Raw genomic sequence first — 50,873 nt, 5'->3', positions numbered from 1 at the left:
GCAAGGGAATGCTGTGGGGTCTGTGGAAACATAAAAATATAAAAATTATAAACATAAAATATAAAAATTTGATGAAAAACAATTGAAAATGCGAAATGTTGCTTTGGTAAATTTCTGATTTAGAAAAAACTAAATTTGATAATAGACTAAAATAAAAAAAATACACTTACAGTAAGTAGGAAATTTTTTTTTTAACAAATCATATTTTAGACATATTTATACAATTAATTTTTCACATTATGACTTGGGTCTGTATACATGAATATATATATATATATATATATATATATATATATATATATATATAAGATGCTCTGGCCCGAAATGCTTCATTTTCAATAGACTGCAATTGATTTATAATTGGTAAAGAAACAGTCTTTCAAAATCATAAGGAACAATCAAAAAACAATTATATTTAACAATAAAATGTTTAATATTAAAATAGTGTAAATGGCTGATTAAAACATATTTACAAAGCTTCCCTAAAAAGTTAACTATACATTTTCAGTGAAGAAAAAAGAAAAAGAAAAGGATTGCACATCAACATGACAAAGCATAAACCAGTGGCAAAACCAAGCAAACCGTGAGTCTCAGCCTGGCGCTTCAGGAATCACATCTAGATTCAAAACAACTCTGCGTGAAATGGTGTGAAACTACAAAAAGCATCAAACATCAAAAACTGCAACACAAAACTACATAATTCAACTGTTTGAATTCCAAAAGTAACACTGTTTCAAAATTCTACATGATATATGGAAAACAAACGATTGAAGGGTTTGCCTTGATAAGTTGTTAAAGGATAAAAATAATTCAAGTGTATGTGAGCAAATACACTGATTGAAATGTAGTGTGAAAAAAAGTAGGCAGTTTTACAAAAAGCATTAAATGTGCATGTACATGCTTACAAAAGCAACACAAGACATTGAAGTTTGAAGGTGCTGATGGGGGAATGGCGTTAGAAGTTCATTTCGGCCAATAAAACGAGGCGTTACTCCAGTGCGGGCGGAGCTGCTTTCTCAGTCATTCGCAGTAAGAGCATCTCGGAGTATTTCTCCAGGAGCGCCACGGCGCGGGCGTCCCGCAGCTGGCGGCCGGGGGAGTCTTCCGGGACGGGACGGGCGTGGGTCTCCTGTGGGCACAGGGAGAGTAACTCGCACTGGACGCCCACAAACACCTCCTGCAAAATACTCTTCATCTGTTCCTGCTGCTCCGACAGCTCCGGGATGGAGCACAACTACAAAGGGAACACAGACCGTATTAGTGTTAGATGGATTTAAGTTTGAAGAACGCAACAGAAAAGGGGAGTCCTCAGATAGCGGCTCCATCCACACAACAGCCACGTTTCCATTACCATTCAAATTGCGAACTGAAAACATGCCGTTTTCTTTTTTATTTACAGATCACTAGACGTTCGTACAAGTCACTCCTCCATAGGCTTCCTAAGGGACTGGCTCTTGACGGCCCATAAAGTCATTAAAGAAAAGGTTTAAATATTCCATGTGCCTACAGCGGCTCAATTATAAGTTTATCAAGCGACGAGACTACTTTTTGTGCGAAAAAAACATAAATAACGACTTAATTCGACTATTCTATTACTTCCTTATGGGCGCATGTGCGAGAACTGAGACGAGGACGTTCTCATTCGTCTACTTCTTGTTACCGGCTGCTCCGCTTAGGAGTTTTACCGCCTCCTACCGTATAAGATGATGTGCTGATATAGCTGGAAGCGCAAAACTTTCTGTTTACAAGCAGAGGAAGATGCGCGCTGTACATACGCTTTTCAATTAGCGTATTTTCCGCACTATAAGGTGCACTTAAAAGCCTTTAATCTTCTCAAAAAACGAGAGTGTTCCTTATAATCCGGAGCGCCTTATATATGGATCATCATTTTATACGGTAGGGGGCGGTAAAACTCCTAAGCGGTGAGCAGCCGGTAACAAGAAGTAGACGAATGAGAACGTCCTCGTCTCAGTTCTCGCGCATGCGCCCATAAGGAAGTAATGGAATAGTGGAATAAAGTCGTTATTTATGTTTTTTCCGCACAAAAAGTAGTCTCGTCGCTTGATAAACTTATAATTGAGCCGCTGTAGGCACATGGAATACTTAAACCTTTTCTTTAATGACTTTATGGGCCGTCAAGAGCCAGTCCCTTAGGCAGTCTATGTAGGACTGATCCAGCTCTCAGATTCAATCAAAAATATCTTTATTTGTGTTCCGAAGATGAACGAAGGTCTTACGGGGTTGGAACAGCATGGGGGTGAGTAATTAATGACGTAATTTTCATTTTTGGGTGAACTAACCTTTTAAGGGGGATCAGTGTTTTCCTCTTGCAGTGTCTTTTCTGTCATACATGGGTATTTAAATGTGAAAATAACCCAAACTTACATTTTAATATTCTTATCTAACTGGGCTCAACTGATGAATATTGTTGTTGTTTTTTTTTAGTTCTGACTCGATGCTTTAGCTCTGAGGACACACAATACTTTATCTTTGCTTCTATTTTGAGTGTTTGGGATTTTTGTTCTTTTACAAATGCTTCCCAGATGGAAATGTAGAACCATTCCAAAGAAATATTTTCCGAACCGCCGCTAGGAAGGAAATATAATGACCGGACCTTTTGGAAGTGTAATTGAACACCCCTGTTATAGAATATCTACAGAAAAATCCAATATGTTTTTACTTCATTTCTGGCAGGTTAATTACAGTTGTTATATACACAATACAAACACACACAGAGAGAGAGAGAGACTTTTAAGAAAACTGCAAAATGAATGATAAGGCAACTCTATGCAACAATATAATAACAGTAATTCATTTTCTTAAAGCCAGTATGCAAGTACAAACTGATCCAACAATTTAAAAACATACAGTTGGTAAAATTGATTTCATTTAAGATTTTTTGAAAAGGTTTCTTCTGCTCACCAAGGCTGCATTTAAAGGAGAGGTCCAGCCAATTTTAACATTGAGCTCATTTTTTGTACATTTGGAGTGCTGTCAGTTAAGACAAAAATCGGTGTGATCCCTTTTTTTAAATCTGCACCCTGTTGACTTCAATGGGGCATGTTCTAAACCTGCTTTTAGCCTCTTAACATCCTTGATTTGTCATTACGAGTGCACAGCCATGTGAGTGGTGTTATTAAGAGTGACCACGGTCAATCTGACTGCAGTTAATTCAGCCAGCTCACATACCTGAATTTACTTCCTGTTTTTGGTCTAAGTCCACATTAGTCGATTGTCGAGTTTGTGCGCGCGATCATTGGTAACTAAATGGTGTTCAAGATCTGAACTATCCGATGAACTATCCATTTGAGCTGATATTCTCAGAACACCACACAGCACCGTCATCGGCTGACAGCTGACAGTCTGAGTCTCCACTGTTGCTTAGTTACCAATGATCGCGCGCGCCAACTCGACAATCGACTACTATGGGCTTCGACAGGAAGTAAATAGAGGTATGTGAGCTAGCTGAATTAACATCATTTTTATTAATTAATCTACTGCAGTCAGATTGACCGTGGTCACTCTTAATAACACCACTCACATGGCTGTGCACTCGTAATGACAAATCAAGGATGTTAAGAGGCTAAAAGCAGGTTTAGAACATGCCCCATTGAAGTCAACAGGGTGCGAATTTTAAAATAACGATAACATGGTGTAGGTAACACCGATTTTTGTCATTTTTGTCTGTACCGACAGCACTCCAAATGTACAAAAAAAAGGAGCGCAATGTTAAAATGGCTTGGAGTTCTCCTTTAATCAAACAGTAAAAACGAATTAAACTTTGTGAAAAGTTTATTAATTAAACGTATTACTTTTGTGAAATCTTTTTTATATTTAATATTTTAAAATAATTTATGTGAAAAAAAGCTGAATTTTCAGCATCATTACTCCAGCCAAAATCGTATTTTTTATTTTAAAGGTTCTCTAAGCGATGTGGGGCCAAAACATTTTTTGTCACATACATCAAACGTCTCTTCACTATCGGCTAGCTGCCTGTCCCCTAAACACACTGTAAAAAAACGCGGTCTCTGTAGACACCACAGGCTCCACAAACGGCAACAAAAACAATCATGTCTCACCCGGACCACGAAACCTAACAAACAGTGTTCCAGCCAATCACTGGCAAGAAGTATTTGAGGGTGGGTCTGGGGGGTTAGTGCGCGTGCACATGAAGGGGGTGTGTGTGTGAAGGAGAGCAGCGAAGCATCAGAGGGAAGTTTGAAAAATGGCCGACACACGACCAAAGAGACGTCGTTCTGAAGAACAAATTAAAAAGAAGAAGGAGTCGGATAAAGAACGTGCGAAGTTCCGAATTTACATCGGTAGCAAAGCTTTTGAACGATGGCGAGAACTCCGGCGGCAGAAGGGCTTCCAGTCCGACATTCAGGTTGCTCTGTTTTTGCTGGACAGGTGGGTAACGTTAAATTGTTTTTCTTCTTCTAAATTGACGCTTATGTTCGCCAAACCCACACAAGGATATAATTAGCTAGAACTATGCACGTTCACAATTATTTCAGGAAGCACGGAAGGGAGGGGGAGGAGATGAGATGCGGAGGAGGGAGGGTCTAGCTAGCCTCCGATTTGTTTGAAAATATTCCGAACGTCAACACCCAGGATCGCTTAGAGAACCTTTAAGACATTTCGTATTACCATCATGCTGAAAACAGTTCACTGCTGCTGAAGATGTTTTCTTTAAACTGATTTTTTTATTTCCAGGATTATTTCTTTCTTAGGAAGAAAAAAACAAACAAACAAACACTACGCCTGGTTTCACAGACAGGGTTTAGATTACACTAGTGCTGGGTTACACAAGTAATTTTTAATATACCGCTATACCGATGTATTTAATTACACAACTTTCGGAACAAACGTTACGCTGCGCGACACCGTTTCAGACGGACCCTTTACAATGTTGCACTTCTAAGAAGCGACGGTGAGGCGAGGGTAAACTGCAGTGCTCTGGTGTTACGTTACAGGGAAGCTGGATGCTGCAGAACTATGGCGTTATATTCCTGTTAAATGTTGAGCGCACAGAGAATCCTGCACTTAAAACGTGAATCTCGAATCTCTCCTCTTCCCCAGCTAACAATTTTAGGTTATAAGAACGTTTTCATAACGTTCTAGGAACATTCAAAATGTCATTCACAGTTTTTTTTAGACGTTGTATTAACGTTCTTGCTTGGTTATAAGAACGTTAAGAATTAACAATTTTAGGTTATACTGGGCGCTATTCTATTAAACAATATTCACTAACGACAATAAAATAGACCAACTTAAGTAAATTTATTGCAGTAATTCCTCTCTCAACCAGTAGAAAATGCTTTGATCACCTGATTATGCATGAAAAAAAACCCCGTCGTAAACCGGAAAACCGTCTTAATTTTGAAAAAAAAAAAAAAAAAAAAGTGATATCAATTTTTGGTCAAACCACCCAGCATTAGTTTACACCTTAGTTCAATTAGGACATTTCAGTAGCTTTCACAAGGAATAGAAAAAACATTACAGATGTGTGCATCTTGACAAAACAACGGCACTGACACATTTAAAGATGTGCCGGTTCAAGTTGCTTTTTAGTTCAAACGAGAACAAGAGAAATCACCTCGCTGTAAAAGCCAGTTGCTTTATGGATGGTGTGCCACAGTTCATTCACCATCTTCTTACACGTCTGGACACTCAGCGACTCTGCAGAAAGACCTGACGACAAAAACAAACCATCCCATCAATCACTGTGGTTACATACAAGAAAAACAACCCTATGTTAGTTAGAATTCAGGCCTATAAACAGATTAACCAATGGCAAAAACCTGATTAAGCCAATAATCAGACAGCAGACATAAATATTAATTTGATTTTTAGCAACGTAAACAAGAATTTGGATCTGTGCACTTCTAGATGGAAGCATCTATTCGTATGTATTAAAGGAGTAGTTCACTTTAAAAAAAAAAAACTTTTGCTGATAATTTACTCACCCCCATTTCATCCAAGATGTCCATGTCTTTCTTTCTTCAGTCGAAAAGAAATGAAGGTTTTTGATGAAAACATTCCAGCATTTTCTTCATATAATGGACTTCATTGGGAACCAAACGGTTCAAGGTCCAAAAGACAGTTTCATTGCAGCTTCAAAGGGCTTTAAACGACACCAGACGATGAATAAGGGTCTTATCAAGCAAAACGATCGCTCATTTAAAAAAAAAAATAATAAAGTTTTAAGTTTTATAAGCTCAAATGTTCGCCTTGCTCTGTTCTGTGATGCGCGTTCGTGACTCTCCTGTTCGAACTCGTTCATCAAACTGAACAAATCTTTTTTTCGTGGCATTTGGTTCATTCAACGAACGAAATGAACGAATTGACTCGGAAAAAGATTTGTTCATTTTGATGAACGAGTTCGAACAGGAGAGTCACGAACGCGCATCACAGAACAGAACCAGGTGACCATTTGAGCTTATAAAACTTAAAACTTTATTATTTTTTTTAAAATGAGTGATCGTTTTGCTTGATAAGACCCTTATTCATCGTCTGGAATCGTTGAAAGCCCTTTGAACAGTTTGCACTGAAACTGTCGTTTGGACCTTGAACCATTTGGTTCCCACAGTCCCTCCAGAAAAACGCGATTATGCGATCGCTGAATTCAATGCAAAATCAGCCAAAGTCCGCATATTTATGCGGGGGCCGCATTTTTTCAAATACGCCGCACTTTCGCCACATAAATTGCCGATTTCCTTGCAAAATATGCGGGGTTTGCATAATTTCATAATCCTCCATAATCCATTTTCGTTGCAAAATAAGTCACACATGTATCTTAGCAGAAAGTTGAAAAATGTTGCGTTTACTTCACACAAGAGCAGCCATTTCCCCCTGTTTCCATGGGAACGTTATGAAGTGACGCAATTACGCGACGCTAGACAGACTCACGGAGGCGATTGACATCTCACAAATCGAACTCGTATAACTGTCTGTCACACGTTCTACCGTCACATCGTTACTTAATAAACAACATAAGATAAAAGAAGTAGCATCAAACAGAAATTACCCGCACACATGGGGTGTTCGAGGCGCACATATAACACTGCAGACAGTTCAACAGGGAGCGCGCAGCTCTTAAAGGGGCCACACCTTATTTACACTCGTTACAGTCTGAAATAAAACAAGATGAGAAATTAAATATTCCCAGCACTTTCTATGATGTAGTATGCTTGCTTATCAAAGGAAGTAATAAGAAATGACTCTTACATTAGCCTAGTGAGAACAGGATGTTGGGGGAATCACTTTTTTTCTCTTTTTCATCAAACCGCAATTTTTGCAAGTTCCCTCAATTTTTGCAAATTCCTGCAATTTCATCGCATAAAATTGCATAAATATCCCGCATATTCCATTTTAAAGAAATTCCATTCATTATTTTAAAGAAAACGGGCCGCGCGATCAATCAATTTTTGCCTGCAACAATCACAATAAAACTCCGCGTTTTTCTGGAAGGACTAATCGCAATTTTTTTCACAAATTTTTGGAAATTACCACCACAAAATCAGTCATTTTGATCGGAAAAATCACAAAAAAAATCGTGAAATACTGGAGGGACTGCACTGAAGTCCATTATATGGAGAAAATGCTGGAATTTTTTCATCAAAAACCTTAATTTCTTTTCGACTGAAGAAAGAAAGACATGTTGGATGACATGGGGGTGAGTAAATTATCAGCAAAAGTTTAAAAAGTGAACTACTCCTTTCAGCAATACTTCAGCATCTATGGAGTATCTCTTTCAGAACTAAAACTTATTTTAACAGAAAGCAACAGGGAGACCTTAAAGCTTCTTTGAAAATAGATTTTTACGGATGTTGCGCTCTCAAAAGCGCGTTATAAACAACCGAAACTCCGAGACAGAGTTACACATTACCCGTGTTCTCCCCAAGGCAGTCGTTTCCTGTCGAATCCTCTCCGTCTGGAGTTACTGCGATCTGACCCGAGGACTGTGTGTTCTCACATGACCCTGTAAACTGCAGGTCTTCAACCACCGTCGACACTCTGGGCTTCCCGGAAAACATGTCATACCCTGTCGAGAACCTCCCTGAAGTCTTCGTGGGCAAACTCTGCTCAATATGAATGATCTGCTTCCGACACTCTTTCCCCAGTGACCGCATCTCAGTGGGCGTCACCAAAGCCTGTCGACACGGAGACCCGGTACCTTCAACTTTGCCCAGACGAGTCTTCAGCGACACTGGAGACAAACTGGCCCGGCTGGGGCCAACGAGGTCCAATCGAAGCGCTGCCCGGGCACTGTGGTTTCCCAAGGTCGGAGGCGGTCCCGAGGGAAGAGCCGAAGAGGGAGGAGGAACGATGTTCTCTTTGCTTTGCTCTACGGTCGGGTCCAGTGACGAGGACGGGGTGTTCAGCTGCGTTTCCTCCGACACACACACGTTCAGAGCCTCCACAGAGGTGCTCTGCGCGATCTTAGCGCGGGAGCTTGCAGTGGGTCCCATGTAGCTTTGGCGGGAACGGGTAACCGAGGCGTCTGCATCTTTGGTGTTGCTGGCAGATTTGGTGGCAAGAATTGTTGTGGCGTTGACAGTATTATTGACAGCTTTGGAATGGATGGTCTTGTTTGAGATTTCTGAAAATAACAAGACATATTTGGATTGGTGTACTTTTAATAAAACGTCTAACGTAGCTTTTAAAGCTGGTAGTTCAAACCCCAGTTGCACAAAGAAAACCAAGAACCACAAACTAGGAGATAAACACCAAGGCTGCGTCCGAAATCACTCCGTGAGTAGGTACTTCACGACCATTGGGAAAGGCATGTTCTTCTGCATAGAGCATGAATTTAACCTTGGCATACTACATCTGCCATGTTGTCATTGTCATGTGACCTACTAGTGTCAGTTGCACAGCTTTATTCCCATTCAAAAAAAATCATCTCCTTGGCCTCATGGGATAGTAGTGTCCAGTGAATACACACACCAGACTTTCTGTGGAGATAACAGGACTTTCAGGGAACTTACGCCTACTGTTTAATGAATACTGTGAATTTGTAGCGTTTTTCATCTACTATAAAGTAGGGAAGTATGCGATTTGGGATGCAGCCAAAGACACCCATGTGAAATTATTCTGATCATTGACTTTAAAACCCCAGACATAACAAAAAAAAGACCACCCAAGACACTCTTACAGACCTCCCAGAGCATTTTTCCAGCGCAACAAAGATACGTTTTGGCAAGATTTCCGGGAAGACATCGAGGAGCGTCTCTTGGTAACTGGAGGACAAGATTTATAAAATTCAAAACGACTATAAAAGTGCCGGAGCATCCAATCTCTTCTTATTCAACAAAGTCAAGTATAGCTCCATCATTGCTCAAAAAAAAAAAAAGAAAAAAAAAAAGAAAATCAAAAATCATACTTTATGATGTTAGATAATAAAATTAAAATCAAGGAAACTTCTCTGGCATTTCTTTCTTTTTGCTGTATCAAAAAGTGTATCGTATCGAACCGTGAGTTTTGTGAACCGTTAACCCTAGTTGACACTGAAGTTCAAATTGTAACAGACACGGACAATTTTGTTTCATGCTTAGTGCTATAAATCATGTTGCTTTAAAGCAATCTATTGCATAAAGTGCTTTCTTAACTGATTTTTTCTCACTGCTGTCATTTTTGTTGGATGTTTACTATCACTAATCTAAAAGCATCTTGGGACAGCGTTGGATGTTTGCTAACAGGGTCTTGAACCTCCCTGTTTTTGGATACTTTCACTCAGTCAGAAGTAAAATGCATATTATTAAAAGGAAACGGGACATACCACTCTTCTCGTTCTCCTCAATGCTTCCACTATTGTTTGAAAGAAGCTTTGACTTGTCCTTAAAAGCAGGAGAAAAAGAAAACATTACCAAAAAGTTCAAAAGACAGACAGTAATTCAAACTATTGAGTTCGACTGAAAAGTACTCTGAAAAAAAAAAAGGTCAAAATCTCATCGTTTCTACTGACGTAACCAATAATATCATCGCTTACCTCCAAATGTTTAGCTACTGTATAGTTTTATTTAAACTAAAAGCCACACTACTTCTAATTCCTATGCTCTATCAGCTTTGAAATCATCTATACTAGAAGTGTAATCCTAAACATTGACAAAATTATCATAGATACACTTGAGACTTAAAGGAATAGCTCACACAAAAATAAAATTGTAATTAACTTTATATGATGAACCGATTTAAAGGGTTAAAGCCTTGTTAGTGGTATAAACTAGCAATTTCTTTTTACTTATTAAATGCCCCCATATACTAGTGTTATACGCTAAACAGTTTTTAGAGATAAAACTCTTTACATTCGATTATCATGAAAACAAATCTCAGAGAACGGTTGACTAGGTACCAATGTGTTATTAGGCCAAAGGTTCATTTTGCACCAGAATTCTCAAAGACCCAGAAAGGTAGTAATGTTGCATGAGGGTGAGAAATTAATGACCGAATTTCATCAAGAATTTTTAAACTGACCCTTTAATTGAACATTTTTAGGTGATTTATATTCTTCTGATCAACACACATCCTGTACATAGATCCCATTTGAGCTACTGTTCACCATATTTGATGATGCGCTCTATGTACAGTATGGGCATTGATCAATGTTTCAGAAGACTTGGATTAAACTGCTTAAAGGGATACTCCACTTTTTTTGGAAATAGGCTCATTTTACAACTCCCCCAGAGTTAAAAAGTTGAGTTTCACCATTTTCAAATCCATTCACCCGATTTTCAGATATTTAGAATATCAGTAACCAGACAGTTTCTGGTCTCATTGACTTCCATAGTAGGAAAAAAAATATACTATGGAAGTCAATGAGACCAGTCTGGTTACTGATATTCTTCTAAGTATCAAAAAAAAAAAATCGGCTGAACACATTAAAAAACGGTAAAAACCAACTGTTTAACTCTGGGGGAGTGGTAAAATAAGCCTATTTCCAAAAAAAGTGGAGTATCCCTTTAATGTAGATTACTTTTTATTATGTAGTGTTATGATCTTGGTGGAATGGAGGGACTAAAATCATTCAGGTTTTAAACATCTTCACTTGCATTGCAAAGATGAATGCAAGTCTTCTGGGTTTGAAAGACATGAGGGCGAGTAAATGACAGAACTTTCATTTTTGGGGGAACTATCTCTTTAAAGAGTTATGAAAACCTAAAATCACATTTTTGAGCTGCTAATAAACATAGAGGTTACACATGGAAAAATAAATGGCATCACACATTATTTTTAACAATAAAGAAGAAGTGGTTAAATTTAGGATTGCTTGCGCCATATTCTTCTGGCTTTAAAAACTAAAGCTGAAGAAATGTCACAATGACGTGGCATATTGGCGTTCAGTCTGAGTCTAGACCGGTATGAAGAACCAGCGGCCTCATATTGTATATACACACACCACTCGGACTCAAAGTACATGACATCATTCATGAGAGTGAGTATCATACCATCGTTGCGTCGAGGGTTTGGCAGCCGGCGCTGGACTCGTCAGGTATACTGGGCAGACCAGCCGCGAGCCGACACACAGCACTGCTACTAGACCCTACAGTGCTGAAACCAGACACACAAATTACATTATAATGCCATTTAAACTATGACTCGCCACTACAACACACACCGCTACTTCCCACATTTCATTAAGATCTAAAAAGGGAAGAGATAACTAGAAGTGCAAACTCATGTTTCTCCATTACACAGCTTGATGGCACTCACCGGAAGCGGCTCTGGAAGCGGGAGAGGAAGCGTGTGGAGATGCTGAGGCGAGGATTGAGGAAGTTACCGTCTGTGCCGCTGGGCTGCAGACAGCTCAAGTCTGTGTTGAACTTTTCTACAAGACAGTTTCCACAGCGGATTAGATCAGCAGTGATGGTTTCGACATCATCTTAAAGGATTAGTTCACTTTTGAAAAAACTTTTGCTGATAATTTACTCACCCCCATGTCATCCAAGATGTCCATGTCTTTCTTTCCTCAGTCGAAAAGAAATTTAGGTTTTTGATGAAAACATTCCAGGATTTTTCTCCATATAATGGACTTCAATGGGAACCGGATGGTTCAAGGTCCAAAAGACAGTTAATAACAGTTTCAGATGCAGCTTCAAATGTCTTTAAACGACACCAGACGATGAATAAGGGTCTTATCATGCGAAACGATCGGTTATTTCAAAGCTTATTCCAAAAATGTAACTTTTCTAAGGACAAATGCTAGCCTTGCTATATTCTGTGAGGCGCGTTTGTAACGTCACATAATACGTAATTACGTTCAAAAGGTCACGGGCGACGTAGCCGGAAGTACAGAATCAAAATCGTCCGACATCGTTGTTTTTCCTTTTAATTCCTTTTTTTGTAAACAGCGTTTGAGTTAGTTTGCACGTTCAACCTATGCGTTCAACTTGTAAACACTGACTCTGTACTTCCGGCTACGTCGCCCGTGACCTTTTGAACGTAATTACGTATTACGTGACGTTACAAACGCGCCTCACAGAATAGAGCAAGGCTAGCATTTGTCCATATAAAAGTTACATTTTTGGAATAAGTTTTGAAAAATACCGATCGTTTCGCATGATAAGACCCTTATTCATCGTCTGGTGTCGTTTAAAGACATTTGAAGCTGCATCTGAAACTGTTATTAACTGTCGTTTGGACCTTGAACCATCCGGTTCCCATTGAAGTCCATTATATGGAGAAAAATCCTGGAATGTTTTCATCAAAAACCTAAATTTCTTTTCGACTGAGGAAAGAAAGACGTGGACATCTTGGATGACATGGGGGTGAGTAAATTATCAGCAAAAGTTTTTTCAAAAGTGAACTACTCCTTTAAGACTGGAATACACTACATGACTGAAGCGTCACAGTTTCCCACTGCAACGCAGACATCAGATTACAGTACGTCACAAACGACAAACACAGATTCAACATGTGGGGTAAACTGACCCAACAAAACCTTCAGTGTGTGTTGCAATCTTTCCATACAGTGTGAATTGGCCTATACACTAAACATGTACCCATAATACATTACGCAACTGTCAACTTTGCCTAATATCAGCAGACTGGGTCTGATTTTTGGCAACTAGCGTTGACAGTAAGTTTATGAAGCCCTTTGAGAGACGCTTAATATGTGAAAAGATAAGAATCATGCCTAGCAAACATGACATTTTTGAAGTTGCTTTAACACAGTAGGGCACTTCAGACCAGCACAAGAGCTGAAGTTGTACCATTAGCAGCCACACCCAGAGTGTCGAAATGTTGGCGAAGCAGCGTTCCAGACTCTTCTTCATCCTCTTCCTCTTCCACTCCTGAGCTTCCCGTGGAGCTCACCTGACTGAGGGAGTCTGTGTCCTCTAGAAAAACAACAGATAAAGTCACATCAACAGGAGGATCTTCAACTCTTCTAGTGTGTTCTAGTGTTCCCGCACACAGCGTGTGATGTCACGTACGGTCATGGGGCTGGTCACTGTGGGAGGCTGGACTCTCAGCAGAGCAAGCGCTATCTGGGCTGAGCTCCTCGTCCTCAGGGTCACCACCTGACCCCTCACACAGAGCTTTGACATCGAACTCTCTAAACAGAAGAAAAAAACAACAACAAAAGATTGATAATACGTTAAAAAGAGACTTTCATAATAGCAGTGTTTAGTTTACTATGGGAAAAAAATGGGAGGAACAGGGTTGTTAGACACCGTCACAATTGGTCAGCTCCAAAAAGTTAGCTTGGCCCCATTTAGAGGTTGAAACCAGCTCACCCACTTTTTTTATTAATTGTGCAAAAAGAAGAAGTCCTTTATTTATATAGAGATTTTTACAATACAGATAGTTTCAAAGCAGCTTTACAGTGATAACAGGGAAATAATGCAACAAGGTTTGTTTCTAGAAAAAAATACCATCATAATCCAGCTCAGGTAAGTTCAGTGATGGTTCATTTTTGTTGTAAAAAAGTTTAGTTCATTTGACGAACACCGTGATGTAATCGTCCAGCTCAGTTCAGTTCTGATATAATGGTGTCAATGCAGGCAATAATCAATAATACTGTTGAATATTAAAGGGATGGGTACCTTTGAAATTAATTTTTGAAATGTTTTATCTTACCTCAAGGGCATCCAAGATGTAGGTGTCTTTGTTTCTACGGTATTTTCAATTTTGATATTTTTAGGTCAAACCGTTCTTGTCTGTCAGTGATATAATGGAGGTCTATGGTCACCACCTTAAAGAGCATGCACAGAGAAGTCCAGATTGAACATGCTTTAATGACTCGTAAATGTAAGTACACATTGATGGCCTAAGACCCGAAACGAGCGGTTTGTGTGAGAAAACGGACAGTATTTATTTCGTTTTTACCTCTTGTAACCACAGCCATGTCCAACTGATGTGAAGGCACGGGCGCTTCAACAGGGCTCCAGACTGCGACCAAATAGTCGCATTTTGCGACCAAAATTTGAGAGTGTGCGACTGAATTTGTCACACGTTAAACGCATGGTAAGCGTGGAAGGGACGTGTCAATGAATCCGTGACAAGAATAGCGCGATTAAACGTCTGTGGGAAGGAGACGGAGACAAATATCACAACTAGTGTTGTCAAAAAACTCGGTACTTCGGTACCAAGTCGGTACTAAAAAAAAAAAATGTTACGGTACCAGCTTTTCTAGGTACCGAGTACCAGGTTAATCCAGTTCTGTTCTAGACGCGATGTCTGAAACGTGCACAGTTGCGTCCTCTTCATAACGCTGATATGGCTCTCTCTCTCTCTGAATCCACTTGTTGAAACGAAAGGAGGAAAGAGCCACATATGGAAATATTTTGGATTAGGCTAATGTCACGTTGCCATAAGAGGCCGATTACATGCAAATTCGCAATTTCAAATATAGGCGCGATTCAAGCGCGCTCCTAATAAAAACTCGTTGGCGTTGCATAGCAACGACAGACGCCGCGTGAGAGCAAGCGCTTTGGAAAGAATAAGCACGCGCAAAAATATAATTAAAAAACACGCGCGACATGTGAACGGCCTCTAAAGTGCTTTCGGGGTTGTTTTACGAGTACATGAGCACAGTAGTATCCACCCGACACCAGAGTACTGGTATTAGTATTGTCATTTAATGTCAATGCCAGTTCTAGGCGTATTCTTGCCTTTATAACTCAGCAGGTTTAAAAAGCCTTTTTAAAATTAAATATGAATGCAGTTTTAGATTAATAAAAGGACAGTCAAGTCAAATAAAACATGTTTTATGGTAATGCTACAAAGATACCATTCATAAACATTACTTAGTTATCAACACATTGAGTGAACAATATATTTTTACAACATTAATTAATGTTTGTAAATGTTATTTAATAGAAACACTTGATTGTTCATGTTTGTTCACTTAATTCATTGTGCATTAAATAAATAATGGATTAAAACTTTACAAACAACTTTAAAAATGTGTTAGTGTATACTATTGTTTATTTTAGGTCATTTTATCTAATCTTTTTCTAAAGTGTTTATAATACAAATGTACAGTTTCCATACTTGTAACCGTGATAAACACTTAAATATATGTAAATTTAAACTAAGCTTTGGTACCGAAATTGGTACCGAGAACCGTGAATTTTAACTGGTATCGGTACCGAATACTGAAATTTTGGTACCGTGACAACACTAATCACAACCTGATGTGCGTCTGAGCAATAAGCGATCTATCGACACGTTACCTAGCAGCGAATACAAACAAAATGAAAGTGGAACTAAAATACGCAACTCATATAGGCTATGCTTCACGGACCGTTGGCGTTTTTATTAGGTTGGACCAATAATAGACAGAGCAGCGCATAGTGGAGCCCCCCGAACCACCGACAGTAGGCTAATGAAGCCCCAACTTGCCAGTCGCTGGCCGATCTCGATCACGCGACACTGTTACTAGCAGATCCAGTGAATAAATCCATTGAATTCACCTCAGAATTAATAACATCATCGCTACGAGATCCAGTGAGAAACACTCAGATTCGGCGCAGAGTTCTGTTATAAACCATATCAGATCAAGCAACGCTGATGTGGAAACCAGGATAAACACTTACAGAAGGCTTTCAGTCCACAAATCAGCAACTTATCAGCATGGCAAATAGTAAGTTAACTCTAACCATAAATATGATGTGACAGAAATACGCCCTAGTCAAACACTTACAACACATCTTTGTCCTGCTCTTCAAAACTATAATATCATATAAAGTTAAATGTTTTATTTTTTGCATTTTTTTTGTGATGATCAACACATTTTTTGTTCATCCTTCAAAGATTGTCCTAAAACGAAACATTTTTAAGATGTTGGAAAACTCTTATTTAAACATTAAAATTATTATTATTTAATATAAAATTATAAAATATATTTTTATTAAAAAAAAAAACATTGTAAACAGTAGGATGTTTATTGGCTATTTTCACTCCAAGTCCTTATAGATAGGCCTACATGTTTTCTCTCCTTTTGTTTTTAATTAATATTAAGACATTATAAGTGATAATAACAAAAGTTAACTTCATCTACACCCTAAATTAATCTAAGTGATTTATTGTCAGCCCCAGTGCTACCAGTTTTTTTTTTTTTTTTTTTTTTTGTATAACTTGGTGTGAGTTCTGATTTGAGGTGATGCTGCCCTCAAATTTGAGTCTGGAGCCCTGTGAACTTAAAATAAAACAGCATATCATAATGTTATGTCTATTTATTAGTGTTGTAGTACTCGAGACTCGGACTCGGTCTCGAGACCATATTTTAATGGTCTTGGTCTTGTCATGGACTCGTGTCCATTTGGACTCGGAATTGACTCGTACTCAAACATTTTTTTTTTAGGACTCGGAATTATTCCCGAGTCCACTCGAGTTCAATTAAAAATATTTTTCATGATTATTAATGTATGTTAATAAAATATTTCTTTTAATTGATTGACACGCCCAGTGATTGGTGATTTTCTAAATTTTCAGTCAGGGGCAACAGCGCACCTAGTAAAAAAAGTTAGTCTGGAGCCCTGTTCAGTCTGCGCAAGTACTGGAAAGCGCCGGAAGTGATCTCTCGTGCGATTGTGGAGAAAAAAAAAAAAAAAAAACCTTGTCTGTTGAAATATTGAAATCGTCTTCCATTGGAATTTCCTGTATATCTAAATATGTTTAGATCTTCACAGTGAAGGGTAACACTTCCGAAATCTCAATGAATGACGTAAACGCGCGAGAGATCACTTCCGGGGCTTTCCGGCGCTTGCGCAGACAGAAGCGCCCTCAGAGTATAATGGACATGACTGTGATTACAAGAGGTAAAAACGATATATATACTGTTTGTTTTCTCACACAAACCGCTCGTTTCGTTTCTTAGGCCATCAATGTGTACTTACATTTACGAGTCATTAAATCAGGCGTAAAAAAAAAAATAGTTTGTTTCCGACCGACCCTGTCAATTTATGTGCGACCCAAAATTATTTTATGAGCTTGGGGAAGAAATAATAAAAATTAAATAAATACACAAATAAAAAACTCTGAGGCGAACTATTAATTTACGTTTTTGTACAGCTCCGTCTTTTTATAGCACGCGATGTAAGATGCATCTCCTCCAGCAATCTATTAACAAACGAGGCAGATATCGTTCGTCAAACTGAACTATAATACATATTATACAAGTCTTTTTTTTGTAATTTAGGATATTTTTATTCATATTCGCACACATACAAATACATGCATTCATAGGCATGCACACACCACATACTAATACCTCCATCCGCCTAGTTTTATTAAAAAATCATCCTATCATGATCCAATAATGATCCCAATCCCATCTTCTGCTGTCTAGCACTTCTTTCGCCATGTATTTGTTCGTTTCTTTCATTATTTTATGCAATCCAAAACACTCTAACCTGCCGCGGTTCGTATCTCTAGAGCCCGTCTAACTTGTCCGCTTTTCCGGGACAAATGGATTTTTGAAGGACAAGTAAAAGAGAATTTTACTCGCCCTAACGGACAAGTAGACTGATTAGAACATCAATAACAAACAAAAAAATAACTGGGGAATCACTAAACCGAGAGAATGATTCTGATTTTATTACATTTATTGCAAGTTGCGATCGATTGTGGATAATAAATGTAGCAGGCAGCAGCTACTGTATTACTGATGGTAAGGTTGCGCTGTTGACGCTCGCGCAGAGAAATCTACACACATGAGCGGAGCACACACACACACACAGTTAACAACATACTCTGCCTATAAAAAATCTAAATGTGGAGTTTTTATATTTTAACATATGTTAAGCACTAAGCAGCCTCAATTATTTTTCCTGAATACCATCACGATTGAAAAAGTGACATTGATTTCCTACAACAGTTCAATAAACAGTTAAGATTAAGTCACTTACTGTTATAAGCAATATTGGGTGTTTTTGTTCCATTTCAGCAGCGAAAATAGTTCCAAAGAAAAGTCACAGCAGAACCACGACGCATCTCACAGGAACTCATCCTGTTTTCATTACTGAATGATTCAGCATTTTGAACGAATCGGTTGAGTCAAGGATTCAATGACCCATTCATAAACATCAACATCTGTCTCATTCTTGAATGAATCAACCGTTTGAACGAATCGTTTGAATTAATAAATCAATAACTCACTCATTTATACGGCCGCCTGCCGCCACCTATTGGCAGTTTAGTGTTATGTTTATAAGTAGCCTAGTATAATTCTTTCCAATATTTCTTATTTGCACATTTAAATCAATTTCATAACATTATTTTATGAAATTGTAATTTTTCAGTGTAAATGATTTAATTTCATCAGCCCTACCTAGGGTAACAGTATGCTTCATCTTTCATTTTAAATTCCTAAATTTGATCAATAAATTCAATTATTTAGAATAATAAGACACTATAGGGCATTTAATAATATTGGTGGAGGGGATGCCCTTAAAGGTGCAGATATTACAATTTGCCTTTTTAAATATCAAAGCTGATTGAACACTGATGAGAATATTGCTTCAGAATAAAAAATAAATACATTTTAAAAATCCGGACAAGCAACTTTTTTACTCGGACAAGTGATTGACAGATTTACTTACTTGTCCGGAGGACAAGCACGTGAAAAGGCTTAAGGGGATAGTTCACTTTGAAATTAATTTTTGATATGTTTTAGCTTAACTCAAGGGCATCCAAGATGTAGGTGTCTTTGTTTCCACAGTAGTTTCAATTTTGATATTTTTACGTTTGACTATCCCTTTAATGTCAAGCCCTGAATAATTTCCTACCCATCCCTTGCTGCCACTGAAAAAAAAAATAAAAAAAAAAATAAAAAAAAAAAATTCCCTACCGACCCATGACCTCAACTGACAACCAACCGGAACCAAACTTTTTTTTTTTTTAGGCCTCATGTTTAATATGGACTTCTCTGTGCATGCTCTTTGAGGTGGTGACTATAGACTAGGGATGCACCGAATATTCGGCCACCGGAAATTTTCGGCCGAAAATGGCCCAAAAGTGCATTTTCGGTTTTCGGCCGAAAGACTTTTATCACCGAAACAATACGGCCGAAATGTTGTGATGACGCAAACAGAAACCGCGACCTGCACGTGCTTGTCTGAAGCAACATGTTTGCGGTGCGGACGTATTTCAGTGAATCTGAACCCGCGAGGAGACGGAAGCCTTGTTTATCCACCTATATCTGCTCTAAACAATGAGCGCCGCCATGACAACGACTCCGGATGCGAGCGGGTCAAGTATAAACAGTGGAGACTCGCGCTGCGGAGGCAGGCGAAAGTATGCGCGAGTCTCCTCAACAGCGCGCGCACCGCTCCAAACGGTCGAGGCGTTTATACTGGACCCGCTCTCCGTTGTACTATTCCTTGAAACGACAGGGGACGACTCAAGTAACTGTCCTCTAACCATTAGAAATCGGTGAGAAGAAGAAAGATAAACACATGACAATGTTTATTTTTTAGTATACCACCACCAATACAAAAATAATCATGTAAAACCCAGTAAACCCTGAGATTATTACTTGTGTGACATTACAAAAAAAATTATATGGGAACATGTATGTATAGAACTAAATTAATGCTCTCTTAAATATTTTCTACATTCACTAAACATGTTTCATTAAGTTTCATGTACATTTGTATTAATCATGGACCTTTGTTCATTTAAAAAGGCTTTTTATGCTATTGTATGCTACATTTTTTAAATGTAAGAAACTAATTTAGACGTGCAAAGGGTGCTGGTGTGATGAGAAGAAGTTCGCACTCGGCTTTGTTTTTATGAGAGAACATTTAATTTTAAAACCTTTCTGCAGGCCATTAGATTATTATTCAATGTACACATGAGTGGGGTCAAAAACATTTTAGTTTGAATTTTATTTTATACTGTGCATTGTGCTAAATAAATATTTGCATAATTTGTAATTGATTTATTCTTTGAAAATTTTATATTAATTTATGCAATTGCAATGCCTTGATTTTAGTAAAGTTTGTACACAGTCATAGCCATAAATGCAATGATACTGATAATTGGCATAATTTCTTTCGGTGTTTCGGTTTTCGGTTTTCAGCCTTGGTTTCCTCTTTTTCGGTTTTCGGTTTCGGCCATGAATTTTCATTTCGGTGCATCCCTACTATAGACCTCCATTATATCACTGACAGACAAGAACGGTTTGATCAAAAAATATCAAAATTGAAACTACTGCGGAAACAAAGAGGTAAGGTAAAACATCAAAAATGTATTTCAAAGTGAACTATCCCTTTAAGTGTCCCCAACTAAGAAAGCCAAAAGCGACAGTGGTACTGGCAAGGAACCAAAACTACATCAGGTGACTTAAAGGTACATCGAATTAAATGAACTAAAATGTCACTCAATGTGGGGGACTGGTAACGGTAACATCAAGCCAACATTGGGATACCCCAGGGCTTGATACTTGGACCACTTCCTTTGCAGTATTCATCACTATGTCACTAACTCATCATCCAGACATTTTCCAATAGTAAAACAAAACAAATTGCATCGAAGCAATTCTCATTTTGCTGGATAAGCATCTGCTAAACGAATAAATGCCAACAAATCTACTCCCAAAATGGAAAATGAACCACAGCCAGATGTTGTCATAAGCGATTTACCCTTCTCCAGTGGATAGAGCAGTGCTGTTGGCAGGGTACAAAATGTATCCAGTCTTCTCTGGTGAGCTGTGCTTGGGATTGAAGTTCTCCTCGCCTTGTGGCATCTGCAGAAAATCTGGCCCTTGGAGAGAAGAGCTAAACCCATGTCTGGAAACCTACAACAAATAAACAAACTCCTTCATGTTTCAGTTAGAGCAGCAGACGATTATGTGGTTACAATCGTTAGTGAAGTTACACTTGTCAAGACGAGCTTTCTTTGAGCAACAGATTTTAGGTTGTTTGTCCCACTAGATGGCTTGACATATTACTCTCCAATATCCACATCACAATAAGCCAGGGATAAAAGACCCAAGAGTACCAAACTTTTTCACCAATACATTTCCATGTTTTTTCCTTTCAGGAGTTCATGATCAGTTGTTAAAGGAACAGTTCACTTGAAAAACAAAACTGTCTGGTTACCAACTTTCTTCAAAACATCTTCCTTTGTGTTCAACAGAAGAAAGAGGCAGATTTTTCTTTTTTAAGTGAACTGTTCCTTTACGGATTGAACAAATATTTATTATTACCATTATTTAAATGTAAGCTAATTCAATTTAGGCAAACAGAGCAGGCAAGACAGAAGAGAGCTTTTCTGGAGTGATTTCACCGTTCTAAATGACTTGTCGGTAAACAAACATAATAAAAATGACACATTCAAAAAAGACGAACTGTCAGCAGTTTTAAGGAGTTTGATTCATAAATTGTAAGATCACGATGATGACACTGCTCAAGCAAAATGAACAAAACTTACACTGCAAATTTTGTCCTCTTCCTCTAGATCATCGTCTTCGACGCCTTCATCCAACAGACTATCCAAACTCTGTGGGTGGAAGCGAGAGTCTTCCTCGAACTCGTCGTCTCCCACGGCTCTGCTGGGAGTGTGTGACAGGGGAAGCTGCATGCTCTTCATCTCCAGTACGGTGCGGATGGCTAGTGGATCTGACTGCACTGCCCAGCGTCCCTGAGGCTGGTACTGAGCTCGATTATCTCTGCCACTGCCATCATTCTCACCTCCTCCACCCTGCGATATCAAGCAGATCCATTAGTCATGACTGAACTCAATATACAGAGACATTTAATGAGAACAGGAACATACGTACCAGTCTGCGCACCCACATGGGCATTTTGCCATTGGTTTGGAGCACCACAGAATCCAGAGATGCTAAAGTGTAACAGTCAAGACCATTAAATACAATTGTAAACAGAATTATTGCTTGTGAAATTAAAAAATTGGGCCCAATGATTCCCACCATGTGTAAAATACACACTGTAAACTCCTATAATTTAACAAATAAATCAAAAGTAGGGCTGTATAATCAAATAACAATGTGAAACAGTGTCCGAATATTAACATGCAAAAAGACGGCTATTTAAAAAGTCATTTATTTTAGTGTTTTCACTTGATTACATTTTAAAATATTAATTGTTAATGCTTTAATATCATCATCTGATTACCACTGTTTTTAAAATTTTGTATTAAATCATGAATCCAGAAAAATCCAAACACAACACAGAATTTCTGAATGGCCCTATTATTGTAAAAAAAAAAAAAAATCGTTAAATCTTTTAAGTTTGAGGAATTCAATTTATTAGAAATGCTTTTTGATTAGAAAAACTAAAACCATTCAAACAGATTTCATAGAGCCTGAAAATTTAATTTTTCTGAAACTTTTAATAAATTGTTAAGCTAATTTCCATTAATTAGACACGTTTTTTTATTACTTAAATTCAATAATTAAAATAAAGAATTTGGGGGAAAAGGGATTTTTCTTGGGCCCTAACGTGATGTGATGGAGAGGCCCAATAACACCAGAGAAGAGCCCCATCAACGCACCATCTGTGGAGTCGAGTCTGTCTGGAGTCCTGCAGTCGTCCACAGCATCTTCTGGATTCTCCTCCTCCTCCTCTTCCTCCATGTGAGGCAGGGCAGTGCAGGGCACAGCGATGTAGGTCTCTCTCCTGAACAACGGCCATTTAAAAGAGAGTCAGGTAGTCATTCCATTTTTGAGAAGATATCAGTTTTTAAAGGTCCCCTGACATGAAATTTTCACTTTCTGAGTTTTTTTTTTAACATTAATATGAGTTCCCCTAGCCTGTACATGTTCCCCCAGTGGCAAGAATTTTCAATCGCTGTAAACCAAGCTTTGGCTATCTTTCTCTGCCTTTGGGAAAATGAAAGCTCAGACGAGCTGATTTTGAATCTAACCTGTATGACATCATACGGAGGAAAGGTAACCTCCCCTTTCTCTGCTTTGGCCGAACAGGGAATGTGGCTCGCCCATGAGAAAATGAGCAAGGAAGAACGAGCGCGATTTTAGTTTTTCCTTGAGAGATATCATGGCTTGCAAACGAGCGAAGCATGGCAGTTGATCAGTGTTCAGATGTACAAGTGAACGACACACGTATTATTTATTTCCTTCATCCGAGCCTCTGGAGAAACAACGGGTTCATTTTATTTTCTTTGGAAATGCGCCAGCACAACTTCCCAAAGTTTTGTATGGTCCAAATTATTTGTACGCCACAAAACTCAGACAAAGTAAATGTGACAGCACCTTAACCTCAATATAGTTTTGTTTTTACACTCAGTGATGCCGGTAACGCGTTACTAAGTAACGCGTTATTCTAATTTGACCCCTTTTTTCAGTAACGAGTAATATAACGCGTTACTATTTCGAAACCAGTAATCAGATTAAAGTTACTTATCCAGGTCACTGTGCGTTACTATTTTTGTAATTTTCCTTAGTAAATACATATATTTATTTCTTCTTGCATCTCGGGGAGTGTGCGCGACAAGTCACGTTTTCAGCATGAGGTTCACGTCACGTGTACCACGCACGCAGCGACACAAATGTAAACAACGTTGGAGGGAGGAGAGAGATGCGCTTTTTCTAGCTGGAAATACAGTCACTATTTTGAGTTTGTCTCAGCTAAAGACGGCAACATTAAGGTCCGTTGTAAACTGCTGGCGGTGACAAAGTGTTATCTACCTACAGAAACACTTCGTCAAATTTACCAAAACAAACAAAAAACATTTGGATTCGCAGCACCGCACAGCCAAACTTACAGAGCAAGTCACGCCAGGTGATGCGAAGCAGAGAGCAGGTTCCCCACCACAAAAGCAAAACCTGGACTTCGTTGCAAAACCAGTAAGTGGGGGGAGTTGAAGAAGTTGGTCGGGCAGTTTGTTGTGGAGGAAATGCTGCGATTAAACACGGTCACCTTCGTTTCAACCCGAGAGGTTTGAGAAGCTTCTGTTAATGATGTACAACCACTGGTTTTACTCGCCTCTCTCATTAACTCATAACATGGGATTAAACATAAGATAAAAAATAAAGATAAAAAAATAAAAAATGCAGATTATAAATAGTAAGTTTTGTCAAAGTGTTAACTGTTAAATATGTCAGGTCAAGAAATTTTATAGTCTATATTTAAATTTTTTATAAAGACAAGTATTTATGTTAAGTGAAGACAAGAAAGGCTGTCTTTATTTTATTTTTTATAAAAACAAGTATTTATGTTAAGTGAGGTGAAGAAAGACTTAAGTTAAGTCAAGAAAGACTGTTTTTTTTGTTTTTTTTTGTAAAACATGTTTTTTTCAGGAAATAGTTTTTAAGCTAAACTTTCAATGACAGGAGATAGATTGTTGATGTTACTGTTAAAAATACACTTCCAATAAAGTGAATGTTGGCAAAACCGGTTATAATTTTTATGTTGACGTCGTGTGTTTTTTTATGTTGAGGTCGTTATGTTGAGGGTGTGTTGTCGGCAACTGCTGAATGTAACTAATAAAAGTAACTTGTAAGTAACTTAGTTACTTTTAAAATCAAGTAACTTGTAAAGTAACTTAGTTACTTTAAAAATCAAGTAACTTGTAAAATAACTTAGTTACTTTTTCAAAGTAACTGTGGCAACACTGTTTACACTGCCCACCCCTAGATGTTTGCAAAAAACCTTTCGCTATACACAAATCACACATGCTGGGTCTAATCACTCAACCTGGGTCTATGCAAACACCTCCAGCGTGAACATTCAGGCAGAGATCAGATTGGCAGTCTTTATAATTGACTCTACCTGATGGCTTCTTGTTTGCTGGGGGCCCGTTGAACCCTCAGGCCTGCTTTCTGCTTTCTCTCCGCCAACCTCTTCCTCATGGAGTTGGTCATCTGAGAGTCCAGCCGCCACACAAACACACAGCTGGACACGCAAACACACATTACACTGTGATCCGAATCAGAGAGTGTGGTTTTAACACACAGCAGAGAATATTTTCAAGAAAGAATTTGAAGGGTTGCTCCTAATGTGAGTATAGAATATCAAAATGTCACAAAAGCATTTCTATTACTCTCTAATATACTTTAGCCATTTAACAAAGCTTGTGCCTTTCAGCATATGTGGCTCAAAATGTACTACTCTCAGTAGCTTAATGTAAAATATAATATAATTTTTATATAAAATATATACTATATATATATATATATATATATATATAAAAAAATCATAATCTATACAAAAGCATGGTATTTATTGATTGCAAAAAGCTTGACGTTGAACGTTCAGTGATCAATGTATTAAATCATCGCCTATTGAAGTTTAATAATCACATGAACTGTATGATGATTTCTGTTTATCCATGCCCAAATTTAAGACCCTTTAAAATGATAATTAAGACTTTTGTTATAAGATTTAGGATATTCAAGGCTTTTTACAGCTTTAAATTTGATTAGACAAGACTTTAAGGACCCACAGGAATCCTTCAATCCACGCCCATGTTGTTTTATATCGGATTAAAATGTAAAAATATTTAAGAGGTTACAGTTTTTAATACTGTATAAAACAGTTTCTTGAAAAATCAGAAATACAATAAATAAAAAAAGTAAAGGCAACATTTTAAAGATGTACCTGTCACCAGATACAGTGATCAGATGCCGGCAGTCCCGGCTGAATTTCATTCCTGTAACAATTTCTGAGGGAGAATAAAAGTTTGGTCAATAACAAGGCGACCCCAAAAATCTTTTAAATAAATATAAATACATTTATATATATTTTTTTTATACATCCATATTTCTGAATAGTAAGAATGAAATCATTGGTTAAGAGAAATACACGTACCCGAATGTCCAAATAAGGTGGCCACACATTCGCCTGACTCATAGTCAAAGATGCAGATATTTTTGTCTGAACAACTGGTGGCCAGAAACATCCCAGAGGGATCCAACTGGACCTGAGAGGAGAAACACAACCTTATTGCCAACAAATGCAAAGGGTTTTAAAACAGAACTTACTCTGGTAGTCAGTTACACAATAAACAGCATTACAAACACACACACACACACACACACCTTGAGCAGTGTGCCATCATCATTCAGGGAGCCCTTGAAACACTTTTTCATCTTGCCACTCCTCACATCGTACACTCTGAAAATGCAAATGAACATATTAACCACTTAACTGTCACCGTCCCACAGGTGGGACGTTTGCCACTATATTTTTAAAACAATAATATCTTAGTAAATACCTTAAATAATATTGACAAACTATATATCATTTGAAAGCTTACAATCTCTAGTTTCCATATTTGGTGACTGATTTTCAAAATATATTACAGAGGAGCCATAATTTATCAATATAAAACAAGAATTTTTCATACTCATAAGGCGTGTTCAGACCTTTATTTTAAAATGGCAGTAAACATGAAAAATCATGAAAAAATGGTAGATACCTCAGTTTGTTTTCATGCCAAAAGTTCAAAAGATAGAATCCATTCAATTATTTTGGAAAAAAAAGGTCTGAAAAGTTTGAAATATCAAGAAAAAAATAATAAATTCACCATTTGTGACGTGGCAGCTAGCTATGACTTACATGCATGTTCTTTGTATGTGTTTCTTAGAGGTTCAATTCATATCAAAATCTGCCAAACTTCCCATGCTACTTCTGAATAGGATCTCTACTTCAGAAATTGTATGAAAATTGTGAAAATAATGGTTCATATCACTCAAAACACAAATGGAAATGCAGGCGCCCTTATATGGGCAGTAATGGAGTCTGATTGTGCCCTAGTGAAAAAGTTTGGTACTGCGCTCAAACAAAATCTTACTGAAAGCTCATTTTTTGAGATATCAACCTAAAATTTGAAACACAACTTGTTCAGATTTTTGGCTTTGATCTTTCTGCCATTTTAGAGTAGCCCAGGTTTTGAAAATATATATTTTATGTAAAATATGAATAATTAATATTTTTACATTGTACATTTCCATAAACTCAAACTTCTATAACTTTTTTTCTGTTTCACTTTCTTAATTTATTTCACTTCTACAAAAATCTGCCAAATGTCTTCTTTAAAACAAGACCAATCATATGTCTATATTCCAAAGCATTCCTGAATTACAACCATTTAAGTTCGAAATGTGCATTTTCATGTCTATTCAAAAAAGGGGGGGTGACAGTTAACAGGTTAATGCATATAAATCTTTGAAGATTTGCTTAAAAGAAGACAAATAATTTTTGTAGAAGTTCACAGTGTAAGCGGTAGTGACGCCTCACATGAAGCCCTACCTAATGTTGCGGTCCTGGCACGCAATGGCCGTGTGTGTGCGCGTGGCGTCCAGATCCATGTCATACAGTGTGGTCTTCTCCACTATGTGATGTGATCGTGAGAAGTTCAAGCCCTCTGAGGTCTTTGAGAAGACACAAAACAACAACAGTCAGAAAGTACATGTGAAAAAGTGACATTAAAAAGTCACATTAATTAAAAGCGAAGCCAAGAAATCTATTTGCATGTTCATTTTTCAGATTAGCCCTCTGACACATGATGTCCACTACAGCGGACAGGTCTTTTAAAGCCTTCGACCATTTAGTTTATTCCCCTCCATTTAAAATCACATTAATAATTTATTAGGTAAAATGTATTTAAAATGGTTTAAGTTGAATGATTTAAATTAGTAAGACATGCTTTATTAAAACATTAGCAAAAATAAAATTAGGGCCCTATGATGTATTTTTCCTCATATTTAGTATTTATTTCTGTAATTTAACTATTTATATTATCCTAGCATACATTAAGTTTTAAAAAAGTATATATACAATATACATTATATTAATTTATTTAAATCATTAAGAATTTTTTACTCTTTCCCTTCTTGATTTAATAACTGATATATCAGAGGGTAATAAATTGATAATATAAATTAAGAAAATAAACTAGAATGTGGAGTCCATGGCATATTTAGCCTGCATAATTGTTGTTGAATATCTCCAAGTGCATGATCATATTTCGGATGATCATCTATCCAAGCGAAACCTCTCTGCTGTAGATATACAAGATACTAGGGCTGGACGATTTTGTCTAAAATCATAATCGCGATTAATCAAACAAGTTACCTCGATTACGATTATTGAACAATTATTTTATATTTTTTTTCTTTCATGTCACTGGCTAGGCTTATACTATAAATATGTTAATATTTTGTCTAATGAAAGAGTGCATAATCCCATCTTTGTGATTCTAAAATAAGGAAAAACAGATGAATATATAATATGAAATATTTCAATTTTTGGTCCCACTTTATATTAAGTGGCTTTACGTACTATGTAATTACACTGAAATTAATAAATTGATAGAATGGACTTATTGTGTACATACATGTTTTTACATTGTACTTACATTTTAAAATTCCAGCATGTACTTACAGCTATAATTAACTTATGTAATTACATTTGTAATTACAAAGTTGACCCTCCCCTCACACCTTAACTTACCCTTAAACCGACCCATATCACCACACCTGTCCCTAACCTTACCCGTATCACACCTCAATAGCAGCAGAAGTGTTTTACAATAAAACAGGAACACAATAATACATTGTACTTATTGTTCAATGTAAGTACATAGTACTTAAAGCCACTTAATATAAAGTGGGACCCAATTTTTTTTTTAAATGTAAAAAATACTTATTTTTGAAGTAACGTTTCTTCTTTTTTTTTTTTAAGGGGAAAGTTTATTAAAACACCGTGGACGGAAATATTAATAGGATTCAAAAACCAAAATAACAGACATGGTAAAATTACGTCGGATATAGGCTCTGAATTTCGGGTTCGATTAATCGACCAGCCCCACAAGATAGCTCAATAACATTATAGCAGTAACGCTAATCTGAACGGTAACCACATCCTGCTCACCTTCTCAGCAGATCGAAAATAGATGCTCTTGTCAGCGCCACAGCTGACCAAACACAACTCTGAATTCAGACCTGCAAAAACACATGCATGAAAGACAAGAAATGTATGAAAAGTCAGAATAGCCGAAAGAATTGGAGACCGGCGGCAACGAACGTTGAGAACCGACCTGTGAATTTGATGGCAGTGATGGAGGCCGAATGATCGTAAACCGTCTGCACTAGGTTGCATTTCTTCTCCACGTCAAAGATGTGAATGAGCCGATCACGACTTGCAGAAGCCAACAGATGCAAACCTGACAGGACAAACACACTCTTCTGCACTGTAGATAATTACAATTTGCTGTGTTTTACACTACAGTGAGCCGATCAGCATGTCTAATGGTGCATTCACACTGGACGCTAATAGCACGTCAGGCGCGAATGATTTAAACGTTAAGTCAATGCAAAGACGCGTTACGCGAGACAACAGGTCATCAAACTGGGTGCGGGACAGGCGGAAGTACATCGATGACACCGGCCGTCATCCAGGTGCAGCTCCAAATGGTAAAACTCACAAAACGGTTCGCCTCCAAAGTGGACACAAATACGGCGACGATGATGCCCATGCCGCTGTTCTGCTCTCCAGAGCAAATACAGTGTGGTGAATCTCTTGATGAATGCTCGACCAACATAAAAAAAGATGGCCGTCAAGAGACGGGCGTAAATTTCGCTTCAAACTTTTGATTTTACGCACGTCAGTTTCGCTCGGCGCGCGAATTAAAACAAAGCGCAGAATAACACTAGTATTTCTCCTCAAACTTAGAGTAACTTCACCAATTTTCAACCCACTTTGTATTGTGATGATAATATCAGTAGTGTGTATATATATATATATATATATATATATATATATATATATACAAAATACAAAGGAACAATGTTAAATACTACTCCGTGTTGAGAAAAAACACGTAATCGTAAAAACGTAAAAAATGTAATCCGGCAGACTTTTGAAAGTTCTCGTGAAAATTTCGTATCCCCGGTCACAGATCGTCTGAGGGTTATTAACAGAACAGTTATTGTAAGGGTAGGGTTATCTCTGAAAATGGTAACATACTGTATTACATTAAAATTCAGAATTCAACTCTTTAAACAGAATTATGGCAGAAAAGGAACAGCATGACAACAGCTTTCTTTCTGCATGCGACTTTTGAGTCGGGTCAAAGTGACAGAAGAATGGCAGTTTCTTTCAGTTGTTCCCCTCCTTTTGGCATAAGACGTTCACCACAAGCACTGAGGTTTTTTTCTTTCCGTACTCTGCTCAGCTTTAAGCCACTGCCCACAACACGCTGGCAATGAAAGCTACTAAGGGTGTCACAGAAATTAATTCACAATCTCGAACTTCGAATTAAAAAAAAAATGGAATCGTCGATCCAGCCACGCCCCCGCGTCACGTCCGTTCGGCTTGCCAATTGCAAAAAACACTTGTGTTGAAGTGCTGCAAGTGCATGGTCAACCTCCTCTAACTTAAAAGTCGACACCATTATGACCTAAAGTTTGCTAAGAGGAATTTCCTACTAACGTATTTGACTCTGGTCAAGCGTATCCATAGCAGACCGATGGGAGTGGCCTCGGACAGCAGCATGTCCAGTGCATTATGGGTGTTTTCCTACCTCTTTGGCAAAAGAGCCTTTTTTCTCAGTTCTCTCTGGTAAGTTAGCACCAAATTTATTACTGAATAGGCAGACTAGTTTTACTGAAAGCTCATTTTGCCAATGACAAAGTAACCCAGTAAAGTAGTTGCGCATTACAAAAATATGCATTTGTAATTAAATAAAGGCTCACTGACCGGTCTCAATAGGAGAAAAGGCTAGACACAAGACCTCCGAATCATGAGCCTCGATTTTCAGCAGTTCGTCCATAAACTGCAAGCCGAAGATCCTGAAGAAGAGACCATTGCTTCAGCATATATACATATAGATGTAGGATTTGGTTCTCTGCACAGACGCCTCATTCCCCTCACCTCAGGTTCCCACTGCGGTCTCCAGCTGCCAAATGCTGTCCATCTGGGCTGATTCCCATCACCCTGATCCCAGATTTACCATCCTGGCCTCCTCCCTCAGCTTTCTCAGCCTCAGCTTTGAGGTACTGCGTGTCATCATCCACATATACTATCCTTACGATGTCCTGGAACATGTTCACAAACAATAAACCAATGAACTCAAGACGACACCGGCAAACCATTCTGTCAACGTTTACTCTTTGTTCCTCCATATGAATCAAGTGGATTAATCCAAGTCCTCTGAAGAGACAATTTATATGATGAAGGCCTTTATTAACCCCCTGGAATCGTATGCATTACTTTTAAATCTCAGGTAATATTCACTCCGATTTTAAAGCTTGGAAGAGCCAGGATATTTTTGAATATAACTGTGTTCAGTTGAAAGAAGAAAGTCCTTTTGAAAGCGTAGGATGGCTTGAGGGTGAGTAAATCATGGGATAGTTTCATTTTTAGGTGAACAAACCCTCATCAAACATCAAAACAAAGGCATCAAACTGACGTCAAAGGAGGAACGCCATTCCAGAGCGGAAGGACATTTTCAGATTTTGATTAAAGACAGAAAAAAAAATAGTTTGTGTATTAACTTGCATTAATTGTTCACCACAAGACTAATAATATGAGCTAACAAAGTAAATAGGGTCAGTTTTGACTTTAATATCTTAATTTGTGTTTGAAAGATGAACAAAAAGTCTTTTGGGAGGACATGAGGGTGGGTAACTGATGACTAAGACTGTGAACATAATGTCATGAACCCTAAGTATTGCATTTGTTCAAGCAATATTATTAGTTTTGGTAAAAGAGGCGCATTAGTAAAACTAAGCGCATTACCGGTGTTCTGTCGATTTTTGCTGCCTTGTCGAAAAATGCTACCGTAGCGCGAATTGATCACAGAATGCCGATTAAAGTCGTATGAAATACAATTCTAATACAATTCTAAGTTATGAGTAGCTACTGTATACTGTAGACTACTGTTTTTATTTTTAAAACGGTGTGAAAAGTAAAAATTATCATAAAATATTCATCTTTGACTTGTCAAAGTACACCTTTTCTTCTAGTAACTGAAACTTTCAGTTATTCCTTTTCAGCTGTCTGACCGTACAAATATTCATATGGTAGTAAGCATTTTTTAAAGGGAAATTATACATTATAACAGGAAAATGTACCTTTTGTAAAAAAAAAAAAAAAAAAAAAACTGTGAGTCTGCACATGCGCATAACCGGTAAGTAGGAAATCACGATGGGTAGCATGAATTGTCAGAACACCGGCAATCACACTCCGAAATTCAGGCACTGATTAAACATGTATTCTATTTTACAGATATTTGTGAAACCAATTTCCATGACTTTTCCAAAAACTTTCTGGGTTTATTTATTTTCCCCAAACCATACGAACCCATAACAAATAAATAAAAAGACGAATTATGAAAATATTTGTGAAAACTGTGATGTCCCGCGGCCGCCCCGGTGGAGTCTAACAGTAGTGCGTGTACGTAATAATCTTAGTCATTCAATTTTTAAATCACGTCTTAAAACTTTTTTTTTTTTTTAGATTAGCCTATACTGATTGATTTTAGTAATGTTACTGGGAAAATTGATTTTACAAAATCACTTCTTTTCCGTTTTTGTATAATTATGCATTTTAGTTTAGTTTATAATGACGTGGACTAGGGCTGGGCGATATGGCCAAAAAATCATATCTCGATATTTTTTGGTCAAATGGCGATATACGATATATATCTCGGTACTTTCTATGTTTTCTAATCTTTATATTTAAAAAAATAAATAAATAAATAAATAAATATATATATATATATATATATTCACATTCGGCCCAATGATATCCTACAAACAATGTTGATATTGAAGGATATGGAAACAAATATAATATAGGCTATGCAATATATTATGTACAAAAAGCTTTTGTTTTTATATTGACTAAAAGCTAAACTAAAAATGAAAATAAAAACAAAAACAAAAGCACAAACTAATTATATTAGCCTGCATTTGATTACCCCATTATAATCACTTTCACTTTCATTAAACATATATACTTGTATGTTTAAAATTCCACATATGGCACATTTATTTTCTCCAACAACAAATATTTTAGCAATATGTTTATTTTAGTCAGAATTATTGCGTACTACGTAGTACTATTCACGCGCATGCGCGTGCCGGCGCTCGTTCAAGGAAGCATGAATTTTAGCGGAGATTCACTTGCAGAAGCTCGTCCTCTTCTGACATGGACATATTTGTTGTGAAATGGACATATTTGCTTTACTTTCTAACATTTACAGATGGAGAATATACCTGTGAAATGTAAGTTGAGCACTGAGGAAAGCACCACATCTCAAACGCATTAAACAGCGCAAGTATATCTGTCAGTCAGCAACAGTGTCTGTCAGAGCATTTGACAGGGCGGCAAGCTGCCTTAAACTTGTTAACTATATCAAAGTGATTTTGACGCAATTAATATAAGCTTGTGTCATGTTTAGGACAAATTGTACTACGTAGCCTTGCTACTTTCACTGCAGCAGCTCACACTGCAACCTCCGCTATTTTTCAGATGTGCTCATATCAAACTACTGTATCGATATAAACGGTATTGCCTCATTCCATATCGTTTCAAAAAACATAACGATAGATCGTACATACTCGATATATCGCCCAGCCCTAACGTGGACAGCTCCTTTTGATTAAAAGAGCAGCTTTAACCCCTACTGCTAATTTCCAGCTGTAGTCCCCGGGCAGTTGTCAATAGGCATACATCAATATAATATAATACAATTATATTTAGAGCAGGACTTGTCAAGAGGGGACAGACATACTAAACATGAGGCCACATTGAAGCACATACTGGACATAACATTGAGGCAGGCAGCATGATCATGTCACATTAAATACACAACACATCTGTCAAATTAATGTGTGCAGCTGTAATTGTCAGACAGCCAGTTTTTAAAGTGTATAGTATAGGTGGAATACGCATGTTTATCTTTATAATATATTTTATTATTGTAAGGTGTCCTTGAGTGTCTTGAAAGGCGAAATAAAACGAATTATCATCATCACCTGGCTGTAGAGGTTGTGTCGAAGGCCGAGAGCCGAGCCGTGACTCTGCGGCGACTCACTTTTCCACAGGCGGATGGTGTTATCGGATGAACAGGTGAGGAAGGATCCGGGCGACAGACATGCTGATGAATCTTCAAGATCAGGGTAGGTCTGCAGAGGATATTATGCATTCATAAACTGGCCTTGTTCTGATAACCTAAACATGAGCTGGTCTGAGATACGCACCTCCACACTCCACACACACCCGCTGTGGTACAGAGCTGAATACACCTTCCCAACATTGCGAATGTCCCGCACGTCCCACACGTACACACTATGGTCGTTATACACACACGTCAAGTGCCTGGTCACAGGGTCAAAGGTTAAAGCCAGGGTATCTGGATACTGTGCTTCTGGGTTTGCACCGAACAAATGCCTATGAAGAGAGAAAAAAATTACATTGAATGTTTAACAAAAAAAATGTTTGAACAATCACACAATCGAGATAATTCAAACCACAAGAACATGTTGCATTGACACTATTATAGTTATTCTTAATATTTTGGATTTTCAAATTCATATTAAATCTAGTTATTGTTTTAGTAATTTTATTAGAAATGTCTATAGTTTTTATTACGTTTTTGTTATTTTAGCACTAGCTGAAATAAATTAAGTTTTTTAAAAAAAAAATTAAGTTAAACTTTATTTCAATTAATGCAAAGTAAATCACTTAATTAACTTTTCAAGTAAAGCTAATTCCTTTTATAATAAACTTGAAATAGCTACATGTCTGAATTCTAAGTATAGTATTTTCTGGAATACAAGTTGAGTTTTTTTTTTTAATAATCTGAATCATAATAAGAACAATAACTTGTAAGCAAAAGTTTAGGTACTCTAAACATTTAAACGCGTGTGAAAGTTGCTTTTATATGGATTTCTGGTACGGAGAGTTCAAGTTTTAGTAATAATGGCAGCAAATAAAAACGTTCAAAACGAGAGGTACGATTAAGCCATATGCTTCCTTCCTATTCTGTTTTGCAAGCTTTGAACAATATTTTACTGGAAAAGACGTGAAATCTTGTTTCTCCTCTAAACATAGTCCATTTTTTTCCCTCCTTCTGTTTTCAAGTAGAAAAACTGTGGATCAGATATAGCTTTGCTTATATCAATTACAGTTAACAATCATAATCTTAGTTTTTTGCATGTGGTAAATGACAGTAATGTGTAAACGTATGGCGTTTGCAGCTGTATTCCTGATCGTCTCTTACCCCGGCTGTGTGCCCTGAGACACGTCGACCCCCAAGCAGTGCGGCCGGTGCAGAGTGGTGATGTAGCGCAGGTCCTGAGGGCTGAACACGCGCACCGTCCCGTCAGCACAACCGCAGAAAACAAACGTCTCGCTCACCGACAAGCACTGCGCTGACGTCGTCTACAGACGCAAAACAAACACAGCATACTTTAAAATAGCATCCTATAGTCTCCGAGACATATTCTGTGATAAATGCATGAATATTTTGTAGGGTCTTACTGGATGTATGCAAATTTACTTTTTAAATGAGGATTAAAACTAATTACAAGGAACATTAGATTCAGATTTGTTGAGGAACTGTTGGTGCTTCAGGAAGGGGAATAAACCAAACTAGGGCTGGGCGATATGGCCAAAAAAAATTATCACGATATTTTTTTTTATATCAGTCGATATCGATAATTATCACGATATATGTCAAATATTTATTTTTTTCAAGTTTAAAGGCAGATTTTTGCAACTAAGTGAAAGTTGTATAAACCAGAGTGTTAATTCTGTTTTTAAACTACTCTTTAAATTTATGTTCATTAACAAAAACAGTAACATCTGTTTTTTGTTGTTTTTTTCTTATGCAACAACCACATTTTTATTTGGTAAAAAGTAATATTCTGACTGTTTGAGTTGTATTCAAATTAACCATTGGTCATCCAGTATCATGCATTTAGATCATGATAACCACAGATAAAACCAGGTATAGCCTATAACTTAGCTCCTCACTATCATGGCACTAACTTTATGGTTTCTGTATTTTTTGTATGAAAAACAATAGCCTAACAGTTAAATACATTATTAAATACTGTACTTATATTCCATTAGTCATAATACATTGTCTATATTAATAATATTATACAATTCAATATGTATATCCCACATTTCATGGTGCAGTTAATATTACCAGGCTAACCTTACAGTAAATCCATGGTAGGCTAAATGGATTCAGTATCAATACAGATTCTGACTGTATCATTGCACGCAGTGTTTCTCCTTTTTGTCAGCGGTGTTTCATCTGCCTTTAAACTGGTTTAAACTTGACATTTTTGTTCTTCGCTGAACTTAAGCGCTTCTCACTGGATCTCGTGAGCAAAACAATCAGAGGCGTGTCTGTGTGAGCTCGCGCTCCGCTCAATGCATGCACTGCCATTTGGACTTTGACCCATAGCTGTCAACATTGAACATTGAAAATAAGGGAGATTTCCCGGAATCCATCGCAAAAATAAGGGATTTTTTTTTTTACATTATTAAGAGCATAAGAAACAAATGAAAAAAAAAAAGAAGATATTTTATTCCTATGTTATGCAATGACCTCTGTAGTGGACACCAGGACTCAATTGTTAAAAAAAAATGACATGAAAATATATATAGGCAAAAATAATGGAAATTTTTTACATATAAACATCTTTTTTTTTCCTTTTTTTTTTTCCCTGGAAACGCTTTCAACACGCTTGCGTGTCGCGTGAAAAATCGGCATCTCTGGTTCCATTTCTAGCATGCACGCGTTTGCGCGTGTCACGCAGGCAGTGTGTAATCTGTTAACATGGGTGCCGAAATAAAAACCATAGACAGTAAAATAAAAACGGTCACGCCACGCAGCTGAGACACACTCAGCCAATGTGTCTCCGGCCAGCGCGCGCGGCTGCATCCGAGTATGAACGACTTCAAGCCGAATAGGTCCGAGCTTGTAGGTCTCACACAATCAGAGCGTAAAAATACGGGATATTTTACGGGAAAATACTAAAACGGGAAAGCAGCGGGAACAGAGATAAAATACGTGAGAAACCCGGAAAAAACGGGAGGGTTGACAGCTATGCTTTGACCCGAGCGGATAAATGCTCCGTGTGGCGCGCGCGGTTTACATGAGTTTCGTTCCGCTTTTGCCGCATAAACATTATCGAACATTTATCGACCTCTTGATATCGTTTTATCGAGGAAAATTATATCGCGATAATTATCTTTATCGTTTTATCGCCCAGCCCTAAACCAAACAATTGTAGGTTTTTCCTATCACTTTAAAGAGATAAAACTCCACATCCAGGCACTCGCATTGATCATCATCCATGTCTGGATGTGGAGTTTTATCTCTTCAATGCGATGATCAACTGAAATTCATTGTGTATTAAAATTTAATGGCATTATAACATTATTGATATAGAGCAATAAGCAAAATATATTCATGCTTGAATATATTCATGCTTCAGTTTGAAACAAACAAACAAACAAACAAAAAAACAAATAAATAAGTTTAAAGGGCAATCGGGAATGGACTGCAGAAAAGGAGTCAGATAATGTAGATATCCAAAATATGTGGGATAAAAACGTACGGTTGGACATTAACACAAATTTCCCAATTCAATTAGATGCGATTCAATTTGATATCAGTTCATTTGGAAATATATCAGGAGCAATATATGTCAATTCATTCTCAAGGATCAAAATCTCAACTAACGCTGTAAACTACACAGGAAACCCTGTCAGTTGGTATATTACAATAATATTAACGTTTAAAATTAAGTTTTTATAAGAAGTTTATATTAAATTCCTTTTTATTGACAATTGGTGTCATAAAAACTATTGACTTGGCTGTCATTACATTTTTTTGTTTATATAATATTTGAATACTTTTGGCCACTACTGTATATTATATACAAGTTACCTTCTGATGTTCATTCATGTTTATAGAGTATTTAAAATTTGAATTTCATAATAAAATGGGCAGAATTTGACAGCTGACACTTTGCAATATCTTATATTTATATGTAGGTGATATTTATATGTAGATAATATTTAAAACACTGTAAATGCACTCATAATGTGTAAATGTTTATTCCGACTAAACCCAACGGTGATACTTTTATTCTCATATTTTGATCTTTTTATCATAATTTGTATTACTATGTTTCTTATTGCATTTGTATAAGTGCACTGGAGGCCTCAGCACCAAAACAAATTCCTTGTGTGTGCAAGCACACTTGGCAATAAAGCTCTTTCTGATTCTGATATCAAAAGTAACAAACCTTATTGCCATTTCTTGGATGAGTGGCGAAATATGACTAAATGTTTAGTAAAGTTTTGATTTGAGAATCGATATCGGATTAAAAAATCAAGTGGATTTGGTCAACCCAGCCCTATTAAAGGGTTTCGAATGGATCACAGTGATGAAATGAAGGCACAGTGCGTAACTTGCCTTGAGATCAACCCAGGAGTCCAGCTGTCGGTTGCTGTTGAACTGGCACAGCAGACCCGTGTGTGTGATGCAGTAGGTGCTGCTGGCCATCGAGCCGCGGCCACACGCCACACCACAGAACTGACTGTTCTGGTGCTCCCCGAGCAGCCCCGAGCGACCAATCAGAGGCACCGTGCTGTTCACCTGCAGGACACAACAGGTGACATCTCCACAAATGGCATGAAGAAACCGTGTGCATGTTACAAAACAAAAACCCAGTCACAGAAAGGATGTGGGCAGACAAAGGAAACTGCGCTAAACACTTCGATTCAGATGCTATTCTCACCTCAGTGTGTCGCAGCACATTATAAATAGCACACAATAATATAATCATATACACAGAATATGTTTGTTTGCCTTATTGGGTCATTACTTGTCCCAGTCCCTAAAGCCCACCTCAAAGTCCACAGTCTTGATTTAGATTCATTTTAATAATGCTATTGAAGACTAAATGTAGACTGGATTGTGTAGCAACATGTGCCAGCGTCTCACCCGTCTTTCCTTTGAGGCGTCAAGGTACCAGAACTTAACATGCCTGTTCCCCGCCGTTACAAAGTAGCTGTTGTCCTCCGAGAACGACACAGCAAGCACACGGCTGGACACCTTATTGGACGCGATTACAGTCCCCTTCTGCAAGCAAGGAGGAGATTAAAAAGCATTATTTACATATTATTGTAAACCAAACTCACAAGCTGCGTCCCGATTGGCAGTTCCCAATGCAGCATCCACTGCTCCCTGGACGGGACACGTTAACATTCACAATTCACTCTAAACACCCTAAACAAACATCACTAGAGGTTATCGTGCCATCAAGTTGAGTCAGAAATATCTTCATTTTGAGTTCAGAGCACATTAACGAATGAGTGAGTGACGTCTTAATTACTAATTGGGAATATCAAAATTCCAGATGATACGCGAGCTGCGATCATCTGCGATCAAGTGTCGATTTTAAACATGGTGCAATATAACGTAGATAATATTATTAGGGGTGTAACGATTCACTCGTTTTCTCGATGCATCGATTATAAATCCTGGCGATGCATATGCATCGATCCTGAAACATGTATTTTGAATCGTAAATCGTTTATTTACGTGAATAATCGATTTAAAAGGCTAAGAATCGAATTAATCACGATTTTATAGCGATTCAGTGGTTTAAAATATATAAACACAACCTTAAAGTGTTCCTGGTACAAGCTGCCTCACGCATTGGCAGTCATACGACATCCGCATTTGATTGGTTTCAGGCGCTCACACACCCCTGATTTCTCACGCTGAAGCCCGGTCGGTCAAATGCCTGAAAGATGAGTTTATCTTTCTACCTGTTGAGCTACTCATGTCGTGATCAGCTTGTATTACCGCAAATTAGTTAAAATCTCCCGGAATCTAGAGCGAGCGTGCATACGAGACAGAGGTTGTGCTCCAAACCGCGTATCGCGCGTTCACACACGGCTTTACGCACTCGGCAGAGAGGGAATGCGAGCGAGAGACCACCTTGCGTGTACGGAGAGTCCATGTAATAAATGAATAAAAGCGTTTTATTTCATAGTGCCCACGCAATGGCATGGCAGCTTTATCAATGGCTTGAGCGGTTTGCCTCAAAACTATTGCTTTCTCGACAGAGAGCTCAGCTGGAGAGCTCAAACATGGACTGCTCAAAAATCTGTAGTTAACGTTATGAAAGCATGAGAGCTATGGGACCGAGCGCGAGCAAAATCCAGTGAAAAGATGATAACGAGTGCACTGAGAGGACGCAAAATGAAACTAATGTAAACGTCTCCATTAATTTGTGCATGTAGTCATTTAATGCAATACTTTAAAAGCCTTTTTCAAAATATTTGCTACTTGCAAATGCTAATTTGTAGGCCATTGAATTTTTTTTTATAATAATATATTCATTAAAATTAAAAACAAACATGAACTAACATTAACAATGGACAAAATCCCCACTATCTGATCCCCGAAGGCCGCTGTAGGCTAATTCAAACCCAGACAAAGATGGGTGAAGCATTGAAATAATACTATAATGCATATAAAAAATTAAGAATCGAATCGAATTAATCGAATCGCATCGAATTTGGATGTGAATCGCATCGAATCGTTCTGAATTTGCACAAATCGTTCATGAATCGAAAACCTATGAATCGTGAATCGAATCGATTCGCTGTCTACCCAAAGATTCACAGCCCTAAATATTATACATCTATAATCTCTATATTGAGAACAAGAGCAAGCAAGTCAGTTGAATATATTGTAAAGTCACTCAGCTTTCACAATAACAAACAATTGCTTGTTTGAGACACCACAAGTGATAGATTTTGGTTTTAAATTCAGGTTATGGATCACAATATTATAGAATAATTCAGCCATCCGCGCAACAATGTATCATCATGAGGGTCCACGGACATCCATGGGTAGCTCAGTTTTAGTGAGCGCACAACAGCGCATGTGCGAGGTGAACGTGTTGAGACAGAAGCACAGTTGTGATTTGTAGTAGTCGAAGAAGAGCGATACAGTGAACAAAGCAACATTTCCTTCATCTCTTTGTTTTGGATCCTTTTCGAAACTCCGCATGCAATCTTCTGTCTTTCCGAGCGAATGTCCTGTAACGCATAATCATTGTGGGAAGAGCTCTAGCCGGACGGGATTTAAACTTTGGACACAAGTTCGGTTTGAAGACGAAAAACATACCAAGCACAATGTTGATTAAAGCCTAGTTCACACTACATGATTTTAAGCCTGATTTAAGTCACCGACAAGTCAGGGTGTTATCGCGTGCAAATCGCGGGCGATTAACGCTCGCCAATCTGTTAGTATGAAAGAGCCAACAACGCATCAAAGACAGCTCGCAGACACGTCACCGAGCTCAGAAAAATATCTAGCATGCTAGATATCCAGAGCTGTCGCGCGACTCAATCTCAGTGATGTCATGAGCTAGAGCCAATCAGAGCATGGTATGGGTTGAGGTCACCGGGTAAATACGCAATTTTCGAACAAACACGTCCAATAGGAGTTTGCGGAAAGATCAGCAACATGTCAAGAAAGCAATGGACTCAAGATTTAGATCAAAATTGAATCGAACTGTGGCAGGAGCATGAATGCCTTTATGATGTTGGACATGAGATGTACCACAACCGCATCCAGAAAGAGAAAAGGTGGACAGAAATCGCAAACGCCCTCAAACAGTGAGCAAAATGTTATTGGAAATGTACATTAACTCTTACTGTAATTCTGTTTGTTGTGATATATTATATTGTGAAGTAAGAGGATATTCAGTTCAAGGATTTAATTGTCATATTTAGTTTGAAACAGAGAATTAAAACAAAAGAATTAGTGGGGGTGCATAACTGAGAATTAATGAATAATGCATTTTCTTTATTAATTCTAGACTTTACTGTTGAGGGCCGTATCCCTGCGAACGCTTGTAGATGAGATTGAATCGTTGGGTGACAGAGTTGTCAAATCCTGTAGTGCGTCAGCTCCAGTTGCGGATCAATCATGATGTGTCGTTTGGTGTGAACGGCTCAACAACTTGAACACTCCTGATTTCACAGAGAGCAAGTCATATAGTGTGAACTGCACACTTCAGCCCGATGTTTTGAAATCATGTAGTGTGAACTAGGCTTTAGATCTTTGTAATCTTAAGAAATCTCCAATATGACTTTTCTTGGGTTAAAAAACGTATTAATGGCAGACCACGGTCAAACCCACCTTCCACTCCCAGACACTGACGGTCCTGTCGTGCTGGTATCCCACAGACACTATATAGCTCCCGTTGGGGGAGAACGACACACACGCCACCCCGTACTTGTGGCACTGGACCTCTGCCACCTGCGCCCGCTCTGCCACGTCCCACACACGCACACAGGGCATGTGCCCGCTCTGCCCAGCAACAGGGAAAGACACAGTGAACAGATCAAGAGGAGGAAAAATAATGCATGAAATCATCATAAGAAATAAGGGAGCCCCGACACCCAGATTTGTCTATACAGTGCAACAGAGTGCAACAGTCAGGTTACGAGAGTCAATAAGCCTATTTTTTTTCCTCTATAGACCATTTTGCAAGATGTAAACAACACTGGTCCAGAAGCACTTCCTGTTTCAGTTTTTAACACTACATACAAGCTGGGATAAAATACAACCAACAGAACATATAAAACTGAATCAAAAAGTTAAACAAACATCTTTAAGATGTTTTCTTTACATGTGAAATAAAGAAAACAGTTACAAACTGAAACAGGAAGTGTTTCTGGACCAGTGTTGTTTACATCTTGCAAAATTAGGGAATTTATTTTAAATGCTAACTTGTATACAGACATACTCTAGGCTAAGAGGTTGTTCATCGATTACATATACCATTGTAGAAGCCATCAGTTCACTTTTTTTTTTTACATAACCGTCGAGTTTAACAGCAGCATCTATGGTGAAAAAATACATTACCCATGATTCTGCAAAAATCTCCACCAATCAAGCAAATCACTCTAAAAGAACTTTAGCCCAGCCCACAATGCACTGCAAACGACGCAAATGTCAAGCTGTGGCCCAAATGACACATTTTTTTTCTTGTACTACATACTAAACATCTTGTGTCTACATTTTATATAGTTATTTTGCCACACTATTTACACCACAAAACATCCCTACACTATAAAGCTGCTTAAATATCTTATATACATTTTGCAATAAACTGAATAAATTGCTTCTACACACATGCATTTAAAACAATCGCTTTATATTTGTTAAGAGTTTAAATGTCATTCACAATGTTTCATGGGAGAACCAGCCGCTGGAAAAGTAGACATGCGCTCTATTGTGGTCAATAAAGAGATTAAACGTGACTATATTAAAAAGTTCCTTTCGAAGGAAAGTCCGTTGACTCGGCGGCCATATTTGCGACACCTCCGGGCAGCGAAGTCCTGTCTACTTGAATGAGGGAATCCTGAAATCTCAAAACTGCTTGCTAAACTCACAATTAAATAACATTTCTAATCAGCAACAAAACCTGACATCAACTGTCCCATAAGTGTTTCCTAATTCCTATGCTCAAATAGAGTGCCGAAGTTACGACGTCGCTCTGTAGGCCAAAACGCGGAAGTGAGTTAGCATTTTAGCACTCCCGGTTCCTTCGCTCTAAAGTCTATGGAGTTTTTAAATGGGTTTTTGCTAAATCGCCTGAAATAAGGTCTGTGGTGAACAAAACCTCTAAATATTTTCATGTTTTGATCTATGACATAAAACAGTTATATAATCTGCTTGTGGTTTTTTAAACTTTATTGTGTCTGCTTGTGTTTTTTAAAATCTTTATATAGGCTTCAAAATGTATAAATTTTGGATTAACTTGTAAAGATTATCTTGCTAGACAAAACATGTAAGGGTCACAACCCTTTGTTGAACACAGATCTTACTTTTTGCGATTTTCCAAAAGTCTATGAGGAAAATAGATAGCTTTTCGACCGAGGGAACCCATGTGCCGCTAGCTTCCGAATTGTCCTACAAAGTGACATCATCACTTCAGGCACTCTATACGCGTCTCAGAACACTGAATGTTGTCTGAATGTTGTTATGGCAATAGGAGCTTCTTACAGCAGCTGCAGTGACGCCATGACTTTCTATACATAAGGCCGTGTGTCCAACAAAGCGTTTTTCCACGCGCCTGGCGTACGTTTTCTATTGTTTTCAATGGGAGCGCCGCGTTTTGTAGCCCTCAATCAGGTCTATACGACCCCAATCGAAATTACTAAAAAAAAAAAGGTTCCCTTCATCTCAGTTGAATAAGATTTTGTGACTTTTCACACATTATCTATCTACACACACACACACACACACAAACTGGGCTTGATTCGGTTGTTCTGAAGGTATGTAAAAAAAAATGTTTACACTTCTGGTCTTCAGGTCAATATGACCCCACATTGAAATGAATGGGAAATGTTGAAAAAAAAAAAAAAAAAAAAATCCGGCATCAATCTGAAATTTTTTTACACAGAAATGAAGGCCTAGTACTAGAGCATAAATGCAATGCATCAAAAAATAATATTTCATATGCAAGCTAATGGTGTAGTTGAGGAATTGTGTGGTATATGGATACAAAAGTACTTTATATCTCCAAAAACACAGCATTAATGAATAGATGAGAAGTAAACAAAAAAAAATTATATATAATTTGTATGATTAAAAATTTATATTTTTTGTACAATTACTCAATTAATTGTTGGGGTCGTACAGACCCCGAAGCCCAGAACTGTAAACAGGAAACGTAGACCATTTGAAGATTAAACGCCATGAGCGTAACGCGGCACTGAAGCCGCCTTTCCACTGCACACGACATTCGCATACGATTGTCGCATTTCGCCCTCTAGTGTCAGTCGCACAGAACTTTGAAATTGGTCGTGAAGCAACCGTTACCCTAGGATATTCACAATGGTAAAATTAATGATTTTAATAAATGTAATGCATGCAAGAATATATCTACACAAAACAAATGACCCTCAATTCATCTCAAATAAAAATATAGTAGTATAAATATTGGTTTAATAATTATAAAATATATTTTCTGCTATAGTTAATTATAACCAACATTTTACAGAGCGAGCGTTTACAGAAAAACATTAAAGAGTTAAAATATTGGTAATTCTAGCCTCGCGCTCATAGTTTTTATAAGAATACATCACTTCCGGTTGGCCAGTCGCATACGGTCTAGCCGCAGACGTTCAGATATTTCAACGGATCCAAAGCTCAAAACGGATCCGAATTTTCCGCATACGCATATGATCGGAACTCCCCGCAGCTCCCGTACGACTCTCCATTGGAAATGAATGACTTCCGGTCCGACGGCGGTCGTTTGTCGTGTGCAGTGGAAAGGCGGCTTGAGCGTTTTTGTTTTTTTTTCACACTGAACCTTGAGCGCCCGGCGTTTTTTACTGGTCGCCGAAAGTTGAAAAATATTCAACTTTGGATAAAACGCAGCGCTCATCACTTTTTACCCAACTGTCCAATCACAGTGGAGGAGGGGCGGGACTAAAACCAAACTGACCAAATTCTTTCTGTACAACGACATCAACCAGCAGAGCTAACCGAACAAAATGGATGAAAAATACATTTTTAGTATGAAACAAATTATCTGCGAAATCAGTTATAAGTAAACTGTGCTGCGCTGCCAAAACGCTCTCAAGTGCCCAAAGCACGGCGTCCTCAGCAGAGCGTCTGGCGTTTTCAGCAGGTTAAAAACGCTTTGGTGGACACACAGCCCAAAGCCTTTGCTATATTAAAAACAATAATTTAGCCTTATGTAGTAGGCAATTTGGATCATGTTATTCTAACACACTGCAGAAATAGTATGACAGTATGCCATTTTACATTGAATTTTCATTTACTAGTTCTCAACACGGTCAGATAGTGAGAAAAAGCATGAGTGGAAAAAGCAGCCACTGATAAATAACCATGTGTCAGAGAATGTAGGACAACATGTGCCTTTCAAGAGTTTAAATGGTGACTAATCCTCCTCCAAACGCAGCTGCAGTGATCTGAATCTTGTGACTCCGCTCACACTTAAACCGGTGAAGAAATCCTTCACATCACACTGAGAATTCAGCATCGCCGCTATTCCGAACCCATTTAAGGCTATTCTGATAACGTTTTTTGTCCGAGTGAACTATTCTTCTAATTATCTGCACGCTCCCATATGAAACACGCAGCTTTATTAGTCAGATGCCTAAAAAAAGCAAAGCATTTGCATGATCTGCGGTCGCTACAGTTGGTTTTCCAAGTTGGGACAGACACTGGGCCTCACTGTGACAAGCGGGAGCAGGAATGTGTCGGAGCGCAGGGAGAAGCCCTCCTCTACCACATACACAGAAGATAACCGTAGGAATCAGCGAGAGCCTGCCTCCGAGGGCATTCGGCACAGTCGTCATTCTTCTGGCCCTCGTTAAACATCTCAGGACACTTACCTCACCAGTGACCAAATATTTTCCATTCTGCGAGAAAGCCAAGGCACTGAAGGTTTTCCTGAGCAACAAACACATGATTCGGATTTAATTCAGTTTCAATGTACAACACCATGCCACTGAAATAAATATAATACGCGTGTTGTTTACCTGGATGTATTAAATATGTGAGTCTGCTTGTTTTTCTTTGGGCTCAGGATGACAATAACACAACTGAAACACACAACATCGTGGCTGCGTTAGTTCACAGGTCTACTACTACTGTTCAAACGTTTATTCTGCTCAACAGGGCTGCATTTACTTGATTAAAACACAGTAATATTGTGAAATTATCAATATGTAATTAAAGTATCATTCAATTCATTTCTTTGATGTCTTTAGTGTCACTTGATGAAATCATTCTGATATGATGATTTAGTGCTCAGTGCTTACAACATTATCAATTACTAAAAATGTTGTGGAAACAGGGATGCGTTTTTTTCAGGAATCTTGAATGAATAGAAAGTTCAAAAACAGCATTTATTTAAAATAAAAAAATTTTTATCATTATAAAATGTCTTTACTATCCTCTTTCATCAATTTAAATGAGTAGTTCACTTATAAAAAAAACTTGCTGATAATTTACTCACCCCCATGTCATCCAAGATGTCCATGTCTTTCTTTCTTCAGTTGAAAAGAAATTAAGGTTTTTGATGAAAACATTCCAGGATTTTCTCAATATAATGGACTTCAATGGGAACCAAACGGTTCAAGGTCCAAAAGACAGTTTCAGTGCAAAAGAGCGACACCAGACGATGAATAAGGGTCTTATCTAGGACCCTTTGAGTCATGACTCGAAAAAGATTTGTTCATTTTGATGAACGAGTTCAAACAGGAGAGTCACGAACGCGCGTGAACACGAACAGAACAGAGCTGCTGCGTGACTGGATTTAATAGGGGAAACTCATCACAGAACAATGCAAGGCGAGCATTTGAGCTTATAAAACTTAAACTTTGTTATTTATTTATTAAATGAGTGATCGTTTCGCTTGATAAGATCCTTATTCGTCGTCTGGAATCGTTTAAAGCACTTTGAACAGTTTGCACTGACACTGTTTGCACCTTGAACCGTTTGGTTCCCATTGAAGCCCATTATATGGAAAACAAGCATACATCAAAAACAATTTATTTTCAAACAAAGAAAGAAAGAAAGACATGGACATCTTGGATGACATGGGTTTTTTTTTTTAAAGTGAACTACTCCTTTAATGTGTCCATGCTAAACAAAACTATTCATTTATTTTACACTAGTTTTACACTAGTTCCCAACGGCGTCCAAGCAGAATAACCACAAGTTGCACGAAAGTTTAAAGTTCACTTAACATCAACAATGGTCATTTACTCCTGTTGATCCAAACCTGTATAGCCTAACTATTGCTGCACTTTTTAAAGAAAGGTTGCAGGCTTTTCCTTATCAATGAAAGTGAATAAGGACTGGAGCGGTCAAGCTCAAAACATAAAAAAAGGACAATAAAAGTCATCAATACAACTCTATATTTCAAGTCTTCAGACATCATAAGAAAACATTATGAAACAAACTAAGATTTAAGTGGACAGTTGTTCACCCAAAAATTAAAGGTCCCGTTCTTTGCGATTCCAATTCAAACATTAGTTAGTGTGTAATATTGATGTTAAATAATACCTGTAAAATTATAAAGCTCAAAGTTCAATGCCTAGCGAGATATTTTTTTTAACAGAAGTCCCCTTTCAAAGCCTACAGCGAACGTCCGGTTTGGACTACATCCCTCTACTTCCTTTTTTAATGACGTAATTAGAACGTTTTTTGACTAATCTCCGCCCACAGGAATACCTATAAAACATATATTACAAATCAAAACTCGTGCACACGTGTAACTGAGGTAGGAATAAATAATGGACTTATTTTAAAAAATTCAACACCACCATCGTTAATTCGACAGACGGAAAAAAAACGTATAGCACAAGTTTTTATAACAGTTTGTAACATTTTACATTACAATTTAACCAATTAAAAGTATGACAACTACTAAATAAACAGCTTAACACTGTGAAACATCCTGCAAAAGTTGTGTTGGAACAGGTTCTAATCGATTCTCTTCATCTATATTCTCCAGGTCTGATTCAGGCTCAAATTGATATGGTAATATCTTTACAATAACAATCAGTGCATGCATCTCCGATTTATGGTACATCCTAGGTGTATATGACATTATTCTTTCAGCCGAGCACAATCAGAGTTATATGAAACCATATCCAGGCTCTTCCAAGCTTTATAATGGGAGTGAATGTTACCTGAGATTCAAAAAAGCCCATTATGAAATTAATGCATATGATTCCAGGGTGTTAATAAAGACCTTCTGAAGTGAAGAGTTGTAAGGATTACTATGATGGATGCTGTGCTTTTTTTTTTTGGACTTAAAAATCTGTTATTCACTCCCATTATAAAGCTTGGAAGAGCTAGGATACCTTTTTAATATAACTCCAACTGTGTTTGGCTGATAGAAGAAAGTCACGTAGGCTACACCTATGACGACTTGAGGGCGAGTAAATGATGGGATAATTTTCACTTTTGGGTGAACTTCTTAAGTCGTTATAAGTTAGGAAACGGACACAAGTTGACTCGTATAGCACCAAACGCCATTGACTCGTGAAGAACCATCATTGATGACACCACATTTTGATATCAAATGTGGTGTCATCAATGATGGTTCTTCATATCAAATATCTTTGACAGCTACAGCAAATTTCGGTTTGTTGCCAACACACAAAGCCATGTCCTCAGAAGAGACACCCAACACACGAAAAATATGGATTAACGTTACTTTGGGCCTGTCAGTTTTGAGATTGACAGCTCCAGTCATAATAATTCACTTCCATTACAAGGAAAAAGGCAGTCAGGACATTTTTTTTTTTTCAAATTTTAACTTTTTGTTTTACAAAATAAGACCAAAAGAAAGTGTGTGAGTGAATGGCAGTCTTTGTTTTTGAGTGAATTATAATGTGGACTTCAACACAGAAAACACGTATAGAGCCAGTCGTGACTTTACCCAGCAGGATAGGCCACTAAGCCCGTGTTGTGGTCGCAGGTTAAAGCACTGCTGCTGGAGGCACTGATGCCCAGGACCTTCTCCAGGACCACCTGCAAACACAACACAACTTTATCAAACCTTTCACACATCCAACACATCTCATACATGCTGGTCAGTGAAATGCGATAAACAGGGTGTGCAACGTACAATTGTATATGAACGACACAACAACTAACTTATAACAAACTTCATGAAGATGAATGTGAAAACAGGAAGAGTGGTTGAGTTTTGTGGCCTGTGAGTCGTGTTGTTCATACCCGGTTATGAATGTCTCGTCTGTTGCTCTGTCGAGTTTTCCTCCTCATGTTCGCTGGGATTGAAACGCCGTTATTGCCTTTCCTTGCTCGAGAGGTCAAACTACTTGCGTTTAGACACGCTCCATCCGCCATAGCGCAACAGTCTTCTTTAATAAAACGGGTCAATAAATAACGTTAACTTCAGCCACACTCTGATGTCACATATTCGTTTGCAACTGAAACGCGTTAAATGCTGTGCAGTGATAACAAACGCGAAAGCTCGGATATTTTATACTGATTGTGGATTAAAGTTTTCGTTTATAAAATTCGATGAAATGACTTCTATTTGTTTATCGGTTGAAAACGAAACTTCGAAAATGTACAAACAGCTGTAAAGCGACGCGTTGAAGTCCATGTAATGTGATCTGAGACTGGCCGTTTCAAACATACACCGTGTTCTGTGATTGGATGAATCGCGCACGGGAGGCGGGATTATTCGTGTTGCTCACTCACTATTGGTCGGTTTATGTATGGGTTTGGCCAGACGTCTCAACTTATTATTATCAATGCAAAAGTTGTGATCATAAATCCATCACAGATCGTTTTTGAACACAAAATCATTAATCATAAACATAATGAAAGCAAGAATCATTTATAGTTTTTCC

The 50,873-nt window shown here is 37.9% G+C and overlaps 1 protein-coding gene across 3 annotated transcripts; it reads right to left on the bottom strand.

The window, feature by feature from the left end:
• Positions 1 to 393: 393 nt before the first annotated feature.
• wdr62 (WD repeat domain 62) lies at positions 394 to 50,646 on the bottom strand. 3 transcript variants are annotated; one of them, XM_089120953.1, is made up of 32 exons: positions 50,230 to 50,646; positions 49,931 to 50,022; positions 47,016 to 47,078; positions 46,869 to 46,926; positions 42,634 to 42,804; positions 39,415 to 39,552; positions 38,884 to 39,066; positions 35,665 to 35,825; positions 34,643 to 34,832; positions 34,418 to 34,567; positions 31,308 to 31,471; positions 31,134 to 31,225; positions 29,473 to 29,598; positions 29,307 to 29,377; positions 27,684 to 27,805; positions 26,471 to 26,546; positions 26,241 to 26,352; positions 26,031 to 26,094; positions 25,203 to 25,325; positions 22,966 to 23,090; positions 22,232 to 22,293; positions 21,883 to 22,152; positions 21,093 to 21,247; positions 13,437 to 13,558; positions 13,215 to 13,340; positions 11,716 to 11,830; positions 11,451 to 11,553; positions 9,785 to 9,842; positions 9,165 to 9,245; positions 7,892 to 8,605; positions 5,600 to 5,694; positions 394 to 1,234 (listed from the first exon to the last, which is right to left on the bottom strand). In XM_089120953.1, the coding sequence occupies exons 1-32, from the start codon at positions 50,359 to 50,361 to the stop codon at positions 989 to 991; spliced, it is 4,560 nt and encodes a 1,519-aa protein (XP_088977079.1). In that variant the 5' UTR covers positions 50,362 to 50,646; the 3' UTR covers positions 394 to 988. The 3 variants fall into 3 exon arrangements, with proteins under 3 accessions (XP_088977079.1, XP_088977080.1, XP_088977081.1); XM_089120954.1 differs by having other exon boundaries at positions 13,230 to 13,340; XM_089120955.1 differs by lacking the exon at positions 9,165 to 9,245.
• Between the last annotated feature and the right edge of the window lie 227 nt (positions 50,647 to 50,873).

Source organism: Pimephales promelas, chromosome 16, assembly GCF_988280905.1.
Source record: "Pimephales promelas chromosome 16, fPimPro1.hap1.1, whole genome shotgun sequence".
Classification (NCBI taxonomy): Eukaryota; Metazoa; Chordata; class Actinopteri; order Cypriniformes; family Leuciscidae; genus Pimephales; species Pimephales promelas.
This window is presented reverse-complemented; position numbering and strand designations above follow the sequence as displayed.

Bases quoted from the DNA above. Each gene is read 5' to 3' on its own strand.
- wdr62 (XM_089120953.1), bottom strand. From the start codon at position 50,361: ATGGCGGATGGAGCGTGTCTAAACGCAAGTAGTTTGACCTCTCGAGCA. The intron at 35,826-38,883 runs GCAAGTTACGCA...TTGCGTCTGTAG, and splicing joins ACTCCTGGGTTGATCTCAAG to ACGACGTCAGCGCAGTGCTT. The intron at 31,472-34,417 runs GTGATGATGATA...AACATGTTCCAG, and splicing joins GACACAACCTCTACAGCCAG to GACATCGTAAGGATAGTATA.